Source organism: Pogoniulus pusillus, chromosome 7 (genome assembly GCF_015220805.1).
Source record: "Pogoniulus pusillus isolate bPogPus1 chromosome 7, bPogPus1.pri, whole genome shotgun sequence".
NCBI classification, from domain to species: Eukaryota; Metazoa; Chordata; class Aves; order Piciformes; family Lybiidae; genus Pogoniulus; species Pogoniulus pusillus.
The window spans coordinates 40,177,420-40,241,777 of NC_087270.1; the positions used below are offsets into that span (position 1 = coordinate 40,177,420).

Consider the following 64,358-nt stretch of genomic DNA (forward strand, 5'->3'; position numbering starts at 1 on the left):
TGGCCAAAGTGTAGAACCCTGCACTCAGCCTTGTTCAATTTCATCCCATTGGCCTCTGCCCATTGGCCCTCTGCCCATTGGCCCTCAGCCCTGTCAGGCTGAAGTATCACAGTATCACAGTATTATCAGGGTTGGAAGAGACCTCAAAGATCATCAAGTCCAACCCTTTACCACAGAGCTCAAGGCCAGACCCTCCTTCAGGTAATTGTGACACCACATCTTCAGTCACCCAAGGATCCTGGGTCAGTAGCAACACTCTATGTTGCCACATCAGCTAAAGGTGTAGCCTCATTTGCACATCAATTTTGCTGTGACATTGGCATGCTTTGCTAATGCAAGTCTCCTCACTTCTTTCCTATGTTCACTTTGAGACCTGACTGAGGCTGAAGAAACAGGCATGATCTCATCCTTTCCCTTTGTTTCAGGATGCAGAACAGTTCCTCCAGATTGATTGATTCTTTTCTTTTCACGTGTGTGTTTAACAGTCACTTTGGGTAAATGTGAGAGCTCTATGAATTAGGAGCATTAAATCTCAAAGCTTTCCAGCTCTAGGCTGGAATTTGAGGTTGGCTACAGTCCTTAATCTCAGCTTGTGGTCACGTAGCTTTGATAGGGGCTGCCTTTGACTGGGAAACCAGCAAACCTTTATCTCTTCCCTCCTTCCAATCAGATATGTTTCTGTCCCAGCAAACCCCAAATAGCTTCCTAAATGCAGCTCAGATAATACAAAGCAGCTCTAGGACCTTTCAGCAGTGGAATGAATGGGATCCCTAGAGCTGTGTGATTCATCTCTTTATAATCTCCATCTCTTACAGTCCCCATGAATCACAGTCATAGAATCAAGCAGGTTGGAAGAGACTTCCAAGATCATCCAGTCCAACCTCGCACTCAGCACTGGCCAATCAACCAGACCATGGCACTAAGTGCCCCAGCCAGGCTTGGCTTCAACACCTCCAGGCACAGAGACTCTACCACCTCCCTGGGCAGCCCATTCCAATGCCAATCACTCTCTCTGACAACAACTTCCTCCTAACATCCAGCCTAGACCTGCCCTGCCACAACTTGAGACTCTGTCCCATTCTTCTGTTGCTGCTTGTCTGGGACAAGAGGCCAACCCCACCTGGCTACAGCCTCCCTTCAGAGAGTTGTAGACAGCAATGAGCTCTGCCCTGAGCCTCCTCTGCTGCAGGCTGCACACCCCCAGCTCCCTCAGCCTCTCCTCACAGGGCTTATGTTCCAATCTACTGAAGCTTTAACCCAGGTCTTGGTTCCTTACTTTAAGCAGGCTTTACCTGCTAGGTGAAGGCAGAAGCCTTGCATTTGAAATGAATGTGTTTCTCATATACTTTGTCCTTAAATGTGACTCAATGTCCTCTAACTAAAAAATCTTACTTCCCCTGCATCCATGGATTAGCAGAACTTTGTTAACCTTACTGCTATTGAGCAGAGTTTTCAAAAGGAAGATGTTGACATATCAGCATTTCTCAAAGAGAAACGGCAGAGTGACTCAAAGTTCTACTATAATGAAGAGAAATACTCAAATCCTCTGAAATTATATGAAAATATGGACAAGAACAACGAGGAAACAATCTAAGGTGGATGAGGCACTTAGTGTCATGGTTTAGTTGACTGGATAGGGCTGGGGGATGTGTTGGACTAGATGAGCTTGGGAGGTCTCTTCCAACCTGGTTGATTCTATGATTCTACCTGTGAGTCAAATACTCCTTCAAAACTAAACTGGTATGAAACAAGTATTTTAAGTCCCTAATCACATGAAACCAACAACAGCAACTTAAAGATCTACCCTCATAGCTTGTGTGATCTAGTATAGGGCATCCTGCTCTGGCAGGGGGGTTGGACTGGATGAGCTTTTGAGGTCCCATCCAGCCCCTAACCTTCTGTGATTCTCTGATCTACAAAGAAGACCATCTGGAGAGGCAAAATGAACACAGTCCCTTGAAGCTATAAGCCATGGCTTGGTTCTCCACTATAAGCAGGTTTTAATGGCTAGGTTAAAGGAGAAGCCTTCCATCTGAAACGAAATGTGCTCCTCATATACTCTGCTTTTAAATGGCACTCAGTGTCCTCCAACTAAAAAAATGACTTCCCTGCATACATAGAACAGTAGAACTTAGTTTGTTAATCTTACTGCTATTGAGTAGAGTTTTCAAAAGGAAGATGTTGATAAGTATCACTCAGAGAGAGAGTGATTGGCATTGGAATGGGCTGCCCAGGGAGGTGGTGGAGTCGCCGTCCCTGGAGGTGTTCAAGTGCAGCCTGGGTGAGGCACTTAGTGCCATGGTCTGGTTGACTGGCCAGGGATGGGTGCTAGGTTGGACTGGCTGATCTTGGAGATCTCTTCCAACCTGCTTGATTCTGTGATTCTATGATATTAGCATTTCTCAAAGAGAAAAGACTTAAAGTTCCACTACAATAAAGAGAAATACTCAAATCCTCTGAAATGATAGGGAAATATGGACCAGAACAACAATGAAGCAATCCAAGATGAGTACTACTGTGAATCAAATATCCCTTCAAAACTAAACTGGTATGAAACAAGTATTTTAAGACCCTAATCACATGAAAGCAACAAGAGCAGCACGCAGAGCACTCTGGATAAACCAGCCTGTGTGTGTATGTGCATGCAGCTGGGTGTGTTTATCCCTAGATATCAGACAGAACAGGAAAGGAAGAGCTGAAACACTTGTCCAGAATATGCTCAAAAAGAAAACACAGGCAGGACAAATTTAGAAGCTTTACTTAGCTGTAATATCAAAGGCAGTGTCGACTGTAAAAGCAACCACCTCTCAAGAATGGCAAAGTAAACTCACACAAGCCTCAGGAGGCAAAGGCTGATCAGAGGCTGGATATTGTTAACTGCTGCTGTTTTGGTGACGTGAGGTCCTTTTTGACATTGCTCAGATAGTCTTGTCAAAGAACAACACAAATGAAAAGCCAAGACAGGAAAAAAAGAAGAACAGACACCAGCCATTGCAGGGGGAATCTGTTTTGCAAAGCCTGGCTTGGAGCTTGTGTCTGAAGGAACAAAACTTGGGCTGAACTTCCTAAAACTTACTGTTTTTATCCTGTCTCTTTGGAAAAGCAGTGTAGGGCCTTTTGAATGTTTCAGTGGTCTGATTGGCAACCTGTTTCTTGATCAAAGCAAGGCTCTGAAATACATCTAAAAAAGATTTTCTGAGTATAAGAAAAAAAAACCAAACCAAACCCAAACATTTCAGGCTTGATTCAGAAGGAAGCTTCCCTAACAGAAAGTAGGCTACTGCAAAGTTTTGTTGGGGTTTTACTGAAAAGACATTTCCATCAAATTACAGGAGCCCAAAGTGACATATTTTAATAACCTCTGTCTTGCAACCATGTAGGTTACATAGATCTAAACCCATTCCCTGGATGTGGTACTGCTGTACTGAAATCAGGGTTGGAAACTGTTTGACTTTCAATGCGGCACAGGTTGAGTTTGCCTCAGACTCTGAGAATCATGCAGAGCCCTTCCTTTACACTCACCAGAACCACAAACCTATGCTCAAAACCTGTGTGCATGAAGATAGAATCATAGAATGAGGCAGGTTGGAAGAGACCTCCAAGATCAGCCAGTCCAACCTAGCACCCAGCCCTGGCCAATCAACCAGACCATGGCACTAAGTGCCCCAGCCAGGCTTGGCGTCAACACCTCCAGGGATGGCCACTCCACCAGCTCCCTGGGCAGCCCATTCCAATGCCAATCACTCTCTCTGACAACAACTTCCTAACAACATCCAGCCTAGACCTGCCCTGGCACAACTTGAAACTCTGTCCCCTTCTTCTGTTGCTGCTTGCCTGGCAGAAGAGCCCAACCCCACCTGGCTACAGCCTCCCTTCAGGGAGCTGCAGACAGCAATGAGCTCTGCACTGAGCCTCCTCTTCTGCAGGCTGCACACCCCCAGCTCCCTCAGCCTCTCCTCACAGGGCTGTGCTCCAGGACCCTCCCCAGCCTTGCTGCCCTTCTCTCAACACCTTCCAGCATCTCAACATCTCTCTTGAATTGAGGGGCCCAGAACTGGACACAGCACTCAAGGGTTGGCCTGAGCAGTGCTGAGCACAGGGGCAGAATAACCTCCCTTGTCCTGCTGCCCACACTGCTCCTGAGCCAGCCCAGGATGCCATTGGCTCTGCTGCCCACCTGGGCACTGCTGCCTCCTCTGCAGCTCCTCTCTGCCAGCACCCCCAGCTCCCTCTGTGCCTGGCCACTCTCAGCCACTCTGTCCCCAGTCTGTAGTGCTGCTTGGGGTTGATGTGACCAATAGGAGGGAGGCATCCACCCATCTCTGCCAAAAAAAAAAACTACCAACCAACCAAAAAAAACCCCAAGCAAAGAAATCTAAAAACCCCCAAATAAACTCCAAACAACAACAGCAACAATAAAAAACCCTACAAAAATCCACCTGAACTTGCTTAATCTGATGCCCTGAAACTGCTGCTGCTTCCCCTGGAGAAGTGTGCCCTGAGCAGTCAGTAAAAGCGTGTGTGTCAACGTGATCTGTGCCACCCAATGGACAAAACTGGCTGCAGAACTCATCCTCAGAGTGCCAAACTCCCCCTGCCTAGATACTCAGAAATTCAAGTGATGTCAAGCAATTTCCCTTGGCTTAAAGTAATGCCAGCAGACAGACACACTGACGCCAAGAGAGGATGATGGTGAGATAGGAGGTCCCTCTCATTTTCACAAGAACTCGAGGGAACTGCTCCCATATCTGTTGCAGAATTAATCAAGATAAGTTAATGTGTGATAACATGTATGTGGAACACTCTGAAGGGAAGAGCAGCTTCTGGCTCTCCAGGATTAACTTCAACAGCTCTCCAAGAAACACAAAGCTTTCCTTTTCTGCCCTGATGCAACCCTAAAAAGGGAGGCAGACAAGTTGAGGGTGAAAGCATAAGGTGAGGGTGAAGCACAGGCATGTGAGCTGATGGATGAGCATCTTGTGATACAAAGGCACTGATGTGCTACTGATGCTTTTACAGCCTGGCACATGAAGTCTTCACCTGACCTGTAAGTACTCCTCTTACTGTTACTGGAGAAGAGGAGGGTCAGGGGTGACCTCATTGCTGTCTACAACTACCTGAAGGGAGGCTGTAGCCAGGTGGGGTTGGGCTCTTCTGCCAGGCAACCACCAATAGAACAAGGGGACACAGTCTCAAGTTGTGCCAGGGGAAGTATAGGTTGGCTGTTAGCAGGAAGTTCTTGCCAGAGAGAGTGATTGGCATTGGAATGGGTTCCCAGGGAGGTGGTGGAGTCACCATCCCTGGAGCTGTTCAGGAAAAGCCTGGATGAGGCACTTAGTGCCATGGTCTGGTTGGCTGGATAGGGCTGGGGGATAGGTTGGACTGGCTGAGCTTGGAGGTCTCTTCCAACCTGACTGATTCTATTCTATTCTATTCTACTCTTTAAGAATATATAAATGGTTTCTACAAGTACAAGCATGGATATTTTGAGATATTTCAAAGATATCTAAAGTGTCACAGGGGTTGGAAGGGACCTCCAGACATCAAGTCCAAACCCCCCCTGCCAGAGCAGAATCTAGTTCAGGTCACACAGGAATGCATCCAGACAGGACCTGAGTGTCTCCAGAGAAGGAGACTCCATAACCTCTCTGGGCAGCCTGTGCAAGTGCTCCATGACCCTTACAGTAAAGAAGTTCTTTCTCATGTTGAGGTGGAACTTCCTGTGCTGTGCTTTACATCCATTGCCCTTTGTCCTATCTCAGGGCACAACTGAGAAGAGTTTGTCCCCTCCCTCTTGCCACCCAGCCTGTAGATATTTATAAGCCTTGGTTAAATCCCCTCTAAGTCTTCTCTTCACCAGCCCCAGGTCCCTCAGCCTGTCCTCACAGGGCAGTGCTCCAGGTCCTTAATCATCTTTGTAGCCCTCCACTGTACTCCTTCAAGTAGATCCCTGTTCCTCCTGAACTGGGGAGCCCCAAACTGAATGCAATATTCCAGGTGAGGTCTCACAAGGGCAGAGTGGAGGGGGAAAAGAACCTCCCTTGATCTGCTGGACACACTTCTTGTGAATGCACCTCAGGATCTCATTGGCCTTCTTGGCCACAAGGGCACACTGCTGTCCCAGAAGTCCAATGTCTTTTACTGCTGGGTGGTCTGGTTGATTGGCTAGGGCTGGGTGCTAGGTTGGACTGGATGATTTTGGAGGTCTCTTCCAACCTGGTTGATTCTATGAGTCTATGTGGCACATTTTGCATTAAATACAAAAGTCAGAGCAATGAAATATTTGACTCATGAGGAGGGAACATTTTGGATACAACCATGTAAACTGGAATATAAAGACACCACTCCATCTGCACACATAGCCACTTTCTCTCTGTGACCCAAGTGTACCACACTGTTGCCTTCCCAACCATATGATACTCCTCTTTCAATGAAAACAGAATGAAAAGACAAGCTTGGCTTCTTCTTGAGTACTGTGTCCAGTTCTGGGCCCCTCAATTCAAGACAGATGTTGAGGTGCTGGAACATGTCCAGAGAAGGGCAACAAAGCTGGTGAGGGGCCTGGAGCACAAATCCTATGAGGAGAGGTTGAGGGAACTGGGCCTGTTTAGCCTGGAGAAGAGGAGGCTCAGGGCTGATCTTATTACTGTCTACAACTACCTGAAGGGACATTGTAGCCAGGTGGGGGGTGGCCTCTTCTCCCAGGTAACCAGCAATAGAACAAGGGGACACAGTCTCAAGTTGTGCCAGGGTAGGTCTAGGCTGGATGTTAGGAAGAAGTTCTTCACAGAGAGAGTGATTGGCATTGGAATGGGCTGCCCAGGGAGGTGGTGGAGGCACCGTCCCTGGGGGTCTTCAAGAAAAGACTGGATGAGGCACTTAGTGCCATGGTCTGGTTGACTGGATAGGGCTGGGTGCTAGGTTGGACTGGATGATCTTGGAGGTCTCTTCCAACCTGGTTGATTCTATGATTCTATGATTCTCTGCTCTGTAACCAAGATGTTAGCATGTGAGATACTAGAAGGTGGGCCATGGGATGACTGCAACGTCCCCCTCCCCCCCCATGCAATCAGTTTACACTCAGCTGACATGGACCAGTCGCTGCATGCAGGCAGACACAGGCAGGAACCAACTCTCCCCAGCAGTCAGTACCTCATTAAGAAGCTAACTGAAACAGCAGAACGAGGGGCTTGTAAGATAATATGGTTCTGCTTACTTCAATATAAACTCCTTTGGTACCTCTCTCATCTGCAGCTGCCAAACACTTGGAGGTGAGAGAGTTTGCAGGGTGTTTCTCTCCAAGGGGCTGTGGTCCTTTGATGAAGAGCTTGAGAAGCTCTGCCTTCCCCAGGGTAACACAGTAATTAACACAGTTCTCAACCAGCTCTTGGTGTCTAAAGACTCCAGGATCTGTACGGTTTTATTCAGCACAAATGAGGTAACTTTGCAGACTCAAGGAGTCTTCAAGCCACCTGCCAGTACCTATCACACCAGGAATCACATGCTAGCAAGCAACTATCTGCACTGAATGCTTTGAAGTGTTCAGAGGGAATTCCCAATGAGTGCAATGAATTAGATCTGATTAATAAACCATGCCAGCAAGATGCGGTCTGTGCTCGCAACCACTTCTAGGCACAAGCAGGCATAGATGCTGCAGCAGGGCAGCAGCAGGCGTGTGCAGACTGCACAGGAGGACATCACTTACAAAGAGTGAGAGAGCCAAAGGCACCTAAAAATATCAGCTGGTGGTTTAGCAGGAAACACTCTGAGTGGAAAGCTCTCCTGCTCTATTTTCTCACCTGCACTGCTCACAAGGTGACATATATAAGGAGCATCCCTGATGGCAGGGATTAATAGAGCAACTTCAGAGGACAGGTTTCTAGCCAGGTATTTATATCACCTCCCATTGTGAGTGGGTTCACTGTACTTAGATGAGGAACCATAACCCAAAAAAAAGGCAGAAGTGTCAATGCATCCAAAAAATGAAACCAAACAGGAGAAGAAATTCCAGATGTGTCTATTTTGTGCGCAGACAAAGCTGGATATGGAACAGCCTCTTCTAAATGAGAGCTGATCTGACCAGCCTGTTTCCCTGAGCCATCATTTGCCTCTCCAATAAAACAGCAACTTCCCACTCTGCAGTCACAAATAGTATCACCTGAAGGAGTGCACAGAATCATGGAATCATAGAATCAAGCAGTTTGGAAGAGACCTCCAATCTCACAGTATCACAGTATCATCAAGGTTGGAAGAGACCTCACAGATCATCAAGTCCAACCCTTTAGCACAGAGCTCAAGGCCAGACCATGGCACCAAGTGCCACGTCCAGTCCTGCCTTGAACAGCTCCAGGGACGGCGACTCCACCACCTCCCCGGGCAGCCCATTCCAGTGTCCAATGACTCTCTCAGGGAAGAACTTTCTCCTCACCTCAAGCTTAAATTTCCCCTGGCACAGCTTGAGGCTGTGTCCTCTTGTTCTGGTGCTGGCCCCCTGAGAGAAGAGAGCAACCTCCTCCTGGCCACAACCACCCCTCAGGTAGTTGTGGACAGCAATAAAGTCTCCCCTGAGCCTCCTCTTCTCCCAGTCCAACCTAGCACCCACCCCTGGCCAATCAACCAGACCATGGCACTAAGTGCCCCAGCCAGGCTTGGCTTCAACACCTCCAGGGACAGCAACTCCACCACCTCCCTGGGCAGCCCATTCCAATGCCAATCACTCTCTCTGATGACAACTTCCTCCTAACATCCAGCCTAGAGCTCCCCTGGCACAACTTGAGACTGTGTCCCCTTGTTCTGTTGCTGCTTGCCTGGCAGCAGAGCCCAACCCCAGCTGGCTACAGCCTCCCTTCGGGTAGTTGTAGACAGCAATGAGCTCTGCCCTGAGCCTCCTCTGCTGCAGGCTGCACACCCCCAGCTCCCTCAGCCTCTCCTCACAGGGCAGTGCTGAGCACAAAGGCAGAACCTCCCTTGTCCTGCTGCCCACACTGCTCCTGAGCCAGCCCAGGATGCCATTGGCTCTGCTGCCCACCTGGGCACTGCTGCATCCTCTGCAGCTCCTCTCTCCCAGCACCCCCAGCTCCCTCTCTGCCTGCCTGCTCTCAGCCACTCTGGCCCCAGCCTGTAGTGCTGCTTGGGGTTGTTGTGGCCAAAGTGCAGAAGCCTGCACTTGGCCTTGTTCAATCTCATCCCATTGGCCTCTGCCCACCCATCCAGCCTGGCCAGGTCCTTCTGCAGGGCTCTGCTACCCTCCAACTCATCCACACCTGCTCCTAGGTGCATGTTTCTTTAATCCAGGAATCTATGGAAGGGTGAAAAACATCCCATTCCTGCCTATAACAAATGAACAACAAAGCAACAGGGCTGACACCAAAAACTCTCATCTTTAGGACTTCAGAGTTATTCTTGCCAGAGTCTAATAGCAAGAAACTAAAATCTTTCAGCTGCAGGTGTGTGAACTTGAGTTTGAAAAGCTGTAGTACACAGAGAGATGATGTTCACAGCTAAACACCAAACAGCCACAGAAGTCTGTGGGCGTTGGAGGGAAGCTATGGCTCAGATCCACATGAATATTTAGGTGTCTGACTCTTTCAGCACCTTTGTTCTTTTGCATATTGCTGTCATTTTTACTGTGTAGCTATGTGTGATGTTTTGGCATAGCAGCTCCCCTCATGCAGTGGGCAGGACAGAAGTCACCAGAGATCTGCAGTAAAAGAGGCAACACTTTGCAGGACCAAACCTCTACTGCAGCAAAATGCACAGAGTCTTGTAGTTAAATTATTGTGGCCTTCCAGCATCTGAAGGGGGCTACAAAAAAGCTGGGGAGGGACTTTTGAGGCTGTCAGGGAGTGCCAGGACTGGGGGGAATGGAGCAAAGCTGGAGGTGGGGAGAGTCAGAGTGGAGGTGAGGAGGAAGTTGTTGAGCAGGAGAGTGGTGAGAGGCTGGAATGGGTTGCCCAGGGAGGTGGTTAAGGCCCCATGGCTGGAGGTGTTTGAGGCCAGGCTGTGTGAGGCTGTGTACAGCCTGCTCTAGGGTAGAGTGTCCCTGGGCATGGCAGGGGGGTTGGGACTGGCTGCTCCTTGTGGTCCCTTCCAACCCTGACTGATGCTATGATTCTGTGATGTAACTGAAGCTGTCCCTGCTCATTGGACTGGATGGTATTTAAAGACCCCTTCCAACCCAAACCATTCTATGATTCTGAGGAGAGGATTCTTTAGTCCAATGCCCCTTCAAGACTCTTGTGAAGATAACAAAAGTTTTAGACTTATGGTTCCCACCTCAGAATGGACAAGCCTCAGCTGCTCTTTCAAATGAAGCCAGCTACTCCTCCAGGCGATGACGTTACCTCTGAACCATCCAGACAGGTGCTGAAATCAGTGTTGCAGGGCTTGAGAAACAGAAAGTCACTTCCCACTCAGTTAAAACCTGTCTGCAGCCTGTTGGTCTCCTTCAAGCAACTGGATGCTCCAATAGTTTTTGATACACATGTCCTCATTTTCACTGGGGTTAGCCAGAACAAGATCAGACCACATTCCTGGTAGCCTGGACGTGGTAATCCACACTTGTGTAACCTCACACAAGTACAAAGGCAGAAGTTTGTCCTCATGTCTGACTGCAGTCAGTTCACTTGGCAAAATCACTTGCAGTGAGAAGAGTAGCACCACGAACAGACCTCCAAAGAACAGCAGCCCACTGAAGGAGGAGGCAAAGGTTATGAGCTTAGGTCAGCTATAGCTTCCCATCTACAGATGACTTCACAGAATCATAGCATGGCTTGGGTTGGAAAGGACCTCCAAAGGTGATTCAGCCAAATCTCCCTGCACTGAGCAGGGACATCTTCAACCACATCAGGAAGCTCAGTGCATGTCTGAACCTTACCTAGAATGTTTCCAGGGATGGGGCTTCTACTGCTTCTCTGGGCAACCTGGGCCAGTGTCTTACCACCCTCAGTGTAAAAACTTCTTCCTTCTATCTAGTCTGAATCTGTCCATTTTTTAGCTTCAAACCATCACCCTTTGTCCTGTAACAACAGGCCACAAGACTGTCCCAAACTTTCTGACAGCCCCCATTTTAAAATACTGAATGGCCAGAATAAGATCTCCCCAGAGCCTTCTACTGTCCAAGTCAAACAACCACAGTGCTCCCATCCTGTCCTCACAGCAGAGGGGTTCCAGCCCTTGGCCCCCAGCCATAGCAGGACCAGCTCGGGGAGCTGGGGTTGTACTCTTACTGTCACTGACCTAAAATGGGCTTCAGGAAAACTGAGTTACTCCAAGAAAACTACCTGTGAGCAGATCTGAGTCCCGGAAAAACAAGGCACAAGCCAGGTCTGTTAGCCATGTGTATGCACAGCTCCTGGCCCTCTCCTTTCTCTCCCTAGCACACCAGCCACACAGCTACCATGGCCCTGTGCCCCTCGCTGAGGGAACCTGGTGGCTCTTAGAATCAGAATCACAGAATCAGTCAGGGTTGGAAGGGACCACAAGGAGCAGCCAGTTCCAGCCCCCCTGCCATGCCCAGGGACACCCTACCCTAGAGCAGGCTGCACACAGCCTCAGCCAGCCTGGCCTCAAACACCTCCAGCCATGGGGCCTCAACCACCTCCCTGGGCAACCCATTCCAGCCTCTCACCACTCTCCTGCTCAACAACTTCCTCCTCACATCCACTCTCACTCTCCTCACCTCCAGCTTTGCTCCATTCCCCCTAATCCTGCCACTCCCTGAGTTCCTCAAAAGTCCTTCCCCAGCTTTTTTGTAGCCCCCTTCAGATCCTGGAAGGCCACAAGAAGGTCCCCTGGGAGCCTCCTCTGCTCCAGCCTGCACAGCCCCAACTCTTTCAGTCTGTGCTCACAGCAGAGCTGCTGCAGCCTCTGAGCATCCTCCTGGCCCTGCTCTGGACACACTCCAGCATCTCCACAGCCGTCTTGTCCCAGGGGCTCCAGAACTGGATTCAGGACTCCAGGTGGGGTCTCAGCAGAGCACAGCAGAGGAGGAGAATCCCCTCCCTGGCCCTGCTGGCCACACTTCTCCCAATGCAGCCCAGGCTCTGCTTGGCTTTCTGGGCTGCAAGTGCACACTGCTGGCTCCTGTTGAGCTTCTCTTCCAGCAGCACCCCCAAGTCCCTCTCCTCAGGGCTGCTCTCCAGCCACTCACTGCCCAGCCTGCATTTGTGCTTGGCACTGCAGCTTCTGGCTGCCTTTAAGCTGTCACTCATGCCCACCCCTCCCCAAGCAAAGTTTATTTGCTAAAGTTTGGAGCATTTGGTACAAAGCAAAAAACCCCAGCAAGCTACATCAAAGCCTCCCTATTATCACTCCCTAGTGAACTGTGAACATATAAATTCAGAGCTGACAAGCTAGTTAGACTTTTAACTAAAATCTGAGTGCAATTAACTTTAACCATGCCACTCTGCTACTGTACTTCTGGCACCAGCTTTGAGAAGTGGCCCAAATTCTTCTGTGGAACAGAAAGACCATTTATCTACTATATTTATTCAGGGCAAACCTCCTCCTTCGTGTCAAGCAGGGAATGCAGCGTTGCTGACTGTGACTGGCAGTGATAAAGGAGCTGGGTATGATTCTGAAATGTTCCTGCTTTCCCCAATGTTCAAGTGAATAATATGCCCTCCTAAATAAAAACCAGGTAGTGATTCTAAGATGCACACTGGGGAAAAGGTGCCTATAAATTACTGGATGTATAAAGCTACTGCCTTAAGAAGGCTTTGTGCTTGGATCTCTCACATAAAGGTGGTTTTGTTTGCAGAAGTTGGGGGCAGTGATTCAGAAAAAGAAGAGCATTTGTCTAGAGCAAAGTCAGGAAATGGCATAAATTTATTAAGTAATTGTATAAATGTGGTTCCTTCCAAGATTCCTTAAGGTCCTCCTATCCATATTCTGGGCAGCCTGCAGCAGAGGAGGCTCAGGGCAGACCTCATTGCTGTCTGCAACTACCTGCAGGGAGGCTGCAGCCAGGTAGGGTTGGGTTATTCTGCCAGGCAAGCAGCAACAGAACAAGGGGACACAGTCTCCAGTTGTGGTGGGGGAGGTCTAGGCTGATTGTTAGGGGGAAGTTCTTCCCTTGCCAGAGAGAGTGATTGGCATTGGAATGGGCTGCCCAGAGAGGTGGTGGAGTCACTGTCCATGGAGGTGTTGAAGCCAAGCCTGGATGAGGCACTTAGTGCCATGGTCTGGTTGACCGGACAGGGATGGGTGTTAGGTTGGACTGGCTGAGCTTGGAGCTCTCTTCCAACCTGCTTGATTCTATAATTCTATCATTTGAGAAGTACCAAACCTGCTGCTATCCTGTTTGGTGCTGTGGCAGCACCAAACCTGTCTATCCTGTAGGCTATCAGGGAGAGGCAGGACTGGGGGGAATGGAGCAAAGCTGGAGGTGGGGAGAGTCAGAGTGGAGGTGAGGAGGAAGTTGTTGAGCAGGAGAGTGGTGAGAGGCTGGAATGGGTTGCCCAGGGAGGTGGTTGAGGCCCCATGGCTGGAAGTGTTTGAGTCCAGGCTGGCTGAGGCTGTGTGCAGCCTGCTCTAGGGTAGGGTGTCCCTGGGCATGGCAGGGGGCTTAGAACTGGCTGCTCCTTGTGCTCCCTTCCAACTCTGACTGATTCTGTGATTCTGAGATTGAAGCCATCACAAATGTACTGCCTCACCTAAGCATCCATATGGAAAGGAAAATACAAAGCTTTTATGTATGTACAAAGAGCTTTGCACCCAAAGCTTAAAGCATTCCAAATATTTACAGTGAGAGGAAGCTTTAAACCTGGAGGCCAAAGTCATCATATTCAATGGAGAGAGGTGACCCTCAAACACACAGGTCATACCTTAAGTGTGCTAAATGGTTCTTCACTGAGGCTTTTCCCTTCTCCTGCTTCTTAGGTGTTACATCACTATATTTAACCTCTCAGCTAGGATTAATCTCCCTCTACTTTGGGCACCAAGCTTAACTCTGAAACAACTGGAGAATACTGTCTGGAATCCATCATTATCAGCAAATCTCCACAGCAATGACATATCCTGAAGGAAAATAACAAGCAAACAAGAAAGCTGAGTGGGTCCCTCTTCCATGACATCCTGAAGATGACTGTCTGTCAAGGCCCTTAAATGGCATCAAACCTCTTGACTCTCCCTTGAGAGCAACCTCATTTTTTCCCAAGGAATTCAGGCCCATGGAGACAGAGAATTCTCCTAGCAGCCTGAAGTGAAACCTACAAACCTCTTTTGTCCTAATTAGTAACCAATTTTCCTGGAGCCAGTTCAAACCTTTTAACCAGAGAAGAAAAACTTCCTACTTAACAACCTTACAAGTTCCCTCTGAGAGTAACCTCTGGAGCAGAGGAGGCTCCCAGGTGACCTTCTTGTGGCCCTCCAGGATCTGAAGGAGGCTACAAAAAAGCTGGGGAGGGACTTTTTAGGATATCAGGGAATGACAAGACAGGGGAGAATGGAGCAAAGCTGGAGGTGGGGAGGTTCAGAGTGGAGGTGAGGAGGAAGATGTTGAGCATGAGAGTGGTGAGAGGCTGGACTGGGTTGCCCAGGGAGGTGGTTGAGGCCCCATGGCTGGAGGTGTTTGAGGCCAGGCTGGCTGAGGCTGTGTGCAGCCTGCTCTAGGGTAGGGTGTCCCTGGGCATGGCAGGGGACTTGGAACTGGCTGCTCCTTGTGGTCCCTTCCAACCCTGACTGATTCTATGGTTCTATGATTCTCATCCCTTTAGCCATCTTTGCCATGTTCCCACACTCTTTCTTTCAAGAACATAACTTGTATTTTGGAGTTTGCCCCACAACAGTCTGGGCTCAGTGCAAGAGCTTTGACAAGCACATGTTGGTACATCTTGCAGTTGAAGATGTCAGCTCTGTGCATCTGTTTGTTGAAGGTTATCATCCCTATATAGCAATATCAGCACTGTAGGGCATGCCCCTAGTGCAAAGTCACCCTGCTGATATGTTAAGCCAAGAAGTCACACTCTAAGCTAGTGTCTGAGACATATAAATGCTGATTTTCTCCACCTGACTGCAGCAGAGAAGGTTCCTGGGAAGAGAAATGTCTTACATCCACATACATTCACCCAAGCTCTTCTGTGCAGCATGTGAAGAACATTTCATTCCACTAATAAAGGAAAAGAAAAAACAAACAAAAAAGAAAATAAATTTCCAGACTCCATGGACTTTAATTCTGTGATATGAACAGTCTGCAATAGCCTGGCAAGGCTTTAGACACTGTCAAGCCTGCAGAGGTGCCAGGCTAGAAAGTACAGCAAACACCTTGGACCTGACAGGCTCTACAAGCCACACTGTGAGTTCATAGAATCAAGCAGGTTGGAAGAGACCTCCAAGCTCAGCCAGTCCAACCTAGCACCCAGCCCTGGCCAATCAAGGATTGGGGCACTAAGTGCCTCATCCAGGCTTGGCTTCAACACCTCCAGGGATGGTAGCTCCACCACTCCCCTGGGCAGCCCATTCCAATGCCAATCACTCTCTCTGACAACAACTTCCTAACAACATCCAGCCTAGACCTCCCCTGGCACAGCTTGACACTCTGTCCCCTTGTTCTGTTGCTGCTTGCCTGGCAGCAGAGCCCAACCCCACCTGGCTACAGCCTCCCTGCAGGTAGTTGTAGATACAATAGGAGAGAATGTTGAAATGCAAAGCACACAGTGCAGCTTCTCTGATTACTTCTGGAACACTGGAAGAGCTGTTCGGAGCACACTCTGTGTGCTGTTACCTGTTTCCCTTTTGAACTTTACAGCCACAGTGCCTAGAAAAGCTATGCTGTGGTTTTTAGGACATTGTCACTTAATAAAGCTGTGACAGGTTCCTGAAGTATGACTGCAGCTTTTCTGAACTAGCTCCTGCAAAGGCAAGGCTGTTGACATAGAATCCAAATCATAGAATCATAGAATCAAGCAGGTTGGAAGAGACCTCCAAGCTCATCCAGGCCAAACTATCCACCAGCCCTAGCCAGTCAACCAGACCATGGCACTAAGTGCCTCATCCAGGCTTTTCTTGAACACCTCCAGGCACAGAGACTCCACCACCTCCCTGGGCAGCCCATTCCAATGCCAACCACTCTCTCCATGAAGAACTTCCTCCTAACATCCAGCCTTGACCTCCCCTGGCACAATGGGAGGGAGTGGGGGGAGTGTGCTCCAGGGCACCAGCTTTAACTTTCCCAGCTGAGGTGCAGGGTGTGTAACCCTGTGGATTTGTGAATCGTGGAAATGCTGAGGTCAAGCACAAAGCATTTACCTGCAGGAGTGTTTGTATGAATTGTTGCTTCTGGCCAAGTGAAGTAGCAGCCTTTGCTTTGACAGCTAGTACTTCATGGATCATCTGGGCTGCTGGTTCTCTGACATCCATTCATTATAGCAGACCTCTTTTGACCAGCTCTTACCAACCTGAGCACTGCAGGGTTGTGATTTCCCCCCCCCCCCCACTTTCTAATAAACTAAGTGTACCTCAGTTAGCAAATGGCAAAGGAATGCTGTGTGTAGCAACTGCAATGGATCACATCCAAAGGCAGAAAATATGGCCCTGTTCCTTTTTCCTCCCTTGTGGTAGGGAAATGGGTGTCTCCAAGAGACGCCCATCAGGAGAGCCCTGGCTCTTCAGCTCTGAAGTCTGGGTGTTCTGATTTGAACACTTGATCCTAGAAAACAGAAGTTTGTCACTCCTGGCAACTGGATTTATGAAAACATTGATTACAATAAAGGGCTTTGTGCCCAGTCCTGCCTTGTGCATTCCTACTGGAAACCTTCCAGTGTAGTGATGCTGCTGCCCCTCTGCTTTAACCCACACAGCTGTCTCTAGGTGGCACAACTGGACTGCAGCAAAGCCTTTGGCACTGTCTGCCACAACAAGTCCTTGGCACAGCTGGCAGCTCGTGGCTTGGACAGAGTCACTCTGGAATGGGTCAAGAACTGACTGGAAGGCTGGGCCCAGAGAGTGGTGGTGAATGGTGCCACATCCAGTTGGCAGCTGGCACTAGTGGTGTGCCCCAGGGGTCAGTGCTGGGCACAGTCCTGGTGAGTATCTTAACTGGAGCAAGGGACTGAGTCTGTCAGTAAGTTTGCAGATGACACCAAGCTAGGAGCAGCTGTGGAGCTGTTGGAGGGTAGGAGAGCCCTGCAGAGGGACCTGGCCAGGCTGGATGGGTGGGCAGAGGCCAAGGGGCTGAGACTGAACAAGGCCAAGGGCAGAGTTCTGCACTTTGGCCACAACAACCCCAAGCAGCACTACAGGCTGGGGCCAGAGTGGCTGAGAGCAGCCAGGCAGAGAGGGAGCTGGGGGTGCTGGCAGAGAGGAGCTGAAGCTGAGGCAGCAGTGCCCAGGTGGGCAGCAGAGCCAATGGCATCCTGGGCTGGCTCAGGAGCAGTGTGGGCAGCAGGACAAGGGAGGTTCTTGTGCCCCTAGGCTCAGCACTGCTCAGGCCACCCCTTGAGTGCTCTGTCCAGTTCTGGGCCCCTCAGTTCAAGAGAGATGCTGAGGTGCTGGAAGGTGTCCAGAGAAAAGGCAGTGAAGCTGGTGAAGGGCCTGGAGCACAGCCCTGTGAGGAGAGGCTGAGGGAGCTGGGGGTGTGCAGCCTGTAGAAGAGGAGACTCAGGGCATAGCTCATTGCTGTCTACAGCTGCCTGAAGGGAGGCTGTAGCCAGGTGGGGTTGGGCTCTGCTGCCAGGCAAGCAGCAACAGAACAAGGAGACAGAGTGTCAAGTTTTGGCAGGGGAGGTCTAGGCTGGATGTTAGGAGGAAGTTGTTGTCAGAGAGAGTGATTGGCATTGGAATGGGCTGCCCAGGGAGGTGGTGGAGTCTCTGTGCCTGGAAGTGTTGAAGCCAAGCCTGGCTGGGGCACTTAGTGCCATGGTCTGGTTGATTGGCCAGGGCTGGGTGCTAGGTTGGACTGGCTGAGGTTGGAGATCTCTTTCAGCCTGGTTCATTCTATGATTATAAGAAAAGACAGAGAGAGAGCCTTACCAATGCTTCCATCTACAGAGCAGGTGTCAAGAGAATAGGGCCAGACTCTTAGCAGCAGTGTCCTGTAACAAGAGGCTATGAGCACAAACTAGAATCCAGGAGGAAAAGCTTCTTTCATGAGAAGTTGCCAGAGCACTGGAACGATCTGCCCAGAATGGCTGTGGAGTCCTTTGCAGTAATTCAAAATCTACCTGGATGCAATTCTGGGCAATCTGCTGTGGCAGGAGAGGTGGACTATCACAGAATCATAGAATCAGTCAGGGTTGGAAGGGACCACAAGGATCAGCCAGTTCCAATCCCCCTGAAATGCCCAGGGACACCCTACCCTAGAGCAGCCTGACCACAGCCTCAGCCAGCCTGGCCTCAAACACCTCCAGCCATGGGGCCTCAACCACCTCCCTGGGCAACCCATTCCAGCCTCTCACCACTCTCCTGCTCAACAGTTTCCTCCTCACCTCCACTCTCACTCTCCCCACCTCCAGCTTTGCTCCATTCCTCCTAGTCCTGGCAGTCCCTGAGAGCCTAAAAAGTCTCCCCTCAGCATTTTGCAGCCCCCTTCAGATCCTGGAAGACCACAAGAAGGTCACCTGGGAGCCTTCTCTTCTCCAGACTGAACATCCCTGACTCCAGAGGTCCCTTCCAAGCCTTACCATTCTGGGATCATCTAAATATTGCAATGCACTTCATAAAGAACCTAACACTTAACACAGATTAGATTATTACCACCTACACACAAGGTATGTGAATCACCCCAGACTTAGTGAAACTGGGATGCAGAGAAGAAACCTGACCCAGAGCTGGGCAGCATGCAACTAGGACAGCAGTGAAAACAAACCAAAGAGCCCTGACTAGAGGTTGGCTGTGCCTCACCTGAGCCACTCTCACTGCAGAATGATGTCAGACAGTCAAATCATGTGCTCAAATCCAAAGAGGGTAGGGGAGAGAAGCTCAAAAGCAGTGATTAGAAGAAGGTTTAGGAAGGGATAAATTCAAATAGAGACATTTTGCCTTCTGACTTCTTAGTGTGCAAGTTACAACAAAAATCTTCCTCTTCCAGTCACTTGGTGACGTGTAAGATTACACAATTTTCTCTCATCACATCCAAGTTTGGCCCAGCTTTCTCATTGCTTTTCAGAAGAAACATACATGAATGCCAAAGCTTTCAGCACTAGCACAGTCACAGGCATTAAGAGGCTGAAATGAGGTCCCTTTGGCCAGCACTGAATCAGCACAGAATGTGCATTCTGCAGTTCAGGAGAAGAAATGTTGACTGGCTAGGGCTGGGGGATAGGTTGGACTGGATGATCTTGGAGGTCTCTTCCAACCTGGTTGATTCTGTGATAAATGCTTTTAGGTAGAAGCAAATTCAAGAACTGGAACCCAACAGCCATGTGCTTCATTGTGTCAATGTCCCAGGTTCAAGCTGGAGAGCACACCAAAAGGTTTATGTAAGCAGATTATGGTTGGCTTCATGAAACAATCTGAGTTTGGAATTGATGTCATTAGTGGGTGGATTGAGAATACAGAAAAGGAAGGCCAAGTGCAGGGTTCTCCACTTTGGCCACAACAACCCCAAGCAGCACTACAGGCTGGGGCCAGAGTGGCTGAGAGCAGCCAGGCAGAGAGGGAGCTGGGGGTGCTGGGAGAGAGGAGCTGCAGAGGAGGCAGCAGTGCCCAGGTGGGCAGCAGAGCCAATGGCATCCTGGGCTGGCTCAGGAGCAGTGTGGGCAGCAGGACAAGGGAGGTTCTTCTGCTCCTGTGCTCAGCACTGCTCAGGCCACACCTTAAGTCCAGTTCTGGGGTCCTCAATTCAGGAGAGATGTTGAGATACTGGAATGTATCCCGAGAAGAGCATCAAGGCTGGGGAGGGGCCTGGAGCACAGCCCTGTGAGGAGAGGCTGAGGGACCTGGGGCTGTTTAGTCTGGAAAAGAGAAGGCTGAGAGGGGATTTAACCAATGTTTATAAACATCTGAGGGCTGGGGGTCAGGATGGGGGGGACAGGCACTGCTCACGGCTCCCTGGACAGGACAAGGAGGTAATCTACAGCACAGGAGGTTCCAGCTCAACACAAGAGGGAATTTCTTTACTGTAAGGGTCCCAGAGCACTGGCACAGGCTGCCCAGAGAGGCTGTGGAGTCTCCTTCTCTGGAGCCTTTCAAGGCCTGTCTGGATGTGTTCCTCTGTGATCTGTGTTAGATTGTGTGGTCCTGCTCTGACAAGGGGGTTGGACTCAGTGATCTCCTTGGGTCCCTTCCAACCCCTGACATCCTGTGAGCCTGGGATCCTGTGAATGCAGACTAGTAGGTCTTCCTGCTCATTGCAGGGAGCTTGGACTAGATGACCTTTAAAGGTCCCTTACAACCCAAAGCATTTTATGATTAGCAGTTGTAGAGAAATTCCACATCTCCTGCTATCCAGAGGACCTCACAGTTATTTTACTGAATAACAAACCTAGGAAGTGTGTTTGGTCCAGATTAAGGTGCTTGTTTGAACACAGTTAAGAGTTAAAGGCACAGATGAAAGATGAGGAGGATCAACAAAACACTACTGCTTAATGACTTACAATCTTCCCCTTTATCCCCACAACATTTATGAACCACATTCATATTAATAAGACATCAAAGAAATAAATACACCAAGGATTATACACAAGACAAAAAGGATTACATAATAATCACAAATAGGGACCTGAAAGAACTAAAATTGGATGATTTTTTGACTCATCTTTTTACTTCATTATGATATGCAGTGGCCTAATGAATAAACATAACACTGCACCTGCAAGATTTCACTTGACCACAAGGCTACAGTAGGAATTCATAGAATCATAGAATCAACCAGGTTGGAAGAGAGCTCCAAGCTCAGCCAGTCCAACCTAGCAGCCAGCCCTGGCCAATCAACCAGACCATAGCACTAAGTGCCCCAGCCAGGCTTGGCTTCAACACCTCCAGGCACAGAGACTCCACCACCTCCCTGGGCAGCCCATTCCAATGCCAATCACTCTCTCTGACAACAACTTCCTAACAACATCCAGCCTAGACCTGCCCTGCCACAACTTGACACTCTGTCCCCTTCTTCTCTTGCTGCTTGCCTGGCAGCAGAGCCCAACCCCACCTGGCTACAGCCTCCCTTCAGGCAGCTGCAGACAGCAATGAGCTCTGTCCTGAGCCTCCTCTGCTGCAGGCTGCACACCCCCAGCTCCCTCAGCCTCTCCTCACAGGGCTCTGCTCCAGGCCCCTCCCCAGCCTTGCTGCCCTTCTCTCAACACCTTCCAGCACCTCAACATCTCTCTTGAATGGAGGAGCCCAGAACTGGACACAGCACTCAAGGGGTGGCCTGAGCAGTGCTGAGCGCAGGAGCAGAAGAACCTCCCTTGTCCTGCTGCCCACACTGCTCCTGAGCCAGCCCAGGATGCCACTGGCTTGCAAAACACAGAGGCTGACTACTTGAAAGTGAATTTATTTTCATTCTCCACACAAAACTGTCTGCATTTTCTGTGCAACAAAAAAGCATTTCTTAATTAGCATTAGCCTTTGACTAACTCACTGTACCACAGGAATGTTTTTTCTCCTCCCAAGCTTGCAGAAATTTCTTTGTAAGAAAGTATTGAGAATAAATAATTTCCTTTCAAGTACTGAAGCACTGAGTGACATGTAAATTCCTCAACATTCTGGAAAACAGGATTTTAGGGCAGACAACATTTTTGATCTTCTCTTCCCTCGCTGAAAAACAACCTGTAACACACAGGTGACACGGGATGGAGGTAAGCCTCAGCTGGGTTCAGTTCTCCTGCTGTCAACAACATCTCCCAGCATTCTGAAGACATCAACTCAATGTGAGAACAGAGCACATTCAAAATAAACCCCAACAAAATAGACATCTTAGCATCACAGACTCAACCAGGTTGGAAAAGACCTTCAGGCTCAGCCAGTCCAACCTAGCACCCAGCCCTGGCCAAGCAACCAGACCATGGCACTAAGTGCCCCAGCCAGGCTTGGCTTCAACACCACCAGGGATGGTGGTGACTCCACCACCTCCCTGGGCAGCCCATTCCAATGCCAATCACTCTCTCTGACAACAACTTCCTCCTAACATCCAGCCTAGACCTGCTCTGGCACAACTTGACACTCTGTCCCCTTCTTCTGGTGCTGCTTGCCTGGCAGAAGAGACCAACCCCACCTAGCTACAACCTCCCTTCAGGGAGCTGCAGACAGCAATGAGGTCTGCCCTGAGCCTCCTCTGCTGCAGGCTGCACACCCCCAGCTCCCTCACAGGGTTTGTGTTCCACGCCTTTCACCAGCTTGCATGTGAGGGCCATGCAACAACTTACCCAAGCTTAACTTCAGCTGAGGGAAATGCAAGCAAGTCACCAGAGCAGCCTTGGTGATTCCAGATCTGAGGGACACAGGCATTTTCTACCAACAAGTTTAAACTCATCTAGGCAGAACCTCTGGAAGTCCATTGCAGGCTATGCAATAAACTTCCACTGAAACTAATTACCATAAACAGCATCATCTTCTGCTTCAAAGCCAGAGCACACTTCAACTTGTCCTCACTTACACCCACTGGGTTCCTGTTACTGAGAGTCTGCCAAATTCAAGCACTTGAATGCACAACCAATTTCCCCCAAGAAGGAAAAGAACAAACTATGCACAACAGACAGATGTCACATCCCCTAATCCAGTGCAGGGAAGAGTTCAGGCACTGTCACATGCATGCAAACTTCACCAGCTGTAGAGTACAGTACCCAAATGGTTTCCAGTTCAGCAAAACTCAGTTTCTTGGAGCTCCCTTCCATTCTCTTTTCTGTTGTTTACTTAAGCTCCAGCAAAGCTGAGGTGGGGAGAGTCAGAGTGGAGGTGAGGAGGAAGTTGTTCATGATGAGAGTGGTGAGAGGCTGGAATGGGTTGCCCAGGGAGGTGGTTGAGGCCCCATGGCTGGAGGTGTTTGAGGCCAGGCTGGCTGAGGCTGTGTGCAGCCTGCTCTAGGGTAGGGTGTCCCTGGGCATGGCAGGGGGCTTGGAACTGGCTGCTCCTTGTGGTCCCTTCCAACCCTGACTGATTCTATAATTCTGTGACTCTTGAAGGGCTGTGCTAAAACATGTCCAGAAAAGGGCCATGATGATGCTAAGGGCTGGAGCACCTCTCCTATGGAGGCAGACTGAGAGTTGTGGTTGTTCAGTCTGGAAAAGAGAAGGCTCCAAGGTGACCTTACTGTGCCCTTCCAGTATCTGAAGGGGCTACGGGGAAGCTGGGGAGGGACTTAGGATGTCAGGTAGTGGTAGGACCAGGGGGAATTGAGCAAAACTCATCCAGTCCAACCTAGCATCCAGCCCTATCCAGTCATCTAGACCATAGAATCATAGAATAAACCAGGTTGGAAGAGACCTCCAAGCTCAGCCAGTCCAACCTAGCACCCAGCCCTCAACAATCAACCAGACCATGGCACTAAGTGCCCCAGCCAGGCTTTTTTTTAACACCTCCAGGCACAGAGACTCCACCACCTCCCTGGGCAGCCCATTCCAATGGCAAATCACCCTCCTCAAGCACAGAAGAAGAAGCTCCTTTGTGCTAGGGACCACCATCCTGGCTCTGTGCTACAGCAGGAGAAGGAAAAAGCAGGAAGCATACCCCTCTGCACCAGGGCAGGTAGCAGCCTGCAAGATCAACTTGCTGTCAAGAACTTGCCCACCTGGTTTTAGAATCAACAGGAAGCCACCTGTTCAGTTCACACTTCCATATACAAATCCTGTTATGATAGGATCCAAGAAAAAAAAAAAGTACTTTTCCTTGTTTTGAACCACTGCACTTTAATTTGAAAGAAAGCTCTTTGATCAGGCAAATACTTCTAAAAGGAAAAAACAAACCAAAGCTGTCCTATAAAGCTCAGGTCCATGATGAAGGCTGCTTTGGGGAGGAAGGGATTATGCATGACCACAAAAAAAACCACAACTCCAAAGCCCAAACGGTGAACTTCATTCTCTAATAGCCAAGCCCCAAGGAGAATCAGAGGGAAAAAAAGCACAATTAGGATTTTTGTGTACCCAGTTAAGTAGCTGTGGCAAACTTCATTGTGTGATGGGTCTTTGCTTGAATCCTATTTACATGCCCCATGTGTCAGAATGGTTCTGGATCACATTTTTTATGCCTAGTTGACTGGATAGGGCTGGGTGCTAGGTTGGACTGGATGAGCTTGGAGGTCTCTTCCAACCTGGCTGATTCTATGATTAGAATTAGAGATTAATTCCCTCCCTCTTTACCTTTTTTGCTCTGTTGCCTCTTTCTTAAAGTCTCAGTGAAGAATCCCACTCAGGAGCAATCCTTTCATGAGGAGGTGTTGTACAGCACACACACACTAATATGCAGCATACAGATGCCAAAAGCCTGTACTAAGTCAAGAAGTTAGATGAAGACTTTTACCAACATGGCCATGCATCTGGTTTCATACATTTGCCCCAAATTATTGCACTAGACCCACTGATGGGTGTCAGCTTTGGTCATGCAGTGCCTGAGGACAGGATACAATTCATTATATTTTATAGAATGGTTTAGGTTGGAAGGGACCTCAAGGATCAGCCAGTTCAAATCCCCCACCATAGGCAGGGACACCTCCCACCAGAACAGGTTGCTCAGCCTTAAACACCTCCAGCCATGGGGCTTCAACCACCTCCCTGGGCAACCCAGTCCAGCCTCTCACCATTCTCCTGCTCAACAACTTCCTCCTCACCTCCACTCTCACTCTCCCCACCTACAGCTTTGCTGCATTGCCCCCAGTCCTGCCACTCCCTCACAGCCTCAAAAGTCCCTCCCCAGCTTTTTTGTAGCCCACTTCAGATGCCTGAAGGCCACAAGAAGGTCACCTGGGAGCCTCCTCTGCTCCAGACTGCACAGCCCCAACTCTTTCAGTCTGTGCTCACAGCAGAGCTGCTGCAGCCCTCTCAGCATCCTCCTGGCCCTGCTCTGGACACACTCCAGCATCTCCACAGCCCTCTTGGAATGGGGGCTCCAGAACTGGATGCAGTACTACAAGCAGGGTCTCAACAGAGCGCAACAGAGGGGGAGAATCACAACCATCATATCATTCTCTTGGGGCTCTTCCTCTTGCAAACATTCACAACCTAAAAAGTCCCCTGATGCAAAAAAGCAAAGGCAGCAAAAATACAGCTCCCAAAATGCAGTGCAGCTTTCACACAAAGCATAGTTAAAAAATGACTAAGTTTTCTTGATATATGAATTTGTGGCTAAACCATTTATCAATGACCTCTTTACCTGTGCAGCAGAGTCCCTCAAGCCAAGGCCCATGTCATTCCCCTTTGACTGATTAATTAGCCAATCAAGGGATATTTTTCACTGTGAGGCATGATGGTTTCTTCCAGCTAATGCTTGGTCTCTAATGGTAACACATTAAAGCCAGCTCGGCTCTTTAAGCCTATCCAAGTGACCAAAAGGGAAGGGAAGAAGATAAATCAAAAGAGCTGCCCCTAGTTTTGTTTTCTGCTGCTAACAAACCCCCCAAGGAACTAATGCTAGAGGCAGGACTCTTCTCCAGTGAAGGAAGAAGAAAAAAAGCACCATTTTTTCCAGACCAGGACATGTCCCTTCCTTTCCCTTTCTCTGCTGATGTCTCAGCAGCAATAATTTATCCTCAGTTGATTAACAAGGTGCTTATAGAATAGGCAACAAAACATCAATACTTTGCTCTTCCTCTTTTTATCAAAAGCTCTACTAGGACACCATGCTGTAATTTTCACCAGTGGACCTGGAATAATCTTATCTACATGAAGAAGTATTAAAAATATGACCCCAATTAACACCTTGAGCCTAATTCATTTGTTCTTTTGTGACTTGTTCAAGTGTTACAAGTTGCCAGCTCAAAGCAACGAGGCTTTAGATCTACTTTATGCCACTCTTTGCTGCCAGAAGACTTTCTCTACCTGTACCACTTCAGCACACTGAAGAAGCATTTAGCCCTTATTGTCATATCAGCCTCCTTGTGACTTACTGCCACCAGTCCATTCTGGCTGCCTCTCAGGCATGGCCAAAGGCCTTCTACTGCCCATCATGGCAGAATCATAGAATCAGTCAGGGTTGGAAGGGACCACAAGGAGCAGCCAGTTCCAACCCCCCTGAAATGCCCAGGGACACCCTACCCTAGAGCAGGCTGCACACAGCCTCAGCCATCCTGGCCTCAAACACCTCCAGCCATGGGGCCTCAAACATCTCCCTGGGCAACCCATTCCAGCCTCTCACCACTCTCCTGCTCAACAACTTCCTCCTCACCTCCACTCTGGCTCTCCCCACCTCCAGCTTTGCTCCATTCCCCCCAGTCCTGGCACTCCCTCACAGCCTCAAAAGTCCCTCCCCAGCTATTTTGTAGCCCCCTTCAGATCCTGAAGGCCACAAGAAGGTCACCTGGGAGCCTCCTCTGCTCCAGCCTGCACAGCCCCAACTCTTTCAGTCTGTGCTCACAGCAGAGCTGCTGCAGCCTCTGAGCATCCTCCTGGCCCTGCTCTGGACACTCTCCAGCATCTCCACAGCCCTCTTGTCCCAGGGGCTCCAGAACTGGATGCAGTACTCCAGGTGGGGTCTCAGCAGAGCACAGCAGAGGGGGAGAATCCCCTCCCTGGCCTTGCTGGCCACACTTCTCCTGCTGCAGCCCAGGCTCTGGTTCTGAGTCTTTTTAGCTCTTCTCTCTTTTTGAAAATGATCACTGTGAAGGCAGCTTGGAGAAGATGCCTAAATCTACTAATAAAGTCAAGTCAGATTAAATTCCATCTGCTGTATCCTGTGTTTTTATTAGCCCTGATTCATGGTAACACATATTAACCCTTTCCAGTGACACCCAACACATACCCTTTTCAGCACAGAAGTGTGTACAGTCATATAAAAGAATAAGCCCTATGTAGTCACACATAATGCCAAATCTGACCAGTGAAAGGATAATTACAATACCTAAGGCACAAGACAATCAGTGCCTCTGACAACAGGAGAAGCTATGCTAATGACACTACCTCAGTGTTTTCCTACTGTGTTCCTCTGGAACACACTGACAGCAATTACATTTTGACTGTGATTTCTAAAGGAAGCAAAGTTTCCATAAGCATTCTCTTGAGAGAAGACAAACAGCTCAGCATGCACACAGACAGATTTCAGCATCATCTCTTCTCCTTCAGGCACACAGAATCCAAGCACACAACTGAAGGAAACCAAGCTGCAGTACTGTGCCCACATCAACTTTCTCTGCAAAATGCCACTTGTGGTATTGACATTTTGGCCCCAGGCAGTGCTACAGGCTGGGGACAAAGTGGCTGAGAGCAGCCAGGGAGAGAGGGAGCTGGGGGTGCTGGGAGAGAGGAGCTGAAGATGAGGCAGCAGTGCCCAGGTGGGCAGCAGAGCCAATGGCATCCTGGGCTGGCTCAGGAGCAGTGTGGGCAGCAGGACTAGGGAGGCTCTTCTGCCCCTGTGCTCAGCACTGCTCAGGCCACACCTTGAGTGCTCTGTCCAGTTCTGGGCTCCTCCACTGAAGAGAGATGTTGAGGTGCTGGAAGGTGTCCAGAGAAAAGGCAGTGAAGCTGGTGAAGGGCCTGGAGCACAGCCCTGTGAGAGAAGGAGAGGCTGAGGGAGCTGGGGGTGTGCAGCCTGCAGCAGAGGAGGCTCAGGGCAGAGCTCACTGCTGTCTGCAGCTGCCTGCAGGGAAGCTGTAGCCAGATGGAGTTGGGCTCTTTTGCCAGGCACCCAGCAAGAGAAGAAGGGGACAGAGTGTCAAGTTGTGCCAGGGGAGGTCTAGGCTGGATGTTGTTAGGAAGTTGTTGTCAGAGAGAGTGATTGGCATTGGAATGGGCTGCCCAGGGAGGTGGTGGAGCCTGGAGGTGTTGAAGCCAAGCCTGGCTGGGGCACTTAGTGCCATGGTCTGGTTGATTGTCTAGGGCTGGGTGCTAGGTTGGACTGGATGATCTTGGAGGTCTCTTCCAACCTGCTTGATTCCAAGATTCTATAACTCTATGATATTGGTGCTGCTCACAGAATGACTTGTTGGGAGACATTTCACTCCAATCAATTAATCTTTCTTCATTCTGATGGGTCTAAAAGGGCTAAATTCGTGTGTTTTTTTGGTGTCAGTTACTGATGAGCTAGGATTTCCCTTAGGAGACTCTCCCACTGCCCTGTTGACAGGTGAGGAAGCCTGCTGAAGACTAAGCTTGTGTCTTCCTTTTTATAATTGGAGTTCTCACACCCAGTACCATTCTTAGCTTCTGTCTCCCCTGATTACTCTCCCTCCCCTTCCTCTTTTCCTCCCTCCTCCTGACCCCTAGATATTTATAGGCAGAGAGGTCACCTTTTTCTGCCTATTTTCCAAGATGAACGTATCCAGTTCCTACACTCTCTCCTTCTAGGACATGGCCTCTAACCCTGTCGACCACTTGACTAAATCCTTTTGGACTCTCTCCAAGTTTTTGATGTCTTTTTTTTTTTTTTCTGTTCTGCCTCTTAGTCTCAAATAGCTCCTGTTAGCTGCAGTTCTCTAAAGCAGAACAGTGAAAAACCTAAGTTAATTTTTAACTGATTTGTTTTTTCTTCTGCAGTTCTTTTTATGCCTGGACATTGCTGGAAAAGAAGAAGACCAAAAAAAGCTAACAGCAAATAAATTTCAATGGTACCTCTGTAACAAAGACTTTTGTCACAGGGAAAAAAAAAAACTCAAGACTAAACTTGCAACTTCTCTAAAAGTTACAGTTGTGAAACCCTACAAACATCACAGAATCATAGAATCCAGCAGGTTGGAAGAGACCTCCAAGATCATCCAGTCCAAACTATCACTCAGCCCTGGCCAATCAACCAGACCATGGCACTCAGGTTTGTTTTCAGAGAGGAAATGCCACCACATGTGACAAAGCCCTGGCTGCTCTCACAAACATCACTCCAGACATTTGTCCTGCTGCAAGCCCAGGTAGTGCCCTGGTCCTGAGTGAGGCAGAGAAGAGCCAGGCAGGCAAGGAGCGGTCAGCTGGAGCTGCAGATTGAGGGTCTGTGAGTTCAGGGTCAAGTAAATGTCCTAGAATCATAAAGTGGTTTGGTTCAGAATGGATCTTTAGAGGTCCTCTAGGCCAACCCCTCTGCAGTGACCAGGGACATCTTCAACTAGATCAGGTTGCTCAGAGTCACAGAACCAAAGAATCAAGCAGGTTGGAAGAGAGCTCCAAGCTCAGCCAGCCCAACCTAGCACCCAGCCCTCAACAATCAACCAGACCATGGCACTAAGTGCCCCAGCCAGGCTTGGCTTCAACACCTCCAGGCACAAAGACTCCACCACCTCCCTGGGCAGCCCATTCCAATGCCAATCACTCTCTCTGACAACAACTTCCTCCTAACACCCAGCCTAGACCTCCCCCAGAACAACTTGACACTCTGTCCCCTTCTTCTGGTGCTGCTTGCCTGGCAGCAGAGCCCAACCCCACCTGGCTACAGCCTCCCTGCAGGCAGCTGCAGGCAGCAATGAGCTCTGCCCTGAGCCTCCTCTTCTGCAGGCTGCACACCCCCAGCTCCCTCAGCCTCTCCTCACAGGGCTGTGCTCCAGGCCCCTCCCCAGCTTCAATGTCTTTTCTCTGGACACCTTCCAGCACCTCAACATCTCTCTTGAATTGAGGAACCCAGAACTGGACACAGCACTCAAGGGGTGGCCTGAGCAGTGCTGAATACAAGACAAGAAGAACCTCCCTTGTCCTGCTGCCCACACTGCTCCTGAGCCAGCCCAGGATGCCATTGGCTCTGCTACCCACCTGGGCACTGCTGCCTCATCTTCAGCTCCTCTCTCCCAGCATCCCCAGCTCCCTCTCTGCTTGGCTGCTCTCAGCCACTCTGGCCCCAGCCTGTAGCACTGCTTGGGATTGTTGTGGCTGAAGTGTCAATACCACAAGTGGCATTTTGCAGAGAAGCTGAGGTGTAAGGAATTCTCTCAGTTTACCCAAAGCTTCAGTGAGCCCAGGGCAGACACACACTTCACTGGATTTTCAGTTATGTTCCTTCAGATTAGCCAACCTGCTGTTCTGATAAGTGCTGGGAAACCTAAGTCAGTTGAGGAAGTTCTGCAAAATATGTCAGGAGACAATTTCCTGATTCAAAAAAGCCAACAGAAAAAGCAGCAGGGTACAGAGTTCCTTTTCTAAGGACTAACCTGGAAGAAATCACCACAAACTGGAGACTTTTGGGCTATTTAGAGTTTGGTGGCTTAAGCAGAGTTACTTTTCTAAGGACTAACCTGGAAGAAATCACCACAAACTGGAGACTTTTGGGCTACTGAGATTTTGGTGGCTTAAGCAGAGTTACTTTTCTAAGGACTAACCTGGAAGAAATCACCACAAACTGGAGACTTTTTGGCTACTGAGATTTTGGTGGCTTAAGGAGAGTTACTTTTCTAAGGACTAACCTGGAAGAAATCACCACAAACTGGAGACTTTTTGGCTACTGAGATTTTGGTGGCTTAAGCAGAGTTACTTTTCTAAGGACTAACCTGGAAGAAATCACCACAAACTGGAGACTTTTTGGCTACTGAGATTTTGGTGGCTTAAGGAGAGTTACTTTTCTAAGGACTAACCTGGAAGAAATCACCACAAACTGGAGACTTTTGGGCTACTGAGATTTTGGTGGCTTAATGAGAGTTACTTTTCTAAGGACTAACCTGGAAGAAATCACCACAAACTGGAGACTTTTGGGCTACTGAGATTTTGGTGGCTTAAGCAGAGTTACTTTTCTAAGGACTAACCTGGAAGAAATCACCACAAACTGGAGACTTTTTGGCTACTGAGATTTTGGTGGCTTAAGCAGAGTTACTTTTCTAAGGACTAACCTGGAAGAAATCACCACAAACTGGAGACTTTTTGGCTACTGAGATTTTGGTGGCTTAAGGAGAGTTACTTTTCTAAGGACTAACCTGGAAGAAATCACCACAAACTGGAGACTTTTGGGCTACTGAGATTTTGGTGGCTTAATGAGAGTTACTTTTCTAAGGACTAACCTGGAAGAAATCACCACAAACTGGAGACTTTTGGGCTACTGAGATTTTGGTGGCTTAAGGAGAGTTACTTTTCTAAGGACTAACCTGGAAGAAATCACCACAAACTGGAGACTTTTGGGCTACTGAGATTTTGGTGGCTTAAGGAGAGTTCCTTTTCTAAGGACTAACCTGGAAGAAATCACCACAAACTCGAGACTTTTTGGCTACTTAGATTTTGGTGACTTAAGAAGAACTTAAGAGAGGTTTCCATCCAAGTTACAAAAGCTTGGAGGAAGCAGATTACTCATCGAATGACCTGAGAGGTGGAAGTGAGATGGACACAAAACACTCAGTTTGCTCTGCATCTCTAAAGGAGCTATTAGGAGCTCGCCAGCAAATCACAACTACTCCCCCAGGCCCCAGAGCAAAATCAGTGCCAGAATCATGTTGTTCAGCAACCAAGTAGGGACTGTCTGCAACTCATTCCCAAATCCTCAGTCTCACTCAGAAGCATTTTCTCCAGTGATAAGGCTTCATCAGGAAACACAGCTGGATGGAGGAAGGAAATTCTGAGAAGCAAAGTAAAGAAAAAAAAAGTAGTGGGGGTTCCAGGAAGTTCAACCAGATAGGAACTAAGAGAATTTGTTTTTCTGTCTCCCCAGCTCCCAGTGTTACTAAGCAAGTGAGAAAAATCAGAGGGAAAGTGAGGGGCCAAAAAAAAGGCCCAAGTCTGGCAGATCTTACCCTGCAAAACAGGTCCTCACTGCAGGTCTCCAGAGAGCATCGTAATTACAATTCAATATTTTCAATCACTTAACTCTCCCTGGGGAAAAAAAAACTGCAGACCTTTTCAATTTAGGGCCACTCTGAAGCCCAGTCATTGTTTTCTTCTCTCTCCCCCACCCCCCTCCTTTTATTTTGCACTTCTATTATTTCTTTAAAAAACAGAGGGCCTTGTGTAGTTCCTTAAGGAGGTTTTAGTTATTAAGAATAATCACAGAATCATAGAACGGTTTAGGTTGGAAGGGAGCTCAAGGATCAGCCAGTTTCAGCCCCCTGCCATAGGCAGGGACACCTCCCACTAGAACAGGTTGCTCAAGGTCTCATTCAACCTGGTCCTGAACACCTCCAGGGAGGTTGTGGAGCACAGAATCACCCAATGTGATCAAAGATCACATTGGGTGATTCTGTGCTCCACAACCTCCCTGGGCAACCTGTGCCAGTGTCTCACCACCCTCACTGCAAAGAACCCTTTGAAGATCACATTGGGTGATTCTGTGCTTCACAACCTCCCTGGGCAACCTGTGCCAGTGTCTCACCACCCTCACTGCAAAGAACCCTTTGAAGATCACATTGGGTGATTCTGTGCTCCACAACCTCCCTGGGCAACCTGTGCCAGTGTCTCACCACCCTCACTGCAAAGAACCCTTTCCTAACATCCAGTTTCAATCTCCCCACTGCCAGCTTAAATCCATCCCTCCTAATCCTGTCATTACAAGACCTTGTCAGTAGTCCCTCTCCAGCCTTCCTGTAGGTCCCCTTCAAATACTGGAATGCCCCCTTCAAATACTGGAAGGTTACTACAAGGTCTCCTGGAAGCCTTCTCTTCTCCAGGCTGCAGAGCCCCAACTCTCTCAGCCTGTCCTCATAGCAGAGCTGCTGCAGCACTCTGAGCATCTTTGTGGCCCTCCTCAGGATTCACTCCAAACGTTTGATGTCCTTCTTGTGTTGGGGGGCTACAGAACTGCACACACAATCATTTTGATGTTTACCATTCAGGACAACTAAAGCTTGTGAATGCCTATGATTAGCAACCCTCAAAACAAAGGTTTAAACCAGCCTCTCAGTCTTACCGCTTCTAGAGCAACTCCTTTCAACCCTTCAGGGCAAAGAGAATTTCCTTCCATATCCTTTGCAATTCCACTCTTTTGCAATCTTTGCAATCCTCCAGCCAACTCCCCTCTTCCTTTGATAGGGTAGAAAATCCAAATTTCAACATCTCCACTTACTGCTGTAGTGTAAGTGTGAAACAGAAGAAAGAATCATAAAATCATAGAATCACAGAATCAACCAGGTTGGAAGAGACCTCCAAGCTCAGCCAGTCCAACCTAGCACCCAGCCCTAGCCAATCAAGTAGACCATGGCACTAAGTGCCTCAGCCAGACTTTTCTTGAAGACCCCCAGGGACAGTGACTCCACCACCTCCCTGGGCAGCCCATTCCAGTGCCAATCACTCTCTCTGTGAAGAACTTCTTCCTAACATCCAGCCTAGACCTACCCTGGCACAACTTGAGACTGTGTCCCCTTCTTCTATTGCTGGTTGCCTGGGAGAAGAGGCCACCCCCCACCTGGCTACAATGTCCCTTCAGGTAGTTGTAGACAGTAATAAGATCACCCCTGAGCCTCCTCTTCTCCAGGCTAAACAGGCCCATACACCAGATCTGTCCTAGGCTATGGAGACAGTTAACAAGTGAGTCTGAGATGAACTCTACGGTTAAGACAGGTCAGATTAAGCTACAATAAAACACCTTGTGCCAAAGACTATTCCACAGGTCAAGACCATAAAATGATTCCCAATGACCAACTAGAAAATACTGAACTCAACTGATTGGAACAGCACCTCTCTGATTTGTTGAGACATCATTTATCACAGCAGCAGTTTGGAGGGGACACATCTTTGACAAGCACTTCAGGTGAGCCAGGATTATCTTGCTGGTCCAGAGAACATGTCACTTAGCCTTGAGCTAACCCTGTTTTAAGGAACTGATCTGGAGACCTCCAGGTCTCCTGCAGTCTCAGTAATGCTGTGATTCTATGGAAAGCAGTTCTGCTTCTTTCCATGAGGCTCTACCCAAGATGTTTCTGATCCCAGACTGAGACAATTAGAAACAGAGGAAAAAGAACTATGCTGAGCATCTTTGCCAAAAGATCAAGAGTGAATGACAACTCTCCTGGGAGTTGAGACTCAAACCTGTACTGAATGCTTTTCAAAATGCACCTCTGGAAAAGAGGAGGAATCTGATACTTTGGGGAGTGCCTTAAAGGACTTCAAGCTGCAGGATGGAGGTGCTTCCAGGTGTCATCTCAGCTGCAATAACAGCTGTGAACCTGCAATCAGACCAACTGACATAGCAGTTTTGGCACCTATGTAAGTATGAAAGCTGTCCTCATCTACTTTGGACAGGGCCAGGAGCATATAACCATTACTAATGTTTAATTGCAGAAGCTTCAATTAGAAGGGACTGCAGCCTGCCACAGGCTGAAAACACACCCCAGGGCTCTGATGGACACCAGCACTCTTCCTACACTATCTCTGCACAGGAATAGATATGAACAACTCACTTCAGGAAAATGACAGCACTTTCCTGATCCTGTGTGTGCTCCCTGCCACATGAGGGAGATGCCTAGAGCCTAGGGATTTCAAAACAGAATGCAAAGACACAGAGAGAACAGTACTGCAAATCCTCACAAGGCAGTCCCATTTGTGCCACCTTAAGGACCAGGCTCTGGAACATGATGGAAAGGGATCATGAGAGTTCATGGGTGCAATGAAATGAAATTGTTCAGAGCTGGAGGGCCTGAGCACTGCATTTTTGTTCTGTGCAAACTCCACAGATCTCTGATCCATGAAGAAAGGTGAGGGGTGGGGGAGAGGGGGGAGGAAAAAGGCACCAAAGGAAAAAAAAAAGGCAGTTTTGCTGCTTCTGACTTCCTCTCCCTGTGGCTGCTCAGCAGCAGACTTGTAGCCAGAGGACAACAACGCAGCTCCAAATTACATTACCTCATTACCTCCTGCCTGCATTAGCATGTGCAAGTCTGGGTGCTTAAGAGGGAACAGTCTGTGGCTCAGTGTTCAGTGTAGGGAACAAGAGAATCTGCACAGCAGTCATCTGCCAACCACTACATTGGTCAAGGAATTAGCAAACTCATGCACAAACTTCTGGACCATTCAAAAGCAGCCATAAATGCACATGATCTGCAGTGGCTACCAACAAAAGCCCAAATGTTCTGCAGGATTAAGTCCCAGAAGAACCAACAGCACTTTTCAAACTTATCTTTGGTTTCTAAAGATGCAGGATAAAAAGAGAAAAGAAAGAACCATTCAAAAAAAAACCCTGGCTAGGCAAAATCTACTCCCTTAACCAAAGCACTGCTGACTTGCATTAAACCCCAGTTTGCCTTAATTCACATTACTCTAACAGCAAGGATGCTAAGTAGATCCAGGGGCAAATCCTGTCTCACAAACCTGGTGGCCTTCTATGAGCAGGTTACAACATTCATAGATGAGAGGTGAGCAACTGATGTAATTTACCTGGACCTAAGCAAGGCCTTTGACACTGTCCCACACCACATCCTGGTCTCCAAGCTGGTGACACATGGGTTTGATGGGTGCAGCACGAGATGGATAAAGTACTGGTTTCAGTTTGAGGCAATGCCAAGCACAAATGCAGGCTGGGCAGTGAGTGGCTGGAGAGCAGCCCTCAGGAGAGGGACTTGGAGATGCTGCTGGAGGAGAAGCTCAACAGGAGCCAGCAGTGTGCACTTGCAGCCCAGAAAGCCAAGCAGAGCCTGGGCTGCAGCAGCAGAAGTGTGGCCAGCAGGGCCAGGGAGGGGATTCTCCCCCTCTGTTCTGCTCTGCTGAGACCCCACCTGGAGTACTGCAGCCAGTTCTGGAACGTCTATTCAAAGAGGGCTGTGGAGATGCTGGAGAGTGTCCAGAGCAGAGCCAGGAGGATGCTGAGAGGGCTGCAGCAGCTCTGCTGTGAGCACAGACTGAAAGAGTTGGGGCTGTGCAGGCCGGAGTAGAGGAGACTCCCAGGTGACCTTCTTGTGGCCTTCCAGGATTTGAAGGGGGCTACAAAAAAAGCTGGGGAGGGACTTTTGAGGCTGTGAGGGAGTGACAGGACTGGGAGGAATGGAAGTGGGGAGATTCAGCATGGAGGTGGTTGAGGCCCCATGGCTGGAGGTGTTTAAGGCCAGGCTGGCTGAGGCTGTGGTCAGGCTGCTCTAGGGTAGGGTGTCCCTGGGCATGGCAGGGGGGCTGGAACTGGCTGCTCCTTGTGGTCCCTTCCAACCCTGCCTGATTCTATGATTCTATATTGAGGTGATCAGAAGTGTTAATCAAGGGGGCTCTGATGCTGCAAGTCTGCCTACAGAATTTGAGAGCTCTCTCATGGATGTGAAGTCCCCAAAGACTTCTTTCACGTCTGTAAAAAGTTCAGATGGGTTCTGTTGTGTGGTTGATGTCCTCTTCCTAAGCTCTTATCTCTGAAGCCAAACCATGTGACTTGTAACAAAGGCTCACACTGTTTTTCTGAGTGGCAGACAAGACAGGACAGTTCTTAATTTGCCTAAATTTCTTCTAACCTCCCAGACTAATTAACTGTGACTGCATTTTTACAGTCTAGAGAACAGACATTTTAATCTGTCCTACCAGTAACTTTAAACCCAGCAGCACATTCATGGAAATGATGACACTATATGGGATAAAAGGAAGCCTAAATCCTTCCAGCTGTTCAATTCAAGACACACCACTGAAGGATTCCTTATCTTACAGTAAGAGTTTTTTCTGCTCAGCTTTTCTCACCTCTTGTGGAAATAGAATGTCCAGTTTTATCTTGGATATTTTATGCAGCTTTTGGATCAAGCAAGACTGCTCTGCTTTGTGATGTGGACTACTTAACAAGTTTAAAGCCAAAATGATGAAGATTCCTAAGCCTAAAGAAGCTGGCTTACACAATAATTACACAGCATCACAAAAGGTCAGGGGTTTGCCAGGGACCTCAAAAGATCACCTAGTCCAACCTTCCTGCTGGAGCAGGATCACCTAGATTAGGTCACACACGAATGCATCCAGGTAGGTTTGAATGTCTCCAAAGAAGGAGGCTCCACAACTAGACCATGGCACTTAGTTGACTGGATAGGGCTGGGTGCTAGGTTGGACTAGATGATCTTGGAGGTCTCTTCCAAAGTGGCTGATTCTATGATTCTATGAACTTCTCTGGGCAACATGTTCCAGTGTTCTGTCACCCTCACAGTGAAAAGACTTCCCTTTTGTTCACATGGAATCCCCTGTGCTCCAGCTTGCACCCATCGCTCCTTGTCCTCTCACTGGACATCACTGAGCAGAGCCTGGCTCCATCCTCCTGACATTCACCCTTCATGGATTTATAAGCATGAAAAGTCTTCTCCAAGCTATAGAGAGGCAGCTCCTTCAGCCTTTCCTCAAAATGGAGATGTTCCACACCCTTCATCCCTTTCATAGCTCATAAGAATAGGTATCAGATTCACTCTTATTGCCTCATGGTTCAGAGCACAGCCACCCACGCACAAACAACAGTCACAGGCCCCTTGCTTTTGATGGGCACGTGGCAATCTCATCAGCAGAAAAAAAGACACTGAAATATGGGCTTGTTATGAAGAAAAATATGCAAGGAAACAAGAAGATGAAGAAGCCTCTCATTTACCTGTACCTTCACACTCTTCTGTCGCTTCCCAAATATGCAGGACAGATCATCTTCACTGTGCAAAGAGAGATCCTTGCCTGAAAGGGGCAAGGGGAGAGAAAAGGTCTGTAACCTTTATAGCTGTTCTTAGAGGTGAACAAAAATCAGCAGGACAATGCCATAGACACTAAATGAAGGCTGAAAAACAATTTCCCTGTTTTTAGGATCACTGAGAGAATAATCAAACAGGGGCCTACCTTACAGAAACACTGCAGCTCATCCAGTCCAACCTAGCACCCAGCCCTATGCAGTCATCTAGACCATGGCACTAAGTGCCCCAGCCAGGCTTGGCTTCAACACCTCCAGGCACAGAGACTCCACCACTTCCCTGGGCAGCCCATTCCAATGCCAACCACTCTCTCTGACAACAACTTCCTAACAACATCCAGCCTAGACCTGCCCTGGCACAACTTGACACTCTGTCCCCTTCTTCTGGTGCTGCTTGCCTGGCAGCAGAGCCCAACCCCACCTGGCTACAGCCTCCCTGCAGGCAGCTGCAGACAGCAATGAGCTCTGTCCTGAGCCTCCTCTTCTGCAGGCTGCACACCCCCAGCTCCTCAGCCTCTCCTCACAGGGCTGTGCTCCAGGACCCTCAGCAGCTTCCTGGCCCTTCTCTCAACACCTTCCAGCACCTCAACATCTCGCTTGAATGGAGGAGCCCAGAACTGGACAGAGCACTCAAGGTGTGGCCTGAGCAGTGCTGAGCACAGGGGCACAAGAACCTCCCTTGTCCTACTGGCCACACTGCTCCTGAGCCAGCCCAGGATGCCATTGGCTCTGCTGCCCACCTGGGCACACTGCTGTCTCATCTTCATCTACTCTCTCCCAGCACCCCCAGCTCCCTTTCAGCCTGGCTGCTTTCCAGCCACTCTGTCCCCAGTGTGTAGTGCTGCTTGGGGTTGTTGTGGCCAATGTGCAGAACCCTGCACTTGGCCTTGTTCAGTCTCATCCCATTGGCCTCTGCCCATCCATCCAGCCTGTCTAGCTCCCTCTGCAGGGCTCTGTTACCTTCCAACAGCTCCACAGCTGCTCCTAGCTTGGTGTCATCTGCAAACTTACTGATGCTGGACTCAATCCCCTGGTCCAGATCATCAGTAAAGATGTTGAACAGGACTGGGTCCAGCACTGACCCTTGGGGGACACCACTAGTGCCAGCTGCCAACTGGCTGTGGCACCATTCACCACCACTCTATGGGCGCAGCCCTCCAGCCAGTTCTTGATCCATATCAGAGTGAATCTGTCCAAGCCACGAGCTGTATATCAATCCCATCCATGTAATGGAACACATATACACACCCATCATCCACACAGGGCACGTGAAAGGGGAACAGAGGCAGCAGAATAGCACAGCATGAGATAGAACAACTGGCAAGATGTGAACCAAGGCATGGGTGAAACAACACCATCATTCTAAGGAGAGAAATCATTCAGCTCCACAAGTTCTTGATATAGTTTTTCTGGGCATCAATCACTGTCCTCATTTATCCAGTAAAGTACCTGGTAGATATAAGAGGGCTTTCCTCTCCCTGCATTCAGGTTTAATCTGATCACTGATCTTATCCATGTGATCTCTTAGCAGGGGTTACTGCTAAGAGAGATTGCAGAGGACAGCACCATGTAGATGCCCAAGGAACCTTTGCCTCCCCCTCCCCAGCCCCTGCCCACACAAAGAACATTCAGGATATTTGCTGTTTCTTTATTCAGCTGATGGTTCCTTCAGATACAAGTTGTTTTATTCAACAACATCAACCCAAAGCCATCTGAAACTGTCCAAAACAAAGAGGAACAGCATATGTCAACCTCTAAGTAAGTTGCTGTGGGGGGCATTTCTAGACCAAGGTTTTACTTGCCAAATTTAGATCCCAGAAGGCAACAGATCTCCTTGTCACATGGGGATTCCTTCCTAATCTTGGTTAGAGCTTATGAAACAACAGAGTTCCTCTTACCTTTTGCAAACTTCATATAATGAACACGCTTCTTGGAAGATTTGGATTTCTCTTCGAGGCTGAATTTCTTCTTCTGATTCTTCAATGAGGACTCTAAAACCAAACAGACAAACAACAAAGCACAAATGTCCCAAAACAAAGAGGTTCCAGGCCTGTTCAAGGCACTCTAACCAGCAAATTCAAACATTAGTGTACTTAAGTTTTTATGTCAAAACCAAGTCTCAACAGCAAGCATCTCAACAAATTACCGAAGGGAACATGGTAAGTTTGGATCGAGCCATGTTAGTGCTTGAGCCTTTTTTGCCACATCCCCTTCCCATTTCCAATCCAATGTAAATTGAAAAGGCAGATACAGGTATTTCAAGTCAAAAGTCTAATTTGACACCATTTCTACAGTGAGTAAAAGGAAACTAGGTCAGGGCTTAGTGTGCTGTTTGTTGTAAAATATCTTCAGTGTTGGACTCTGAGAAAGATGTTACAATCATAGAGCAAACCAGGTTGGAAGAGACCTCCAAGATCATCCAGTCCAACCTAGCACCCACCCCTAGACAATCAACCAGACCATGGCACTAAGTGCCCCAGCCAGGCTTGGCTTCAACATCTCCAGGCCTGGCCACTCCACCACCTCCCTGAGCAGCCCATTCCAATGCCAATCACTCTCTCTGCCAACAGCTTCATCCTAACATCCAGCCTAGACCTCCCCTGCCACATCTTGACACTCTGTCCCCTACTTCTGTTGCTGGTTACCTGGGAGAAGAGCCCAAACCCACCTGGCTACAGCCTCCCTTCAGGTAGTGGTAGACAGCAGTGAGGTCACCCCTGAGCTGCCCAGGGAGGTGGTGGAGTCGCCGTCCCTGGAGCTGTTGAAGCCAAGCCTGGCTGGGGCACTTAGTGCCATGGTCTGGTTGACTGGACAGGGCTGGGTGCTAGGTTGGACTGGATGAGCTTGGAGGTCTCTTCCAACCTCTTTGATTCCATGATTCTATGATTCTCTAGGCTGAACAGTTAGAAACAGTATAAAAAATTATATATGACTTGATGATCTGTGAGGTCTCTTCCAACCTTGGTGATACTGTGATACTGTGATATATATATACACATATATATATATATATATATATATATATATATGTATATATATGTGTATAAATATATATTCAAATAATATATATACATATGTATAAAAATAATACTATAAAATATACTTATATATAAAAATATAAATAATTACATATAAAAATATTATACATAGAATATAAATAAACAGTTATAAAACAATATAAATACTGTTAGAAACAGTAGAAAACAAACCCCTGAATCTGCTAAGGTAGAAAGAAAAATGAGAAGAGTATAATAATAAGAGGTCTCTTCCAACCTTGGTGATACTGTGATACTGTGATACTGTAATAATAATAATAATATTTTTTCAATATTAATAATATCAATGCTATTATCAATAATAATAATGGCAATAATAATAATATCAATGCTATTATCAATAATAATAATGGCAATAATAATGGCAATAATAATGACAATAATAATAATAATAATAATAATAATAATAATAATTATTATTATTATTATTATTATTGTTGTTGTTGTTGTTGTTATTGTTATTATAATCATCATAATGTAATCACCCAGACAGGCTCTGCACTTCTATCACTTCACAAAGTCCCTCTGCCTGGGCATAGTCTGACACATCTGTGTAAGGAAATTAAACAGTGGCAGAGCTGCTCAGTCCCTGAGGCCAGCTACAATGAATTGCCACATCCCTATTAGTTAATTCTGCCAGCTTCCCCACGAGGGCTTTCCTCTAAACTGTCTGTTGGGAATGGTCTCTGAGGTTGGCTAAGTCCCAGATTCACTAAAGAGCTGTTTGGGAGGATGTCAGCTTGTGCAGGTCAAAACCATGTGAAGGATTAGTCTGAGCATTTCACAGCAGAGGTATCGAGTTCCTGTGCTGTGACAGATTATTTCACTGCTCCAGATGCACTCTTTGCTTTCACACAGCCTGCTCAATTACAACAAAGTCTCAGAAGGAGGCAACCTGCTGTATGGTTAATAACTACCTTTTTAGTCCTATCCTGAAAAGAAACAAGCACCAAAGGATTCTCTGTTCTGTAACTCTGGAAAATGTTATTCTGATGTTTTCCCCTCCCAGTGGCGACTGGGATGGGTAAGGAAATCAACTCATGTCCTGAGGGCCAAGCTGAGTCACTTTCAGGTGAACCTACCCCTGAATGATCTGCAGACTAAGCTTTTCTGACACTGGAATTGCAGCACTTTACTGTTTGATAGACAATGCCACCTGATGATAGAGGCACTGACCTAATCATGTAATCTGCTGCCTGACTACCAGAAGGCAGCCTAAGAGCTACTCTTCCACTGGCACACTAAGCCCTAATAAGAACTAACTCTTAACTAGTGTTAAGAGCTTGCAGTCAGCATGAAAATCCTAAAAAGAAAAGGTCTAAGGGCAAAAAGTTAAAATATTCTGATCAGAGAAGAAGTGTTTGGAGTCTCCTCCCTGATGTGCTTGTACAAAAGAGAGCATTACTCAGCAGCAAAGGAGACCCACAGGGCTTCCTCCTCGCTTCAGCGCACAGCAAAAGGCGCAGCAGCACTACCTTGTGACTGGCAGGAGGAATTTCACCACTCAATGCACAAAAGGCAGGCAGGTACATCCCTGTGACTTCTAGCAACTGGCAAACCCTCGGACAAACTGAGCAAGCACTGCAGGAGCACTAATGCACTTTGACAAGCCATTTAATCACAGCATTTCTATAGCAGATCTGATATATTAAATAGCCTAAAGAATATCACAGATGTGGCCAGCATGATGTTGTCCCACTGGGTTGGGTTGAATAACATTTAAAAGTCCCTTCCAATCGTAGAATCAAGCAGTTTGGAAGAGACCTCCAAGCTCAGCCAGTCCAACCTAGTACCCAGCCCTGGCCAATCAACCAGACCATGGCACTAAGTGCCTCAGCCAGGCTTTTCTTGAACACCACCAGGGATGGTGGTGACTCCACCACCTCCCTGGGCAGCCCATTCCAATGCCAATCACTCTCTCTGCCAACAACTTCTGCCTAACATCCAGCCTAGACCTGCCCAGGCACAACTTCAGACTGTGTCCCCTTGTTCTGTTGCTGGGTGCCTGGCAGAAGAGCCCAACCCCACCTGGCTACAGCCTCCCTGCAGGTAGTTGTAGACAGCAATGAGCTCTGCCCTGAGCCTCCTCTTCTGCAGGCTGCACACTCCCAGCTCCCTCAGCCTTTCCTCATAGGGTTTGTGCTCCAGGCCCCTCACCAGTTTCGTTGCCCTTCTCTCAACACCTTCCAGCACCTCAACATCTCTCTTGAATTGAGGAGCCCAGAACTGGACACAGCACTCAAGGTGTGGCCTGATAGGACAAGAGGAAATAACCTCAATTTGCACAAGGTGAGGTTTAGGATGGATATCAGAAGACAATTCTTCACTGAAAGGGTTACCAAACACTTTGAATAGGTTGCCCAGGGAGATAGGTGGTTGAATCACCATCCCTAGAGGTATTTAAAAGACACACAGATGTAGTGCTAAGGGATATGGCTTAGCAGCAAAGTTGGTAGAGAATGGAAGAGAATGGTTAGACTGCATAACCTTGAAGGTGTTTTCCAAGCAAAAATACTCTGTGATTCTGTGTGATTTCACAAACAGGAAAGGGACACAGCCACCATCACTCAGTACCCTGGCAAAAAAGCCAGGAATCAAAACTCCTCACTAGGTGCTCAGCTAGAAAAAAAAAAGCAGAAAAGAAAAAGCTAAACCAACACAGATCAGGAGTATCTGAATGTTGGCATCCCAACCACCACAGGACCCTTCCTTCCCGACTTCTAACTGCAATCCAGCTCTGGCAACTGTACCAGCTGTTTAAGAACAATGAAGTTTTTCAGATGACTTTTAATGCAATTTGAAACTGGATAGTGGCCAATAATAGAACATTTGATCCAGAAGCACAGCTGCAGGCAGAGTTATCTGGATGGATTTTGCCAGCTTAAAACAACTGCCAAAACCCCAAGTTTCAGAGCAATGCCTGCAGTCTGCAAATCACCCAATGTGATTCTGACTGACAAATTTCAGTGTGCACCCAACTTTGTCCTCAGCAACTGTAAAATTGCCAGGCTGGATGGGTGGGCAGAGGCCAATGGGATGAGACTGAACAAGGCCAAGTGCAGGGTTCTACACTTTGGCCACAACAATCCCAAGCAGCACTACAGGCTGGGGCCAGAGTGGCTGAGAGCAGCCAGGCAGAGAGGGAGCTGGGGGTGCTGGGAGAGAGGAGCTGCAGAGGAGGCAGCAGTGCCCAGGTGGGCAGCAGAGCCAATGGCATCCTGGGCTGGCTCAGGAGCAGGGTGGGCAGCAGGACAAGGGAGGTTCTTGTGCCCCTGTGCTCAGCACTGCTCAGGCCACCCCTTGAATGCTGTGTCCAGTTCTGGGCTCCTCAATTCAAGATAGATGTTGAGGTGCTGGAAGGTGTCCAGAAAAGGGCAGGAAGCTGGGGAGGGGCCTGGAGCACAGCCCTGTGAGGAGAGGCTGAGGGAGCTGGGGGTGTGCAGCCTGCAGAAGAGGAGCCTCAGGGCAGAGCTCATTGCTGTCTCCAACTCCCTGAAGGGAGGCTGTGGCCAGGTGGAGCTGAGCTCCTCTGCCAGGCAAGCAGCAACAGAAGAAGGGGGCACAGTCTCCAGTTGTGCCAGGGGAGGTCTAGGCTGGATGTTAGGAGGAAGTTGTTGTCAGAGTGAGTGATTGGCATTGGAATGGGCTGTCCAGGGAGCTGGTGGAGTCTTTGCCCTTGGAGGTATTCAAGAACAAACTGGCTGGGGCACTTAGTGCCATGGTCTGGTTGACTGGCTGGATGCTAGGCTGGACTCAATGATCTTGGAGGGCTCTTCCAACCTGCTTGATTCTATGATTCCATAAAACTCTTGTCCCAACTCCTAAAAAGACTGAAGAACAAATAACTGAGCATGCCAGGGAGAAATACAGTGTCTAGAGGCCACTTTGCATCAGTACTGATGCCCCAGTGCATGCTGCACAGGTTTAGGAAGACGACAGCCTTGCTCAATGAACCTGCCTCTGTGCTGACTCATTCTGTCCTTGGGCAAGTCATTTCATCTCTCCACTCACCAGTTTGCACATTTCCCACCAGTTACACCTAAGTGATCTTCCCATGGCTCAAGTTGGAACTTGGGTAGGATTTAGTTCTAAAGGTGGAAAGGAACTTGTGGAATTTCCCTGTGACATGCTATTCTACCTCTTGAGGACTTCAACTGTACCACCTAGCACTGTGTGGCCTCAGACCATGATCAGGGTTTCACCACAGGAGGATTAACTTACACCTCAGTTTAAAAGAAATGTGTTTAAAGCAGCAAGGTTCAGAATTTTAATCTCCAGAATTAAAAAAGCACCTGGTTTTCCTCCTCCTCTATCTTTCCTCTCCTAGAAAACCATCTGTGCCCAAAAGTGAGGCATGACTGAATGAAGAGTTGCTAAATTCACTGATTTGGCAATAAGCAGCACATGTAGAGGTTGCTGTGTCCATGTAGAAGCCCCAGGTTTAACCATGATCCACGGAGTTGTTTAGATATATGACCAGAATTTAAACCTGAGCCTCACTAAAGGAGAGATGATAAACCATCTGAGGTGCACAATTCCTCCTCTAAGCTCACACTCACCAGTTCTGCATAAATTCATTTTCACAAAGTAAGGTCTAGCTCTACAAAGCTTTATAAATAGCTCTTTTGGGAGGGCTGTGTGGTCTACAAAGCTTTGTAAATAGCCCTTTTGGGAAGGCTGTGTAGTTTCCCCACTTGGGTGCTCTGTATCAGGGCTACAAATACCACATTAGATAGCATTCACAACAGAGATGCACAACTCTGAGTCAAAAACTAAGCAGCAGCTCTCTGAGGACAGGAAAAGCAGGTATTTAAGAGACCAACAGAGCATGGAAGCCTGGTGTGACAGTTCATTTGTAAAAAGCAGTGTCCTGGTTTGAGTGAGAACAGAACTCTGTTTGGTGTTTTTACTTCAAAGAGACTGAGTGCAAAAGTAACTGCATTTTCTGCAGTTCATGACACATTTTTGCAGGTAGACCACCTCTGCCTGCCTCTAGTAGTGATAACACTGATGTTTACAGGTGCTACCGAGGACTGGTGTGCAGATCAAGGTCACTGCTAAATCTTTTCAATTACATTGGGAGTGCGGAGTAGAAGGACGGCCCATTCCAATGGGCCACAATTTGAGACTGTGTCCCCTTCTTCTGTTGATGATGACCTGGGAGAAGAGACTGAACCCCACCCCACCTGGCCACAGCCTCCCTTCAGGGAGTTGGAGAAAGCAATGAAAACTGCCCTGAGCCTCCTCTTCTGCAGGCTGCACACCCCCAGCTCCCTCAGCCTCTCCTCACAGGGCTCTGCTCCAGGCCCCTCCCCAGCTTCCTGCCCTTCTCTCAACACCTTCCAGCACCTCAACATCTCTCTTGCATTGAGGAGCCCAGAACTGGACACAGCACTCAAGGGGTGGCCTGAGCAGTGCTGAGCACAGGGGCAGAAGAACCTCCCTTGTCCTGCTGGCCACACTGCTCCTGAGACAGCCCAGGATGCCATTGGCTCTGCTGCCCACCTGGGCACTGCTGCCTCAGCTTCAGCTCCTCTCTCCCAGCACCCCCAGCTCCCTCTCTGCCTGGCTGCTCTCAGCCACTCTGGCCCCAGCCTGTAGTGCTACTTGGGGTTGTTGTGGCCAAAGTGCAGAACCCTGCACTTAGCCTTGTTCAATCTCATCCCCTTGGCCTCTGCCCACCCATGCAGCCTGGCCAGGTTCCTCTGCAGGGCCTTCCTACCCTCCAACAGATCCTTGCCTGCTCCTAGCTTGGTGCTGTCTGTAAACTTACTGACTGGACTCAATCCCCTTGTCCAAATCTTCAATAAAGATACTGAACAGGACTGGGCCCAGCACTGAACTTTGGATGGGAATTCCATCTCATTCAAAGCTGAAGGATCACAAGGGTTAAGGCTCTTCTTCAACTGCCAGTGCCCAAGGACATCTCCATCTGGTCCTCAGTGCAAGTCCCAGCTGGTGTTGACTCCACTCTGTGACATTCCCACTGCCTGCTTGCAGCATCAGTGATGACAGTGACACAACTGTCACCAGGGACTTGGGTTCAATGTTGATTTGTATCTATTTCATCTTACTATTATAATTGTCATTAAACCTGTTTAAAGGGGTTTTATTCAAATTCCTAAGTCTCCCTTATTCTCCTTCTCCCCTCTTTGGGAAAGGAAAGAGGTTAACAGGGAGAGTTTGTCACTCATCTACTGGCAGGCCCAGCCCAAACCCTTGACAGACAGGCAAAGCCATTGCAATGGTTGAGTGTCGCTGTGGTGAGCCTTCAGAACACCTCTGGTTGCTCTAGAACAAGAAGTGCTGCTCTAGAACATCACAGCAAAGGCTCTCCCATGTTATGGTCCTTGATAAATAAACACATTCAAATTCTAGTGTTTGCTCTCTCCAACAAAAAGCCTTTTTAACAGAGCCTTGATGGAGAGTGAAACCAATCCACTGAGACCAGTATACCCAGGCACATAAACTTGAGCATGGTCAAGATGTCTTTTGGCTCCCCTGATTTTGGGGGAGAAGGGGGAGTTGTCAGCCTCAGACGACCTCAGCTAGCCTTTTTAGACAAAGAATGGCTGAGCAAAGCATGAACCTACCTGTTTCACCCTGTCCATGGCAATCATTCAGTTCAGCCAGAAGCTGGTTGAAGTCATCCTGATGAGCAATCCAGTTGTCCTGTAAGTGTCAGTCATGAATACAAGGCTGATAGCAAGACTCTAAGAAGTAACTCAGCTGTATACTCTCAATCCTTGTTGGTGGGAGCAACATGAATACAAGGCTGATAGCAAGACTCCAAGAAGTAACTCAGCTGTATACTCTCAATCCTTGTTGTTGGGAGCAACATGAATACAAGGCTGATAGCAAGACTCTAAGAAGTAACTCAGCTGTATACTCTCAATCCTTGTTGGTGGGAGCAACCCTCAGAATCTCCACAGATGGCAACACTAACAACAGCTCATCAGTTGCTCCAAAGTGCAAAAATGACAAAGGTTGCCTTTGCAGTCCTTAAATAATGCTGAGCTGCTGCTGGCTCTGCCCATCCCACCTGCAGAGAATGTTTTCAAATGTAAGAAGGAAATACTAGTGTAATTTTTACCAACAATACAGTTACTTAAGAGGTTGATAATGAGAAAAGCACTTTTAGGACCAGGTTCTGCTTTGCCTATGCACCTTTGGTCAGAAGACATGAAGCTATGCAGGGCAGGATACACAGGGAAAAGGCAAGTATTTTAATAATTTGCTTGGAAATACTAATCTCTGGACAAAATAATCTCTGAGCAGCCAGCCCTCAGTACTACTGTAACCTTTCCAAGTAAATATTTACTCCTAAAACACTCAACAACGCAGAACTGAACTGCAGGACAAGAGCTTCTGCACAGACAGTCAGGTGGGTACATGCTGCCAGCAGATGTGATGAGAGATTTCACTTACATCCCATCATAAAGAGTGTACTTTAGCCAAAATGGGAGCCTTTTCCTCACCTAGGTCTAGTGCTCACCTCATGACTGATGGTTGCTCCTACTCCCAGCATGTTGTTTTTCACTCGAACCTTAATATGTTCTGTATTTCCTTGTTCCTGAGCCCCAAGACCCTAAGGAAGATTTAAAGGTAAAAATGTAAGGTAAATGTAAGGCAAAAAAACCCAACCCAAATAACCTGAACTTTGCACTGTCAGTCAGTCTGGAAAGAAATACAGCAAGAAATCACATTTTGCTTCCCTGTAACTGTATTTATTCATACACCGTAGCCAGGTGGGGGTCAGTTTCTTCCGCCAGGCAAGCAGCAACAGAACAAGGGGACAGAGTGTCAAGTTGTGTCAAAGCAGGTCTAGGCTGGATGCTAGGAGGAAGTTCTTGCCAGAGAGAGTGATTGGCATTGGAATGGGCTGCCCAGGGAGGTGGTGGAGTCACCATCCCTGGAGGTGTTGAAGCAAAGCCTGAATGAGGCACTTAGTGCCATGGTCTAGATGACTGGATAGGGCTGGGTGCTATTTTGGACTGGCTGAGCTTGGAGGTCTCTTCCAGCCTGGTTGATTCTATGAATCTATGATCACCTGATTTAAGGTGCCAGCTCCTGTTCTTGGGGACATTACCTTGTCAAAGGAAGAAGAACTGGAAAGCAGGACAGGCACAAGTAAGTACCCCTGTAAAAATCTGCAGAGATCTAGCACTGCTCAAATCTCCTGTGAGCTTAAGAGAAGAAATCAACAGAAAGAAGGAGGATGTTTTAAATACTGAGATCATGAGTCCCTCAGCAGTCTTCCACCCTTCATCCAGGCAATTCTCCTTTAAATCATACCTTTCCTTTGGTCCAGCCCATCTTCTCCAGCATCTTCTGGCCAAATTTAGAATCATCTTTACTCCAAGCGCTGTTTTGAGGGTCTACAGACCACTTTTGCTTTCTACGACCTAGAGCAGGAAAGGAAAACACAAAAGTCAAACAGGCTGTGTTGACATTTTCACAGCATTCTTGGTGTTTTATCAATTCAAGGAAAGCTCTTCATTGAAAAACAAAATCTGTTCTAGGAGTTTAACCCTTGTATTGCAAAAGAAAACAAACCAAAATGAAGTCCAGTAAAAATTGCTATTGTTAATAGGAAAAATGCCAAAGTCAAACTGCAATGGAATTTGTCACCCCTAAGCATGGGCTGCAATTCAGTGAAGGCTTCAAGAATTACCACTTAGGTGTACTGGACTAAATTCCACCTTTCACAGAGAGTGATTTGCCATTCGAATGGCAAATCACAGAATCAACCAGGTGGGAAGAGACCTCCAAGCTCAGCCAGTCCGACCTAGCACCCAGCCCTACACAATCAACCAGACCATGGCACTAAGTGCCCCAGCCAGGCTTTGCTTCAACACCTCCAGGCACAGAGACTCCACCACCTCCCTGGGCAGCCCATTTCAATGCCAATCACTCTCTCTGCCAACAACTTCCTCCTAACATCCAGCCTAGACCTCCCCTGGCACAACTTGAGACTGTGTCCCCTTCTTCTGTTGCTGCTTGTCTGGGAGACTTAGGTTGGATGTTAGGAACAAGTTGTTTACCATGAAGGAGATGGAACACTGGGACAGGGTACCCAGGGAGGTAGCTGAAGCTCCATTCCTGCTGATATTAGAGCTTAGGCTTGAGAGGGCTTTGGATAACCTCATCTACTTGGGTGTGTTAGTTTGAGCCTAGCTAGAATGTTTTGGTGAGAAGAATTAGATCACAGGCTGTGAAAGGGAAACAATGGTGATGTCTACTGCACTCATAGGCTTGCTGAGATGGATAAGAACAAGGATGTAAATATAGATAACAGAATCACTGCCTGGGCTTTAGGCTGAACTCTCTCTAACCTAACATGCTGTCTTTTTGACTAATCCACCTGCTTCCTAACCCCTTTGGCTGACCCTCAAAACTACCTTAAACATAAGGCAAGATCTGGGGTAAGGTAGAGGAGTGGGAGGAAGGTGGAAGGGTGGTTGAGAGCCCCTCCTGGGGACTCAGGTTTCTGGAAGGGCTGCTGTGTTTCTGTATTACCTTTTACCTTGCATATTTCTGTCTATAACTGTATATATATAGTAACTATCTGCTTGTATCTTGTGGTAAGCTGTAAATGTAAGGCTTCATTCAATTTCCAGAGCTGCTTAGTCCAGTCTGGGTGATTTCCAAAGTTGGGGGGGGAGGGGGCAGGGAACATGCAAACCATCACATTGGGGATGCCCCTGCTTATTGCAGAGATGGTTGGACCAGATAACCTTCGGAGGTTCCCTCCAACCCAGACCATTCTATGACTCTTTTTACCAGAACCCAGAAGTTTTAATATTTGTCTTCATAACAAAAGCCAACTCAACAATCAAACGTTTAAAGTGGCCAGAGAAACTGCATCACAGAATACAAACCCATGAGATTCCAGCTTTTTGGATGTGCTAGGAAATAGTTTAAAGAGAAAAATGCAAAGTCAAGATAAACTATTGCAGGTTTTAAGGGACTCAAATGAAAATAGAGGCTGCTTTGTCCTAACCCCTTAGGCTCACATATGTGTGCTCGTCTCTATTGCCAGGAGATGAGCTGAGAGCAAGGAAGAAGGCTTCACTGAGAGCAAGGAAGGAGGCTTCGCTGAGAGCAAGGAAGGAGGCTTTGCTGAGAGCAAGGAAGGAGGCTTCGCTGAGAGCAAGGAAGAAAGCCTCACTGAGAGCAAGGAAGAAAAACTACCTCACTTAACCAGCCACTTGAAATGTGCACCTACATACATGCAGGAAGACAACCTAAATAAACAAGACAAACAAAGAATGGAAACAGGAAGATTACAAACTTCATTAAACGCAGTGGGAAATGGTGGATCAAAACGGAGCGATTAACCCAAGGTCACGCAAAGCCAGTGAGAACCCAAGTCCACTGAGGCACTTTCAACATAATCAGGAAGTCACCTTGCTCAAAAATGCAACACTTCAAATTTAGGTCAAAGGGACAGTATATTATAAGGATGTTTGATTCATTATTTGTAGCAGCCTGTGCTGCTAACAAAAGCTGGTGAAGTGCCACCGTGCGCTGGGACTTGAAAAGCACAAACAAGTTAGGGCTTCCTGCTGCCCCACTGGGAACAAAAGCTCTGGCTCACTTCATTCATTTATTGCTGTGTTTGAAATCCCAGCTAGGCATCTGGGACAGTTAACATTTTGTCATCTTCACTCACCCAAGATGTAAACAATCTCTAAGGACCCAGGTTTTCAGTGAGGAATGAACTAAGAAGCTATCAAGCTGGCAGCAAAAGCTAAGTCCTGTAAAGACAGGGAACATCTTGGCTGTTGCTTTCATGTGTAGCTGACAGGGAAACAACCAACATAAAAAGAAAGATAGATAGAAAAAAAATGCCCATACTCTGTTATGCTGTCTGCAACTAGTTCCCCAGGTAGTGACTTTGCAAATCCCAAGAAATTAAATTCACAGTATCACAGTATCACAGTATTATCAGGGTTGGAAGAGACCTCACAGATCATCAAGTCCAACCCTTTACCACAGAGCTCAAGGCCAGACCATGGCACCAAGTGCCACGTCCAATCCTGCCTTGAACAGCTCCAGGGACGGCGACTCCACCACCTCCCCGGGCAGCCCATTCCAGTGTCCAATGACTCTCTCAGTGAAGAACTTTCTCCTCATTCAAGGTAACTCCTAGAGCTGTAAAGCCACTGCTATGTGCCCAAGCTTAGATCTGTGTATGCAGCAGAGGTAATCGATGTCACCTGCATGTCTGAATTCAAATGAACTTCCCAACAGAGCTGTCTGATGCAGTTCAACTAATTTACCTTAAAAGTTAAGTTTTGATTCATTTTCCTGGATATCTCTCTGTAAAGAAATCCTAAGATGTTTTAGTCCCAGGATGATACTGTTAACAAAACATGAGGACACCTGAAACTGAGATCTCTCAAGCCTGAAATTCTCAGATGCCTGCCCTTTCCCAGCCCTTCCCATCCAACTATTTCAAACCTCTGCAAGTTTGAGCTTAGCTGGAATATTTTGGTGAGAAGAATTAGACTATAGGCTGTGAAAAGGAAACAGTGCTGATGGCTGCTTCACTCATAGACTCTCTGAGATGTGTAAGAATAGCAACACAAACATAGATAAGGGAGTTTTGCTCCCTGGCTTTGGGGCTGCACTTTTCTCTAACTCACTGTCTAATTAATCTGTCTGCTTCCTAACCCCCCTGGCCAATCCTCCAAACTCACACTGAACATAAGGCAAAGTTTGGGGCAAGGTAGAGGGGTGGGAAGAAGGTGGAAGGATGGTTGGGAGCCCATCATGGGGACTCCGATTTCTGGGAGGGTGTTGTGTTTCTGTACTACCTTTTAACTTGTCTATAGCTGTATTCTTGTAACTGTCTGCTTGTATATTGTGCTAAGCTGTAAATATAGCTCCATTCTTTCATTTCCAGATCAGCTGAGTCTCGTCTGGGTAATGTTCTTAATTGTGGGAGGGCAAGTAACAACCAAACCATCACATACTACTACTATGGGATTAATCCTCTCATTTCCCTCTGACTAACACATTCTTGTTTTCAATTATGTTAAGGAAGATGCAGGAAAATAAAGAAACTTGCTTACATCTTTACAGAATTACTTAGATGAAGCCAGGAACAATTCATGCCACATACAGGAAACACAGAATCATAGAATGGTTTGGCTGGAAGGGACATCCGAAGTCCAACTGCCCTGCAGTCAGCAGGGACATCCTCCACTAGATCAAGTTGCACAGAGCCTTGCCAAGCTTGACATGGAATATTTCAGGTATGAGGCCTCAACTACCTCTCTGGGCAACCTGTTAGTATTCCACCACCCTTGTGGTAAGGAATCATAGAATCAAGCAGGTTGGAAGAGACCTCCAGGATCATCCAGTCCAACCTAGCACCCAGCCCTGGCCAGTCAACCAGACCACAACACTAAATGCCTCATCCAGGCTTTGCTTCAACACTTCCAGGGACAGAGACTTCACCACCTCCCTGGGCAGCCCATTCCAATGCCAATCACTCTCTCTGACAACAACTTCCTCCTAACACCCAGCCTAGACCTCCCCTGCCAAAACTTCAGACTGTGTCCCCTTCTTCTGTTGCTGCTTGCCTGGCAGAGGAGACCAACCCCACCTGGCTACAGCCTCCCTTCAGGGAATTGTAGACAGCAATGAGGTCTGCCCTGAGCCTCCTCTTCTGCAGGCTGCACACCCCCAGCTCCCTCAGCCTCTCATCATAGCGTTTGTGTTGTTCCTAACATCCAATCTAAGCCTTCTCCAACTTAAAACCACTGGTCCTCATCCCATCACTCCAGACCTTTGCAAGCAGTCCCTCTCCAAGTCTCCCTCTTCCAAATAAACCACACACACACACACACAAACACTGTTTAGTCAACAACTCATCAGAAATGTTTGTTCACTGATGTCTTAAGAGCAAGAAAGGAAACAACACACTTTCTTCTAGCTAATTTCAGCTCAGAAGCTAACACTACCTTTTGGGCTGCTCATACAATGCTGCTACTGATAACAAAACTCTGAGCAAGCAGCACCATCCAGTGGAGAAAAGTTTCATTTCTCTAAATACTTCACTCTGACTATCATTGGAAAAAGATCGATGACTAAAACCTTTTTTTCACCAACTCTGTGCCTGCAGCATGTGGTTTAACATGAAACATCTACCATTTCCCAAAGTGCCTTATCAGTTTCCACCCAACTCCTGTTGCGTGCTCCATGGAACACAGGAAAATATTAAACAGCTTACAATTTTATCTGAAGCTATGAAACCCATAATTAACATTTTTTTCCCCAATAAAATAGACACTTAAAGTTTATTAAAAGTTGCAAAGAGTTAAAAATAAGAGAAAAATACAAACTAACTTCTTTGGCCATTTCTGCAACTGAGTTTTGGGGTTTTTTAACTGAAACTAAATAGGCACACAAGGACCAAATTTGCCCCTTCTCAGTTTAGTTCACAGCATCACAGAAGCTGAAAGTCTCTTGCTTAAGCATCAACTTTCTTTAAATATATGAATGGCAAGAGAAGGGCCAAGGACAACTCCAGTCCTTACTAGATAGAGAGGGGAACATAGTGACAAAGGATGAGGAAAAGGCAGGGGTGCTTAACACCTTCTTTGCCTCAATTTTCACTAGTGGGACAGGTTGTCTCCAGGACAGCTGGACTCCTGAAGTGGTGGATGGAGTCAGGGACCAGTACAGTCACCCTCTAATCCATGAGGAAGCAGTAAGGGACCTGCTGCGTCATTTGGATCCTCACAAGTCCATGGGACCAGATGGGATCCACCCTAGGCTGCTGAGAGAGCTGGCAGCTGAGATGGCCAAGCCACTCTCCATCATTTATCAGCTCACTGCAGAGGGACCTGGCCAGGCTGGATGGGTGGGCAGAGGCCAATGGGATGCGATTTAACAAGGCCAAGTGCAGGGTTCTGCACTTTGGCCACAACAACCCCAAGCAGCGCTATAGGCTGGGGACTGAGTGGCTGAGAGCAGTCAGGAGGAAAGGGACCTGGGGGTACTGATAGATAGTAGCTGAAGATGAGCCAGCAGTGTGCCCAGGTGGCCAAGAGAGCCAATGGCATCCTGGCCTGCATCAGGAACAGTGTGGCCAGTAGGACAAGGGAGGTTATTCTGCCCCTGTGCTCAGCACTGCTCAGGCCACCCCTTGAGTGCTGTGTCCAGTTCTGGGCCCCTCAATTCAAGAAAGATGTTGAGGTGCTGGAACATGTCCAGAGAAGGGCAACAAAGCTGGTGAGGGGCCTGGAGCACAAATCCTATGAGGAGAGGTTGAGGGAGCTGGGCCTGTTTAGCCTGGAGAAGAGGAGGCTCAGGGGTGATCTTATTACTGTCTACAACTACCTGAAGGGACACTGTAGCCAGGTGGGGGGTGGCCTCTTCTCCCAGGCAACCAGCAACAGAACAAGGGGACACAGTCTCAAGTTGTGCCAGGGTAGGTATAGGCTGGATGTTAGGAAGAAGTTCTTCACAGAGAGAGTGATTGGCATTGGAATGGGCTGCCCAGGGAGGTGGTGGAGGCACCGTCCCTGGGGGTCTTCAAGAAAAGACTGGATGAGGCACTTAGTGCCATGGTCTGGTTGACTGGATAGGGCTGGGTGATAGGTTGGGCTGGATGATCTTAGAGGTCTCTTCCAACCTGGTTGATTCTATGATTCTATGATTCTCTTGCTTAAGCAGATTCTCCAGGACTGAGTCCAGGCTGGTTGTGAATATCCCCATAGATTGATACTCCCCACAGCCCCCCCTGAGCAGACTGTGTCACTGTTTGGCCACCCTCACAGTAAAGGTGCATTTCTTGTGTTTCAGTTTGCACTTGCTGCTTCTTGTCCTGTCACTGGGTCCTGTTGAGAAGTTGCTTTAAGTAGCTACAAGAAAGACACTGAGGTGATGGAGCAGATCCAAAGAACAACAACAAAGCTGGTGAAGGGTTTGGAGCACAAGTTTCCTGCAGAGTGGCTGAGGGAACTGGGGCTGCTTAGCCTGGAGCAAAGGAAGCTCATGGGAGACCTCTTCACTCGAACTACCTGAAAGGAGGTTTTGCAAGGTGGAGATATACGTCTGTTCTCACAAGCAGTAACTGACAGGAGAGGAGGCAGCCTCCAGTCGTGCAGGGGAAGGTTCAAGTTGGACATTAGGAGCAGTTTTTCACTGAAAGGGTTTTCAAGCCCTCAAACAGGCTGCCCAGGGAAGGACTGCAGCTTTCACCCCTGGGGGGACTTTACACACATGTAGATGTGGTGCAGTGGGACACAGTCTTGGGCCTATTGAGTTAACAGGTGGACTGGATGACCTTAAAGGTCTTTTCCAGCCTGAATGATAACTGACTGAAATCCACCTGCTTTCATAGCTCTTGTAAAACCAAGTAACCATCCTCAACTTTTTTCTAGTCTGAATATTAATAACAGCATCAGAACTAGATCATAGAATCACAGAATAACGAGGTTGGAAGAGACCTCCAAGCTGATCCAATCAAACCTAGCATCCAGCCCTAGACAATCAACCAGACCATGGCACTAAGTGCCCCAGCCAGGCTTGGCTTCAACACCTCCAGCCACAGAGACTCCAGCACCTCCCTGGGCAGCCCATTCCAATGCCAATCACTCTCTCTGCCAGGAACTTCCTCCTAACATCCAGCCTAGACCTCCCCTGCCACAACTTGACATGGAATATTTCCAGGTATGAGGCCTCAACTACCTCTCTGGGCAACCTGTTAGTATTCCACCACCCTTGTGGTAAGGAATCATAGAATCAACCAGGTTGGAAGAGACCTCCAAGCTCATCCAGTCCAACCTAGCACCCAGCCCTATCCAATCAACTAGACCATGGCACTAAGTGCCTCATCCAGGCTTTTCCTTATAAATCTTGTTTTGGTACTGAAAGGCCCTGTACAGACAAGAGAGTGAGCCCAGTCCTAATGCCAACTCCAGAGGTGATGAAAAGACCAATGCCCTGGGGCACAGCCCTGTGAGGAGATGCTGAGGGAGCTGGGGGTGTGCAGCCTGCAGCAGAGGAGGCTCAGGGCAGAGCTCATTGCTGTCTGCAGCTGCCTGAAGGGAGGCTGTAGCCAGGTGGGGTTGGGCTCTGCTGCCAGGCAAGCAGCAAGAGAAGAAGGGGACAGAGTGCCAAGTTGTGCTGGGGCAGGTCTAGGCTGGATGTTGTTAGGAAGTTGTTGTCAGAGAGAGTGATTGGCATTGGAATGGGCTGCCCAGGGAGGCGGTGGAGTTGCTGTGCCTGGAGGTGTTGAAGCCAAGCCTGGCTGGGGCACTTAGTGCCATGGTCTGGTTGCTTGGCCAGGGCTGGGTGCTAGGTTGGAGCGGATGAGCTTGGAGCTCTCTTCCAACCTGGTTGATTCTGTGACTTCTATGACTGGCCAGGGCTGGGTGCTAGGTTGGACTGGATGAACTTGGAGGTCTCTCCCAGCTGGCGGACTCTGTGATGCTGATTCCATGCAAGAGGCTTCGCCGAGCCCTGCCTGGCGGACACTGACCCAGCCCCACGTGTTAGGGCTCCTCTGCTCTAACACAGCGTCACAGACACAGCGCCGAGGCGCTCAAACTCCGCTCCAAAGCCTGACATTCCCGACGCCTTTGCCCGCGTTGCCCTTAAGCCAGAAAGCCACAGAGCCGCTCAGACTCGCCCCCAGCCTCAGGGAGGACGCCGGAGATGTGCCCTGCTCAGCACGGACAGCGCGGCCCCCGCCACCACACCGCGGGCTGTTCGGAGAGCCGGAGCCGCCTCCTAGGAGAGCAGCCCTTCCCTCGGCCACAGCCGCTCCCGGCGGTGCCCCCAGCCCCACCGGCGCGGCCCGTCCCGGTCTCTCCCCGCGGGGAGCCGCACTCACGCTCCGCCAGCATCGCCATCTTGGGGACCTTCCTGCCTCCGCGGCGCTCGCAGCGCAGCGCAGCCAGGCCCCGGCCCGGGCGGAGCTCTGCCGGCTGGGCGCGGACAGGCGCGGCCGAGACAGTGCCTGATGGAAAAGGCTCGCAGCGGCCGAGCGCAGCGCAGCGCAGCCGGGGCAGCGGGGAGCCGGCCGGGGCGCGGGGGGACCGCGGGGTCAGGGCATCCGACAGGGCTGGAAGGGACCACAGGGATCATGGAATCAGTCAGGGCTGGGAGGGACCACAGGGATCAGAGAATCAGTCAGGGCTGGAAGGGACCACAAGGATCAGAGAATCAGTCAGGGCTGGAAGGGACCACAGGGATCAGAGAATCAGTCAGGGCTGGGAGGGACCACAGGGATCATGGAATCGGTCAGGGGTGGAAGGGACCACAAGGATCAGAGAATCAGTCAGGGCTGGAAGGGACCACAGGGATCAGAGAATCAGTCAGGGCTGGGAGGGACCACAGGGATCATGGAATCGGTCAGGGCTGGAAGGGACCACAGGGATCATGGAATCGGTCAGGGCTGGAAGGGACCACAAGGATCAGAGAATCAGTCAGGGCTGGGAGGGACCACAGGGATCATGGAATCGGTCAGGGCTGGAAGGGACCACAGGGATCATGGAATCGGTCAGGGCTGGAAGGGACCACAAGGATCAGAGAATCAGTCAGGGCTGGGAGGGACCACAGGGATCATGGAATCGGTCAGGGCTGGAAGGGACCACAGGGATCATGGAATCGGTCAGGGCTGGAAGGGACCGCAAGGATCAGAGAATCAGTCAGGGCTGGAAGGGACCACAGGGATCATGGAATCAGTCAGGGCTGGAAGGGACCACAGGGATCATGGAGTCGGTCGGGGCTGGAAGGGACCACAAGGATCAGAGAATCAGTCAGGGCTGGAAGAGACCACAAGGATCAGAGAATCAGTCGGGGCTGGAAGGGACCACAAGGATCAGAGAATCATAGAATCAGTCAGGGTTGGAAGGATCCACAAGGATCAGAGAATCAGTCAGGGTGATCTTGTATAGGTGATCCTGCTCTGGCAGGGGGGTTGGACTGGATGAGCTTTGGAGGCACCTTCCAGCCCCTGGGGTCTTGGAGTGTTGTAATAACCCTGAACTCACCGTGGCTGCGTCTTGGTGTACTGCTCAAAGGTGTCTTAGCAGCACCAGCTGAAGCCTCGGGGAAATTCCATCTTTATGTCCATTTTCAAAGTGTTAAAGGTTCTGTACCAAACCCTCCCTGTAACATCAGCCAAGTGCTTGTTGTCTTACTTCAGAAGTGGGTAAAAGAGGACTTTCTGTCTTTCTGCAACAAGATTTTGGAGCAGTTTGATCTGAACCAGACAGAGAAGAGATGCTTTGCAGTCAGTCGGGTCAGAAGCAGAAAGACAGACTTTTAGCATGCAGGAGGCTTCCTGCAGATTTCTTTGGTTTGGGGCAGTTTTAATCTGAAGTGTTTTGATTTGCCCTTGGAATGAGCTGCCTAGGGAGGTGGTGGAGTCTCCATCCCTGGAGGTGGTCAAGCAAAGACTGGAGGAGGCACTTAATTGCCATGGTCTGGTTGATTGGATAGGGCTGGGGGTAGGTTGGACTGGATGATCTTCCTGGTTGATTCTATGATTCTATGATTGTGTTGAGGTTAATGATTAGAGTGCCAAGAGCAGAGATCCAGGCTCTTCTCAGTGATGCTCAAGGACAGGACTAAGGGGCAATGGGTGGAAGTTGAGGCATAGGAAGTTCCATGGAAACATGAGGAAGAATTTTTTTCTCACTCTGGGGGTGACAGAGCACTGGAACAGGCTGCCCAGGGGGGTTTTGTAGTCTCCCTCTCTGGAGCTACTCAAAACCTGCCTGGATGTGTTCCTGTGTGATCTGATATGGGTGATCCTGCTGTGGCAGGGGAGTTGAGTTAGATGATCTTTCAAGGTCCCTTCCAGCCCTTGACATTCTGTGGTTCTGTGATGTTGTGGTGACAGGTTTGAGTGGTTCTGTGTAAGAATCAGGGGGAAGGCCAAGAAGGTAGGCATCCTAGTTGGAGTCTCTTATAGACCACCCACCCAGGATGAAGAAAGGAAGAAGAAAATATCCTGTAGTCACCTGGAAGAAGTCTCATGATCACTACTCCTTGGTTCTCTTGAGGGACTTCAGCTTCCTTGATGACTGCTGGAAATAAAACACAGCAGAGAGGGAGCAGTCCTGGAGAGTATGTGGAGGATAACTTCCTGACACAGATGGTGGTGGAGCCAGCTAGGGAAGGTACCCTGCTGGATCTGCTGTTTGTGCTCAGAGAAGGACTGGTGGGTGATGTAGCAGCTGGAGATCATCTTGGGCACAGCAATCACAAAATGGTACATGGAGGTTTTGTACTGTGTTCATGGGGTGTGTCCATCCTGTCTTTTGCCCATACTGACTTGACTTCTGTCTTTCCATTTCATTGTGGGGTTCTGAAGTGCGGAGCTCTGCTGCCTCTGCTGTCTCATCCCCAGCTTTGAGTGTCCTAAGTGTTCTCTGTGCCTTGAGTCAGGTCATTAACAGGAGTACTGAGTTCTAACAGGATCAGAACAGATGGCCCACCACTCTTTCTAGATCAAATCCTTCCATTTGGATGACAACTGGATTAGAGCTCTCCCAGATCAGCTTTTCAAACTGCTTTGCCTCCTTGTTTTTCAATTTAGATTACATCCCCCTATTTGCATTTAGATTACATTCCCCTAGTTTCTAAAGGCTGTAGAGATAAAGCAAGCAGAAATTAAGACAGTGTCTTTCCCCCTGTAAGACTCATTGTCAGACAGCAAAGTTAGATTGGTACAGTGGAGCTTGGTCTTGGCAAATCTATAAACTTAGAAATAGATGTTGATTTATTTTTAGTTAGTTTGTAGTCATTTCCTACTAAACCAGCAGCTCTGACTGCCCCAGTTCCTCCTTTAAAGCATCAAAAGAGGATTGAGTCCAGCATCAAGTAAGTTTGCAGATGACACCAAGCTAGGAGCAGGTGTTGATCTGTTGGAAGGTAGGAGAGCCCTGCAGAGGGACCTGGACAGGCTGGATGGGTGGGCAGAGGCAAATGGGATGAGATTTAACAAGGCCAAGTGCAGGGTTCTGCACTTTGGCCACAACAACCCCAAGCAGCACTACAGGCTGGGGACTGAGTGGCTGGAGAGCAGCCAGGAGGAAAGGGACCTGGGGGTACTGGTAGACAGTAAGCTGAAGATGTGCCAGCAGTGTGCCCAGGTGGGCAGCAGAGCCAATGGCATCCTGGCCTGCATCAGGAACAGTGTGGCCAGTAGGACAAGGGAGGTTCTTCTTCCCCTGTACTCAGCACTGCTCAGGCCACACCTTGAGTACTGTGTCCAGTTCTGGGCCCCTCAATTCAAGAAAGATGTTGAGGTGCTGGAACATGTCCAGAGAAGGGCAACAAAGCTGGTGAGGGGCCTGGAGCACAAATCCTATGAGGAGAGGCTGAGGGAGCTGGGCCTGTTTAGCCTGGAGAAGAGGAGGCTCAGGGGTGATCTTATTACTGTCTACAACTACCTGAAGGGGCATTGTAGCCAGGTGGGGGGTGGCCTCTTCTCCCAGGCAAGCAGCAATAGAACAAGGGGACACAGTCTCAAGTTGTGCCAGGGTAGGTATAGGCTGGATGTTAGGAAGAAGTTCTTCCCAGAGAGAGTGATTGGCATTGGAATGGGCTGCCCAGGGAGGTGGTGGAGGCACCGTCCCTGGGGGTGTTCAAGAAAAGCCTGGATGAGGCACTTAGTGCCATGGTCTAGTTGATTGGTTAGGGCTGGGTGCTAGGTTGGACTGGATGATCTTGGAGGTCTCTTCCAACCTGGTTGATTCTATGATTCTAAAATGGTCCTTTTGTAGTGTTCCAAACAACATCTAACCACATCAGAACTCCTCAGTGTGTGTGTTCTCACCAGGCTTTCTCCTTTTTTGCCAGTCCTCTGTGTACTTTCAGGTCACATTCATCATGCTTGACAGGCATGAAGACAAATAAATCAAGGCCAAGTGCAAGGTCCTGCACCTGGGTAGGGGTAATCCTCACTATCAATACAGGCTGGAGGGTGATATAGTTGAGAGTAGCCCAGGCTCTCCCCTTGTGGGTAGTGGTGGATGAAAAGCTGGACTACAACTGCCTTAAAGGAGGTTGCAGTGAGGCAGAGGTTAGTCTCTTCTCCAAGACAAGAGGAAATGGCCACAAGTTGCACCAGGGGAGCTTTAGGTTAGACATTAAGTACAATTTCTTCCCCGAAGAAGACTGGATGATGCACTTAGTGCCATGGTCTGGTTGACTGGACAGGGCTGGGTGCTAGGTTGGACTGGCTGAGCTTGGAGGTCTCTCCTGACCTGGTTGATTCTGTGATTCTTTGATTCTGTGAAAGGGTTGTCTAAGCCCTGGAACAGGCTGCCCAGGGCAGCAATGGAGTCTCCATCCCTGGAAGGATTTAAAACACATGTAAATGCAGTGCTGAGGGAGCTGGGGGTGTGCAGCCTGCAGAAGAGGAGGCTCAGGGCTGACCTCGTTGCTGGCTATAACAACCTGAAGGGAGGCTGTGGCCAGGTGGGGTTGGTCTCTTCTGCCAAGCAAGCAGCAACAGAACAAGGGGACAGAGTGTCAAGTTGTGCCAGGGCAGGTCTAGGCTGTATGTTAGGAGGAAGTTGTTGTCAGAGAGAGTGATTGGCATTGGAATGGGCTGCCCAGGGAGGTAGTGGAGTCTCTGTGCCTGGACGTGTTGAATCAAAGCCTGGCTGAGGCACTTAGTGCCATGACCAGGGCTGGGTGCTAGGTTGGACTGGCTGAGCTTGGAGGTCTCTTCCAACCTGCTTGATTCTGTGATTCTGTGGTTTATTGCTGGGTTAATAGTTAGACTTAACGATCCTAGAAGTATTTCCCAACCCAAACGAGTCTGTGATTCTACGAGGCCTCCATCACATTGACCACAGTGTTGTGCGTGCCTTCATGATCAAATAGTCACTTACTTGGCTTGAGCTGCTTCACACCAGCCAAAAGCTGCTCCGTTGTTTCGGTTCTGGAGGGCTGTGAGGCTTCTCGCTGCGAGCTGGGTGCAGTACTGGGTGTGTCCGCTAGGCGGCAGCATCCCCCGCGTTCGGCTCAGCTCTGCTGTGCTCCGAAGGCATCCCCCCAGGAGGAAGCTCGGCAGCAGTTTGTATTAAACGATGCCCTGAGGATGAGATTTGTTTCTCCTTTGCGTTTGAAACTTAATATACGACTACATCAGAGCACCTCTGCTTCCAAAGCTGCCTTACTCCCCTGCTTGCAAAGAATCACAGCTCGACACACAAGTGAGATATACCTGCTTTAATCATTGCTGGCTGTACTTGCTTAAGAGCAGGGCTTGAGGTCATGGTTCAGATTATTCTACAGAGAGGTAGACACAGTTCTGGCAAATTACAGTATCACAGTATCACAGTATCACAGTATCACCAAGGTTGGAAGAGACCTCACAGATCATCAAGTCCAACCCTTTACCACAGTGCCCAAGGCTAGACCATGGCACCAAGTGCCACATCCAACCTTGCCTTGAACTGCCCCAGGGACGACGACTCCACCACCTCCCCAGGCAGCCCATTCCAGTGCCTAATGACTCTCTCAGTGAAGAACTTTCTCCTCACCTCGAGCCGAAATTTCCCCTGGCGCAGCCTGAGGCTGTGTCCTCTTGTTCTGGAGCTGGCCACCTGAGAGAAGAGAGCAACCTCCTCCTGGCCACAACCACCCCTCAGGTAGTTGTAGACAGCAATAAGGTCACCCCTGAGCCTCCTCTTCTCCAGGCTAAACAACCCCAGCTCCCTAAGCCTCTCCTCGTAGGGCTTGTGCTCGAGGCCTCTCACCAGCCTCGTCGCCCTTCTCTGGACACGCTCAAGCATCTCAGTGTCCTTCCTAAACTGGGGGGCCCAGAACTGAACGCAGTACTCGAGGTGTGGTCTGACCAGTGCAGAGTACAGGGGCAGAATGACCTCCCTGCTCCTGCTGACCACACCATTCCTGATGCAGGCCAGGATGCCACTGGCTCTCTTGGCCACCTGGGCACACTGCTGGCTCATGTTCAGGCGGGTGTCAATCAGTACCCCCAGATCCCTCTCTGTCTGGCTGCTCTCCAGCCACTCCGACCCCAGCCTGTATCTCTGCATGGGGTTGTTGTAGCCAAAGTGCAGCACCCTGCACTTGGAGCTATTGAACCCCATCCCATTGGCCTCTGCCCATCTGTGCAGGCGGTCAAGGTCCCGCTGCAGAGCCCTTCTGCCCTCCAGCTCAGTCACATCTGCCCCCAGCTTAGTGTCATCTGCAAACTTGCTGATGACTGACTCGATGCCCTCATCCAGATCATCTATGAAGATGTTAAAGAGGATGGGGCCCAGCACAGATCCCTGAGGGACACCACTAGTGACTGGCCGCCAGCTGGATGTGGCACCATTCACCACCACTCTCTGGGTCCGGCCCTCCAGCCAGTTCCTAACCCAGCACAGAGTGTTACCATCCAAGCCGCGGGCTGACAGCTTAGCCAGCTTAAAGACCTGATCCTAAAAATACAACACCCATTTAATTACCTGAATATGTGCAGGGGCAGTGAAATGAGGCAATAAGCACAAAAAGAGAAGGTTCCATCCAGGGGTAATTAATGTATTTCCCTAGATCCTTACTCCGTTCCTTACTCAGCTCCTTACTCCTATTTCCTTAGTTCCCTGAGTAAGATCTGGTGTCACAGGAAAGAAAAAAAAATTGTCTGCCTTGATATGTATGTTTGTCTTTGTGTTTTCTTCTAAGAGAAAGAACAGCTGATAGGGATGATTAGAACCTTCTAAGAACAGAGCCTGAAACCCTATTCCCAGAGTGCTTGGACTAGTTGAAATGCAGCTCTTCTCTGAAAAATAA

General features: G+C 48.8%; 1 protein-coding gene across 1 annotated transcript; it reads right to left on the bottom strand.

Moving 5' to 3' along the window:
* Window positions 1–31,452: 31,452 nt before the first annotated feature.
* Window positions 31,453–57,499, bottom strand: PINX1 (PIN2 (TERF1) interacting telomerase inhibitor 1). The gene is made up of 7 exons (XM_064146816.1): window positions 57,427–57,499; window positions 48,867–48,976; window positions 48,067–48,159; window positions 47,165–47,243; window positions 39,414–39,506; window positions 37,429–37,505; window positions 31,453–31,530 (listed from the first exon to the last, which is right to left on the bottom strand). Exons 1-7 carry the CDS (start codon window positions 57,443–57,445, stop codon window positions 31,498–31,500), a joined length of 504 nt encoding a protein of 167 aa, XP_064002886.1. The 5' UTR covers window positions 57,446–57,499; the 3' UTR covers window positions 31,453–31,497.
* Window positions 57,500–64,358: the final 6,859 nt, after the last annotated feature.

Excerpts from the sequence above, each read along its gene's own strand:
- PINX1 (XM_064146816.1), bottom strand. Across the intron at positions 39,507-47,164 it reads CCATGGACAGGGTGAAACAG|AGTCCTCATTGAAGAATCAG; the intron begins GTAGGTTCATGC and ends GTTTGGTTTTAG. Across the intron at positions 37,506-39,413 it reads TTATATGAAGTTTGCAAAAG|GCAAGGATCTCTCTTTGCAC; the intron begins GTAAGAGGAACT and ends TGCCCCTTTCAG.